Here is a 72,089-nt window from a genome sequence, read left to right on the forward strand (position 1 = left end):
AAATGTCAGATTAGATTGGTTAGCAATCGATTCCCTTCAATAGGACCTCATTTTGGAATGATCAAATTACATTAGTTTCATGTTATCCATTCTGATAACTACTAAGTGTCTCTGAGAAATACTTGGATATCTTAGTGTGTTCCACATGTACCACATGATGATTTTATATGTTTTAAATGAGTTCGAAATTATTGATTTACTAGTTTATGAACCATGGCAACATGTTATATGTTTTTCGATTACGGGTTTTACCAAAAAATATGAATTATTCCTGATTTATGACATCATGGAATCTACTGGTTTTATGAACTAGTTTACTTGAATATGTTATCGGGTTTCCTATTTTCATTGGAAAATATGATCTTGATAAATCACATACTGAATATTTTTATGAGACAATAATGATGTTCTGAATACAATTCATTTGATATCTGATTTACCACATATTTTGTTATGGTTTCTGGTTACGGTATTTTTGTACATGATTTCTAAATATGGAACATTTTCATATTTTAATGGATTAATTACCGTTACAGTTCCCCCAGGTCCCTTTGCTGTATGCAAGGGTAAGCCTTACAGTTCCTCCAAGACATTTGTTGTGTGCAAGGGTAGCCTTACAGTTCCCCCGGGTCCCTTTGTTGTGTACAAGGGTAAACCTTACAGTTTTCCCCCAGGTTCCTTGCTGTGCAAGGGTAAGCCTTACAGTTTCCCAGGTTCCTTTGTTGTGTGCAAGGGTAAGCCATACAGTTTTCCCAGGCTCTTTTACTATGTGCAAGGAAGACCTTATCGTTTTTGCATGCTCCTCTGCTTTGTGCACAGGGTAAATATGTTTTAAACTGCTACTGTTTTAAAAAATGTATCTTTTCACCGTTTTACGGGAACACAATAGATAACCTATTCTGATCTCCTGAACCTAGACATCCGAATATATTTCCATCTGAACTGAATACTAATGTTACTACTTGCGATACCAATGTACCTCAGCTCAGCCTAGAAATCTGTAGATATCTGAACCAATAAGAAAATGTATGTTTATCTATATCTGAATGTTCTTCAGCATCATTTGGTAGTTATGTGTTACTGAGCTTTCCAAAGCTCACTCTGTTACTCATCTTTTCAGGTTAAAAGAATCGTACCAGTATATCTATCGACATCAGTAAGGGGTTCTTCCGGCATTGCTTGCAGACTATGGTACATGTAATTAGGGGGCATGTAATTGTATTTTGTTTTATATACAAGTCTGAAAATCTGTTTATTTTTAAATAGTGACAAATGATTTTATGAGTTTACATGTTTAATAAAAAATTAAATTTTCCGCTATTTTACAGTGGGCGCTCCGGTGGTCCTAATGTGACACTCCAGATTGGATCGAGTTACCTGCATCGGTCTGAGGGGTTACATTTAGTGGTATCAGAGCTTTGGTTTGATTCAAAATTTTCATGATAGATCGGCTGATCGAATGTCAAAATATGTCTGATCAGTATATGCCCCTAGACTACAATCGTACCTATCTGAGCCGGAACTTCAAAGTTGAGTCCCTATTTGTAACGAGAAAACCTAGCTTTATCCGTTAAGGACTATACCTTTGCATAAGGAATATCAGTAACGTTTATTTGAATTCTGTAAAGTACCCTACGAGCCATGTAGAGTTATTAATTTGAGAAATTTGACCTGACTCCGGAAATGAAATTGGGATATGCTACTGCTTATGAGTTTATTCTCGTAACCAAGACTGAATTGATTTCACAAGGATAAAGTTTTTTTGATTATTTATTTGAAAAGAGGAAAGTTCTGATAAGAATGTATGCCTCAGCTGGTAAGGATTAGTGGAGGATACGTAATTTTATAAAAGCTACTTAAGATATGAAAAAAACTGATGGAAGTTTCATTTATGGAATTATGTGACATGAATGAATTTCGAGGACGAAATTCTTTTTAAGGATGGGAGAATTGTAATACCCCAATTTAGGGGCTAAATTTTAGAAATTATAAAGTGGTGGATTTAATTGGTATTTTGGATGAAAATTAAGGATTAATTTATAAAATCGTAAAGTTGACATACATTTTAAGAAGTGCAAGAAGTTCAGTGGCTAAAATCATAGTTTACCCATTTTTCTTTGGAATGAATTATAAAACCTTCCCGTATGTTTTCTGCGCATATTTCCTAGTTTTTCTCTTCTCCTCAACCCTCCTTTCAACTCCGATCTACTTGTCGTCCGACCTCCGATCAATGAACCAAAACCACTATCGTGTTCGTTGTCGACGAGGAACAAAACCCCTCAAACCTTTCCTCGTGAATCGTCGCAGTTCGTCGTTAAATTTAGTTGGAAGTATTGTCGTAATAACTCAATTTCAGTTGATTTTTCTTCGATTCACGACGTTCCACCATCCATTTATGACATCTCCCGCACCATCGGTTCCTTGCATCGTTCCGACTCCACCGGTGTTCTTCGTTTCTCCGTCGTCGCCGACGTGTGGAGGGGTGAGATCGTCAAAGTTTCCAACGTTTCGGAATCGAGTTTTCCGTCATTCAAAATTATGAACCAAGCTTGGTAAGTCTCTCAAAATCATTTAAAATAATTTTTAGAATTTTTTCGGGAATTTTTCGACACTGTATCATGTTCACGTGCCCCACGCGACACCTCCCATAGAGTGGGCATCGTTGGGTTAATTTTGTAATTAATTTCTGTTTGGGTGCTATTTGTGTAAAATTTGGGTGTTAGTTTCGAAATATTTACATAGGTGGCTAATTTTTAATTAATTTCTGTTAGAGTGATATTTTTGTAAAATGGTTGTCTGTTGATCGTTGACACAGTTGACCAAAAACTTTGATCTTGCACGAAAATCGAGGTAATACTTTACTACCTGTTTATACTTTATGGAATATGTTGATATTGGTAAATGCATGAATAAGATAATATTGGTCACTTTTGTGGAGTTTAATAATTTATTCACGCGATATGAATGTGGTAGAAATTATGTAACTGAATACGGATCGAATGACTAATATAAGAGATTGAGGAATTGTTAGAATTAAATTATAAGTTTGTGATTAGTGATAAAGAAATCATCCCTGGATTTGTAACTTATATTTTATATCATCAAAGGTTAAATGTTAAAGGTAATTGGATGGGAAATTATGAGAATATTTCGATTATGTAAAATTACAAAATTACCCTTATGTTGGAAAATGATAAGAATTGTCCCTGGAAGTGGGTTAGTAAATCTGAAAAGATATATTGATCTGATAAATCTATTGATGTGCATAAGAAATGTTAGTTTTACTTGGAAATTATGGATAATTGGTTTTTAACCCCAAGAGGGTTTATGCAAGATACTAGAAATCTGTTAAGGAATCATATCAAGGTCAGAGAATGTTCGAGGAAACAACTAACCATAGAATCTTTAAATTATAAGTATGCTCGTTAAGAGTTAAAACCGAAATTATCTAGTTAAGAAATTACAAAAATGCCCTTGGAAGGTAAAAATAGCCCGAGTTGACCCTTAATGAGAAAGTACTTTGAGGATTTGCACTTAACTCAATGAATTACGGATTTAATTGTTAAGATTCTGTCTTTGTACAGAAAATTTCTGATAACCTGTTGGTAACTTCTGAGAAGACAATTGACCTGAAAATCTCTGAGTTAAGAATAAATTATCGAGGGTGCTCTTTTGTTAGAATTGTTTGAAAGGTCTGGAATAAATGATAAGTTGGAATTAAATAATAGAATTGAATGAAAGGAAATGATTGAAATACACCAGATTTGTAAAATGACCAAAATACCCCTATAATGAAAATAACTCAAGAATATCACCAAGCTCAGGAATGATTAGATATCCTCGAGCTCTGAAAAGAATGGAATGAAACTGAGCACCAGAATGACCAAAATACCCTTATAACCTAAATTTAGTAAAACTGTTGGATTAATTAAGGAATCCAAATAAACATGGATGTGGTACTGCTCTTAAAAGTTATGGATCGCATATTAAGCCAAGCAATCAATGCTAGTGTTATATGTCAGTACCTGAACGGCATAGATGTTACTTGAATGCATGTTCGCCTTCTCAAGTTTGGCTCGATGATAAATTTTGGAAGTATTCAGCTCAGCTTAACTCTAGATCGCATTCAGTACTAAGAATTGGACGTTTGTTCGACAAATCAACCATGAAGACCAAATTGAATGGAACAGAAATACAACATGTATATAAAATTCAAGAACGTTTGAATTATTCAGGAAAATCCCGAAGTAACTGGAATGGACTTGAATGCTAAATAAATTAAGTAACCTTAAGGACTGAGGATTAAATAAGTAATTTGGATGACTCTGGAAATGTTAATGAGCATACATGATGTAATGTTCTTATGGATCCTGAATTACAAATGAAGCACATCAAGATTTCATGATATAGTGAAAGCGTGAACATGAAATAAAGACATTGGAAGATTTATGTAGCGATGATTCCGAAGATGATATATGGACTAGAAATTATGGTATTAAAGAGTAAACATCCTGGAAGAACAATGAATTGACCAATCGACAAGCATTAGTTCTAGGAACTATTCATTTAAGAGTTGTTCCATAATCAAATCAAATTACATATTTTATATAAAGATTCCTGAACACTTTCCTGATGCATATGAATCATAGCGGAATTCTAAAGTATCAACCTTAAATGTCAGATTAGATTGGTTAGCAATCGATTCCCTTCAATAGGACCTCATTTTTGGAATCTGATCAAATTATATTAGTTTCATGTTATCCATTCTGATAACTACTAAGTGTCTCTGAGAAATACTTGGATATCTTAGAGTGTTCCACATGTACCACATGATGATTTTATATGTTTTTAAATGAGTTCACCAAAATTATTGATTTACTGGTTTATGAACCATGGCAACATGTTATATGTTTTCTGATTACGGGTTTTACCGAAAAATATGAATTATTCCTGATTTATGACATCATGGAATCTATTGGTTTTATGAACTATGTTTACTTGAAATATGTTATCGGGTTTCCTATTTTCATTGGAAAATATGATATTGATAAATCACATACTGAATATTTTTATGAGATAATAACTGATGTTCTGAATACAGTTTATTTTGATATCTGATTTACCACATATTTTAATATGGTTTCTGGTTACGGTATTTTTGTACATGATTTCTAAATATGGAACATTTTCATATTTTAATGGATTAATTATCGTTACAGTTCCCCCAGGTCCCTTTACTGTGTGCAAGTGTAAGTCTTACAGTTCCCCCAGGTCCCTTTGTTGTGTGCAAGGGTAAGCCTTAAAGTTCCCCCAGGTCCCTTTGTTGTGTACAAGGGTAAGCCTTATAGTTTTCCCCTAGGTTCCTTTGTTGTGTTAAAGGGTAAGCCTTACAGTTTCTCAGGTTCCTTTGTTGTGTGTAAGGGTAAGCCATACAGTTTCCCCAGGCTCTTTTGCTATGTGCAAGGATAAGACCTTATCGTTTTTGCATGATCCTCTGCTTTGTGCACAGGGTAAATATGTTTTAAACTGCTACTGTTTTAAAAGATATGTATCTTTTCACTGGTTTTACGGGAACACACTAGATAACCTATTCTGATCTCCTGAACCTAGACATCCGAAATATATTTCCATCTGAACTGAATACTATCTGTTACTACCTGCGATATCAATAGACCTCAGGTCAGCCTAGAAAATTGTAGATATCTGAACCAATAAGGAAATGTATGTTTATCTATATCTACACGTTCTTCAGCATCATCTGGTAGTTCTGTATTACTGAGCTTTCCAAAGCTCACTCTATTACTCATCTTTTCAGGCTAAAAGAATCGTACCAGTATATCTATCGACATCAGTAAGGGAGTTCTTCCGGCGTTGCTTGCAGACTATGGTACATGTAATTAGGGGGCATGTAATTGTATTTTGTTTTATATACAAGTCTGAAAATCTGTTTTATTTTTAAATAGTGACAAATGATTTTATGAGTTTACATGTTTTAATAAAAGTTTTAAATTTTCCGCTATTTTTACAGTGGGTCGCTCCGGTGACCCTAATGTGACACTCAAGATCGGATCGGGTTACCCGCATCGGTCTGGGGGGTTACAATTACAATAATACGCGTATATATTTTTATTAAATCTCTATTTTTTATTGAATAAAAGTAATATTTTTATAAATATATTATTTTGGGTCAGGTAGGGTCGGATTCAACTATTATCTCAAAAAGACGAGTCAATTTCTAATCGAGTGAAAGGTTTATATTTTTCGGGTTGAGTTCGAGTCGTGTACATGGTGTATAATTTGGGTCTGGTCAAGTTGACCTGAAAACCCAACCCAACTCGACCCATGTGATCCCTAATATTATATGATACATTATTGGGAATTACGTTAACTTATTTATTTATTGTTAAGAATGTAAAATTATAGTATTTGATTATTAGAATATAAGATTATTTAAAATTTTATTAAATTGCGCCTGTAATATTTTTGATAAATTTTAAATAATTTTTAATGTTTGTGTGAGTATTCGGTTGGACGTTGGTCACTTAAACTAATTGGGTGGGATCGGCAAATGCCTTTGACCAACATTTCTTTCTGGCTGCCCCAATCAATAAATAAATAAATAAATAATAAATAACATGCTTTATTTTTTTATGCACCAAACTCGACCCATGTTGATCCCTAATATTATATGATACATTATTGGGAATATTACGTTAACTTATTTATTTATTTGTTAAGAATGTAAAATTATAGTATTTGATTATTAGAATATAAGATTATTTAAAATTTTATTAAATTGCGCCTGTAATATATTTTTGATAAATTTTAAATAATTTTTAATGTTTGTGTGAGTATTCGGTTGGACGTTGGTCACTTAAACTAATTGGGGATGGGATCGGCAAATGCCTTTGACCAACATTTCTTTCTGGCTGCCCCAATCAATAAATAAATAAATAAATAAATAAATAAAATAACATGCTTTATTTTTTTATGCACCAAACTACGATTCTAGAACTAACACCTTTTCTCCTATTTTTTTTGGGTCAACTATATAAATGGTCTCTAAAATATGACTAAATTTATTCTTTCAGCATTGAAGTTTCAAAAGTAACGAAATAATCATCAAAGATATCGTTTTATAACAAATCAATCATTCAGACATTAACAATAGTTACCCTCGTCGTCACATAAGGTTGATGCAACATATTTAGTTGACTTTCATAGAACCATTTGGTCACGTCAGACCACAGTTGATTGATTCTATGACTCATTTAAAGAAAGGCACAAACCCCTAATTTGAAAACCCTAATTAGGTAGAAAGAGAAGATATTGAGAAGAAGAAGAAGAATTGCAAAGGTGTTGAAATCGGGTAGAAATACGAGCAAATGTCTCAAGGTGAAATGCATTATTGCGTTTCTATGTCAAGTGGTCAAGCATCTCTACTGCAACAATTTTCCCCTCCGAACTATTTGGTTTTGGATGGAGGATCCTTGGAGCATGAAAATGATGGTTTTTCGATGTACATAGATCAGTATGCATGAATTTATGAGTGCATTCATGTATGTATCTATATATATATATATTTATTTATTTATGTAAATCCAAATCTCTAAGTCAAGGGGTCAAGCATATCTATTGCAACAATTGCCCTCTCCAAACTATTTGGCTTTGGATGGAGGGTCCTTAAGAGTATGAAAACTATGGTTTTTCGATATAGATAGATCAGTATGCATGCATGTATGTATAATGTATGTATATATTATGTAAATTCAAGTCCTATGTCAAGTGGCAAGCATCTCTATTGCAATAATTGTCCTCTTCGAACTATTTGGCTTTGAATGGAGGGTTCTTAAAGTATGAAAACTATGTTTTTTTATGTAGATAGATCAGTATGTATATATGTGTACATGCATGTATGAATGTATATATGTATGTATGCATGCCTGCATGCCTGCATGAATATACTCATGAAAACAATTTGTATATCTTGATGTTTAGTATAGTTTTGTTTTTTGACGTAAATGTACAATGTACTCAAAGTTGAAATTGAATAGTTCTAAAAGAACTTTTTGTTATTTCTGATCATTTTAGCATAATTGTTTCAACTTTCGTATCTTTTATCTACTAGCTTGATACCAATGCAATGCAGTAGGGTTATTAAAAAAAATTCGTAACCGTAACCAGTTTAATCGTTATATTTAACATATTAATTAATTGAACCGTTAATGCTAAATTTTTTGGTTAACCAAACCGCTAAAATGATGATCAACGGTTAATGTTACGGTTAATAGAATAAAAGTAAATTTAAGTCATATTCTTAAAATTTATATATTTTAAATAAAATTTGTACTCAAATATTTTAAAATATATACTTATTTTTTATTTATTTTTAATTTTGTATTTCTTTGAAAATACAATAACATACTTACACTAATATAATCATGTGTTTATTGTTAGATATCAAGATATTATGAGATGTATATACTTACACCGATATAAGGATGTGTTAAGTGCTATACTTTTTTATAGTATGAATTATGAAACTTTAAAACATTCATGTCGTGTTATTATTGAAAAATAATTATAATAGGTTAACTTATAACTGAACCGTTAATAATGGTTAACTATTAGCAGTTAATCATTTCTTAGCGGTTAGATTACAGTTAGAAAAATATCGTAACCGTCATAAAAAATAACTAATTGTTTATACTAAACGGTACAATTAACTGTCCATGAATAGCTCTACAATGCAACACTTATCTTGATGGATATGATACTTCGATGAGAAGGAGAATCAATATAGTTCAAATGGATGGAACTAAAAAAAATTAGTTTGTAATGTCAAATTTAGAAATTATCAAATATATTTTTGAAAAGTAGGATCAATTTCTTTTTAAAAGTGTCAAAACTTTTCTAAAATGGTGACATTTATTTTTTTATATTATACTATATATAATTTATGTAAGAAATTTTTTGAGAAAATTTTAGAGTGTCAATTGATCCTCTCATGACATACTGCTCCGTTAATACCCGTCTCCAAAAAATCTTTTCAGTGAAGACCCTAGTTTATCACAACATCGATAACTATTGCACCACTTCAAACGATTTCTTTTTTTATTTATTTTTCGTTTGATCTCTTAATCTCTCAATGAATTTTAATCTGACATAATGTAAAAATTAGTCCCTGATATTTATTAAATTGATCATTTTAATCCCTATTCTTTTATCAGAGCATTTTGACTATAAACATTTTCATTTTAAGGTAAAAATCTCTTATTGTTTGGTTGAATAATCGATTTGACCTATATTCTTTATTTCTAGAACATTTTAATCCTTAATGTATTATTTTAGAGTAAAAAAAAAACTTTTATTTTGAAGTATTAATTATTTATTAACTAACAACTTTAATTTATAGAATTTCTTTATCTCAAAATGAAATATTGAGATTAAAATACTTTAAAGAGAAAATAACTTCAGTGACCAAAAATGTCTTATAATATACGATTTTAACCAACTTTTTTTGGATTTGCCAAAATGACAAACTAAATCGCAATGCGATCGATAATTCGTAACGCGATCTCCGGTATCGTAAACCAGTTTCCAGATTCGCAACGCGATTCTGACTATCGCATTGCGATTTCCCAAATTCTCGTTGTGATTTTCCTAATTCGCAATGCGAATACGTAAATCGCAATGCGAATCTGACTATCGCAATGCGATTTACATAGCGCCATTCGTATTAACGCGTATTTTTTTTCAAATTCCAAACACGAATATGTTAATATATCGGAACACTGAACCGTCCACAATATATCCCGTAATCGCAACTCATAACCTAAAACCCTAAATCACAACTCAGCCTCATCTCCATCTCTCACTCTATAACCCCCCAGACCCGGTCTGTAAGATAGACCCAAACCTAAGCGGGTCACATATCCCATTCAGAGGTCTTTTTTATCACTTATAGAACGTTAAATATAATATAGAACATAATATTAATAATACAGATATGTCCAAAACGATAATAACATACATGTCACCAAACATAACCGAAAAACATATAGAAATATATGTTCGTACAAAATAAAGTAGTCGATTTCTCCTGATGCCAAATCTTCTTGCTTATGGTCTACTGTTATCTGAAAAGGGTAAAAAATACAGAATGAGCTAAAAAGCCCAGTGTTTCCATACAGTGTATATAAAAACATACTGATAAAAATATTCCAGTAAAGTCGGTTATGCAATCATGTCGTTAAAAAAGTATGAACACTACCCCCAGCCCATCACAACAGAATGTGTAGGTTCCCAGAACCATACACCCAGCCCACACAACAAATAAGGCCCTGAGCACAAAGCCGAGGAACCTGCGGATATACTTCCTTCAACAATACCCCCCAATGATGGAGACTTTCATGAATGTATTTGAATGAAAACAATGATTAAATCTTTAAAACATAAAAGTGTTCATGCTTAACAATAATATACAGAAATACAGAAATCAGAAGACAAGTCAGTAGTATACAGAATTCAGATATCGATATTCAATATTCAGAAAATCGGTATAAAATATTGTAACCAGAAATCATATCAGAAATATGGGCAAATCAGATGTCATATACATAATGTTCAGATGTATATTTTAAAACAGAAATAATTAACACTGTCGGGAAACACACCTGTAACAGTCTGAGAAATAATATAGGGAAGCCTATTACTGGGTCTGTCGATCACGTTCTGCTGCAGCGCTAGATCCTACGAATTGAAAAAATCCATTGGAATCCTAATAAATAATCTAAATATTATTTAAATAATATACGAAAACCTACGGGTAATTCTCGTAGTACGCGGTTCAGGCTGATCTAACGAACGGATAATACCGGACCTAATTGATCATTGCACAGGTGAAACATGAGTACCTTCATAAAATATTTTATTGAATAAATCATTGACCAAATCTCATTTAAATAATCAAAATATTAAAATATTAAGCCTTTTGGGTTTACAAGTTCGATTCAGGAATTTTGGGTCAGAATTTGGCAAAACGGATTTCGGAATCAAATTCAGGACGTCGAAAAATATAAAGAATGACCTTCCGAAATTTCGAATTCTTGGTCAAAATTAAAGTCAACGGGGTTGACTGACGATTTGGAGACTTTCGGGTTTGAATTTAGCAAAACGGTCCACAAAAACGGATTCGGGACGTCGAAAACTATCAGGATAGGTATTCTTGGTCGAAAACAAAGCTCGTTTAATAGCTGGTCAAAGCCGGTCAAAGTTCTGGTCAAATGAGGTCAACAAACTGTCAAACATTTTACACAAATAGCACTTTTTAAAATAATTACCAAAATAGCAACCTTTTCGAATTAATTCCCAAAATAGCACAATTTCGAATTAATTCCCAGAATATCACCTTTTTCAAAAAAAAATTACCAAAATAGCACCCATTTCGAATTAATTCCCAAAATAACACCGGTCAACTGTTAACGGGTCGGGTCAACGGGTCGGGTCGGGTCAACGGTCGGGTCAACGGGTAAACGGGTCGTGACCGGTCAAACCGGTTAAAACCGGTTTAAAACCGGTTTTCAGGGTTCACTCGCTTGCGGCGACGCGTGTGGCGCGTGCGACGTCCTCCGGGGCTCAAAAAATCACGGAAAAATTTCTAAAAATTATTTTGAGCGATTTCGAGATACTTACAAAGATCGGTTCAAATTTTTGAACGGCGGAGAGCTCGATTTCGACTTGGCCGAATCTTTGACTGATCCACCTCCCCACGCGCCGCCGTCAACGGAGATCGAGGATGACATCGGCGGACTCGGAACGGCACAAGGAACACGATGGTGCGGGAGGTGTCGTAAATGGAGCAACGATCGGTGATGAATTTAGGATTTTCTAAGCGATTGAGCTTAAAAAAATGTCGATGCTTTGACTTGAAATTCACGACGTTTGGCAGCGTTTCGCTTCAATTAAATTGAAGGGTTTGTTCCTCGCTCGATGATAAACACGATTGTGGTTTTAAAATGACGATCAGAATCGGACGGCGTCGGGATCGTCGTCGGAAGTTGAGGTTGGAGAGGGAATTTGGGAGGAATTGGTTTCTGATTTTCAGAAACCAATTCACTATATAACACCCATATCTAAATTTTAGGGTAAATTCAGGGTTTGTCCCTGAATTTCTTTAACTCTAAATAAGCTTCAAGTTTTAAAAACTTCCAATTTAGTCCCCAAAAATCCACCAATTTTCACAATTAAAACCTCAATTCCCAATTAAATATTATTTTAAAATTTTCGGGTTGTTACAATTCTCCCCCTCTACAAGAAATTTCGTCCTCGAAATTTACCTTATGAAAACAGATGAGGAAATTGAACCTCCATTGACTCCAATGTCTCCCAAGTAGCTTCTGAGGGCTACGATTACTCCACTGAACTTTGACCATTGGAATCGCATTCCGAAGAACTCGCTCATCCCTCTAAAAACCTGAATAGGCTCCTCCTCATATGACAAATCAGGTCTCAGCTCTACCTCATCAACCTGAATGATGTGATATGGATCTGGATGGTATCGCCTCAACATAGAAACATGAAAAACATCATGAATACGATTGAGCTGGGAAGGCAACTCAAGCTGATAAGCAATAGGTCTAACTTTCTTCATAATACGATACGGGCCAATAAATCGCGGACTCAGTTTACCTTTACGTCCAAATCTCAATACCTTTCCATGGATACCTTGAGAAAAACCTAATCTCCAACCTCAAACTCGATATCCTTACGTCGCTTATCTGCGTATGACTTCTGCCTATCAAATGTCTCTCTTAAGGAATCACGGATCAGTCTGACAGTATCTTCAGTCTCTCGAACCAAGTCTGGACCCAAAGTTTTTCTATCATGCAACTCTGTCCAACATATAGGAGTACGACATCTACGTCCATACAGAGCCTCGTACGGTGCCATGTGAATACGCCTGATAACTATTATTGTAAGCAAACTCAGCTAACGGCAAGAAATCTTCCCAACTACCACGAAAATCAATCACACAACCCCGTAACATTCCTCCAACACCTGAATCACTCGCTCAGACTGTCCATCAGTTTGAAGATGAAAAGCTGTACTGAAATTCAAACGAGTACCCAGAGCCTCGTGCAAAGCTTTCCAGAACCTGGAGGTGAATCTCGGATCTCGATCAGATATGATAGACAACGGAACACCATGAAGTCTAACGATCTCAGAAATGTACAACTTAGCCAGTTTGCCCAGAGAATAATTAACCCGAATAGGAATAAAGTGCACTGACTTGGTGAGTCGATCAACAATCACCCAGATAGAATCCTTTTTGGAATGAGTTAGAGGAAGACCAGTAACGAAGTCCATCGTAATTCGCTCCCATTTCCACTCAGGAATCTTAATTGACTGTAACAATCCAGGCGGATGCTGGTGCTCTGCCTTAACCTGCTGACAAGTCAAACACCTTGCAACAAAATCTGAAATAGTTTTCTTCATACCAGTCCAAAAGTAGCGATCTTTGAGATTATTGTACATTTTGTCCCCACCAGGATGCATAGCATAAGGACTACTATGAGCCTCCTGAAGAATAACCTGTTTCAACTCATCATCTTTAGGGACGCAGTAATGACCGTGAAAACACAAAATACCATCCTGGTCCACAGTATACTCCGAACTCGATCCTTGCTTAACTTGTTCAATAATGGGAAGCAACGAGTTATCAAGGAGTTGTTTAGCTTTAATCTCCTCGGCCAAAGTAGGTTTAACCTGTAACTCTGCTAACAAACTATTATCATCAAATAAGCTAAAGTTGGCAAATAAGGCTCTGAGATCTGATATCGCCTTGTCAAAATTTATATTCTTCTCTTAAAACTCCAACCAGCGACGCTGTCTCAAATTTATTCTTTCTGAGTAAGCAGATACTTCAGACTCTTATGATCAGTATAGATATAACACTTTTTCTCCGTAGAGGTAGTGTCTCCAGATCTTTAAAGCAAAAACCACAGCAGCTAATTCCAGATCGTGAGTAGGATAGTTACGCTCATGCGGCCTTAACTGACGTGACGCATAAGCGACAACCTTCCTATCTTGCATCAAAACACATCCTAATCCAGAATGAGAAGCATCACTGTAGACAGAAAAATCCTTCCCAGATTCAGGCTGAATCAACACTGGGGCTTGAGTTAGAACAGTCTTCAATTTCTCAAAGCTAGCTTGTTGGTCCTCAGACCAGACAAATGGAACATCTTTCCTCAATAGTTTCGTCAGAGGAGCTGCAATAAGGGAGAACCCCTCAACGAAACGACGATAGTAACCAGCTAAGCCCAAGAAACTACGGATCTAGAGACGTTTCTGGGTTGCTTCCAGTTCAGAATAGCCTCCACTTTGCTTGGATCCACTGAATGCCATCAGCAGAGACGATATGTCCAAGAAAAGTCACTTCGCTGAGCCAAAACTCACACTTGCTCAACTTAGCGTATAGCTTATTCTCCCTTAGAGTCTGAAGAACAATCCTTAAATGCTCCTCATGTTCTGCTTCACTTCTAGAATACACCAGTATATCATCAATGAATACAACTACAAACTGGTCCAATAAGGTCGAAACACCCTAGCATCAGATCCATAAAAGCAGCAGGGGCATTAGTTAACCCGAATGACATCACTAAAAACTCATAATGCCCATATCAAGTACGGAAAGCAGTCTTCGGAATATCTGAATCTTTCACTTTAAGTTGATAATAACCAGATCTTAAGTCTATATTTGAAAAGATAGAAGCCCCTCGAAATTGGTCAAATAGATCATCGATTTTGGGCAGAGGATATTTGTTTTTCACCGTGAGCTTGTTCAGTTTCCTATAATCGATACAGAGTCTCAACGTCCCATCTTTCTTCTTGACAAAGAGAACTGGGGCTCCCACGTGATACACTGGGTCGGATAAATCCCCTGTCCACAACTCCTGGAGTTGGATTTTCAGTTCTTTAAGCTCCTTTGGGGCCATACGATAAGGAGCCATTGAAACGGGGTGGAACCAGAATAGACTTCAATCACAAACTCGACTTCTCTATCTGGAGGTAATCCAGGCAACTCCTCGGGAAAAAATATCGGGAAATTCCTTGACAATTCGGATGCCTTCAATATCGGATTGCGATCTCCTAGTGTCCAAAATATAAGCAAGAAACGCCTCGGAACCCTTCCTGATCATCTTCTCCGCTACCAAAGCAGACACAACATTCGTCAGAAATCCACGTCGTTCCCCGATCATTACAATCTTTCGATTATCTGAGGTCTTCAGAACAGCTCTCTTAGTCTCAAAATCAATATTTACTCGATGTTGTCCACCATCTACGCCAAGAATCAAATCGAACTCTTCAAAGGGTAACTCCATCAGGTCAGCCAGAAAAATCTCCCCATTGATCTGTATAGGGCACTCTCTAAAAATACGATCCAACACGATGGATTGGCCTAAGGGACTTTGAACTATCACTGAACGCTCAGTATTCTCAACAGGAATATTTAGACCCACAGAAACGGAATGTGATACGTAGGAATTTGTAGAGCCACTATCAAACAATGCAAAGTATGGAACTGAATGAATAGTAACAGTACCTGCATCATATTAGCCCTCTCGATCTTGTCGAGTCTAGCAGTGTAAACCAATGCAGGTTGTCTGGCCTCAGATCTGATTGGACCCCTACTCTGAGATGCTCGGCCTCTATTAGCCGATCCATGTGCTCTCTCCTGAGTACGACCACATACAGGAGTCTGAACAGTACTCTGAGTACGAGCGGGAGTACGAGCTGGCGTCTGAACTGTAGTAACTGATAATGGACAATCCCTTATAAAATGGTCACCAGAACCACATTTTAAAACAGGTACCAAATTTTCTCCTGCATTCCCCAGGATGAGGTTTTCCACAATAATCACATGGCTGCGAACCAGAATCAACAGGTCTAGAAGACTGAACAGCTGGAGAACCGGATGCTACAGGCCTGGCACTTGCACCACCTCTCTGAAAAGATTCACCCCTGCCCCTCTTGCTAGGATGTGCAGAAGAATTAACAGAACCAGAAGGCCTCCTGAATCGGGTTTGAGCTCGATCACTATCTCTCCGGTGCTCCATACCTAGTCGCTCTATTTCCTCAGCAGTCTTGGATATCTCAACCAAAGCATCAAAATTCCTCTCTCGGTGGGTAGCGACTCGACTCCTGATTTCATACCTGAGTCCATTCTCGAACCTCAAGCATCGATCTATCTCAGTATCCACAAGTCTAGGAGCATATCGGCTCAATCGGATGAACTCCACCTCGTAATCCATAACAGACATATTACCTTGCTCCAGGTTCTGAAACTCCTGGCGTCGCTCCTGCAGATATCTCTCTCCGATGTAGCGACTCCGGAAGCGCGTCTTGAAAAGATCTCATCTCATATTAATTGGTTCCTCGGAATACTACCAGAAATGGATTGCCACCATCTGAAGCTTTCTTTCTTCAACATAGTTAGGGCCCCCTTTAACTTTTGCTCAGGTCTGAGGTCCATCTCATCCATAATCCTCTCTGTATCCTCCGGCCAATACTCAGCGCCTGTCGGAGGTCCACCAGTAATACCCTCAAATGGTACTACACCAGCAACAACCAGAGAATTTGAAATCTCCACTGCAGTCATGTTACTAGGGGCTCTAGCAGCTCTCTGAAACATGCGGAAGATAGCTCTATTAATGGCGTCTTCATTCATCTCAGTATCATCATCTTCAGTGATGGGAGGGTCTCTCATAGGAGTAAACTGATCATCATGAGAAAGAGTCGGATCTACTTGCGGAATAGGAGGATCACGTGCTGGCATCGGATCGTCTATCGTAACAGAAGGTCGAGTGACTCGCCCTCTACCACGTCCACGTCCACGTCCTGTCCTACGACCTCTAGCAACATTCATCGTTGGATCTATAAGGCTCTACAGAAGAATTTGAAACATATGTCAGATTAGCATCAGGGATCTCGAGAAAACTTTAAATCATAACATAAGGTGACATTTTTTTTTATTTCTTAAAAATTCAAAGTTTAGGACCCATATACAGTCCGAGTGTTTAAAACCTGGCTCTGATACCACCAAATGTAACCCCCCAGACCAGGTCTGCAAGATAGACCCAAACCTAAGCGGGTCACATATCCCATTCAGAGGTTTTTTTTATCACTTATAGAACGTTAAATAATATAGAACATAATATTAATAATACAGATATATCCAAACGATAATAACATACATGTCACCAAACATAACCGAAAAACATATAGAATATATGTTCGTACAAAATAAAGTAGTTGATTTCTCCTGATGCCAAATCTGCTAGCTTATGGTCTGTTGTTATCTGAAAAAGGTAAAACTACAGAATGAGCTAAAAAGCCCAGTGTTCCATACAGTGTATATAAAAACATACTGATAAAAATATTCCAGTAAAGTCGGTTTATGCAATCATGTCGTTAAAAAAATATGAACACTACCCCCAGCCCATCACAACAGAATGTATAGGTTCCCCAGAACCATACACCAAGCCCACACAACAAATAAGGCCCTGAGCACAAAGCCGAGGAACCTGCGGATATACTTCCTTCAACAATACCCCCAATGATGGAGACGTTCATGAATGTATTTGAATGAAAACAATGATTAAATCTTTAAAACATAAAAGTGTTCATGCTTAACAATAATATACAGAAATACGGAAATCAGAAGACAAGTCAGTAGTATACATAATTTCAGATATCGAATATTCAATATTCAGAAAATCGGTATAAAATACTGTAACCGGAAATCATATCAGAAATATGTGGCAAATCAGATGTCATACATAATGTTCATATGTATATTTTAAAACAGAAATAATTAACACTGTCGGGAAACACATCTGTAACAGTCTGAGAAATCAGATAGGGAAGCCTATTACTGGGTCTGTCGATCACGTTCTGCTACAGCGCTAGATCCTACGAATTGAAAAAATCCATATTGGAATCCTAATATAAATAATCTAAATATTATTTAAATAATATACGGAAACCTACGGGTAATTCTCGTAGTACGCAGTTCAGGCTGATCTAACGAACGAATAATATCGGACCTAATTGATCCTTGCTCAGGTGAAACACAAGTACCTTCATAAAATATTTTATTGAATAAATCCTTGACCAAATCTCATTTAAATAATCAAAATATTAAAATATTAAGCCTTTTTGGTTTACAAGCTCGATTCGGGAATTTCAGGTCAGAATTTGGCAAAACAGACTTCGGAATCAAATTCAAGACGTCAAAAAAATAAAGTATGACCCTCCGAAATTTCGAATTCTTGGTCAAAATTAAAGTCAACGGGGTTGACTGACGATTTGGAGACTTTCGGGTTTGAATTTAGCAAAACGGACCCCAAAAACGAATTCGGGACGTTGAAAACTATCAGGATATATATTCTTGGTCGAAAACAAAGGTCGTTTAATAGCTGGTCAAAGCCGGTCAACAAACTGTCAAACATTTTACACAAATAGAACTTTTTTTTTAAATAATTACCAAAATAGCACCCTTTTCGAATTAATTCCCAAAATAGCACCAATTTCGAATTAATTCCCAGAATATCACCTTTTTCAAAAAAAATACCAAAAAGCACCTATTTCGAATTAATTCCCCGAATAGCACTAAATCGAATTAATTCTCAAAATAACACCGGTCAACGGTCAACGGATCGGGTCAACGGGTCGGGTCGGGTCAACGGTCGGGTCAACGGGTAAACGGGTCGTGACCGGTCAAACCGTTCAAAATCGGTTTCCAGGGTTCACTCGCCTGCGGCAGCGCGTGTGGCGCGTACGACGTCCTCTGGGGCTCAAAAAACACGGAAAAATTTCTAAAAATTATTTTGAGCGATTTCGAGATACTTACAAAGATCGGTTCAAATTTTTGAACGGCGAAGAGCTCGATTTCGACTTGGCCGAATCTTTGACTGATCCACCTCCCCACGCGCCGCCGTCAATGGAGATCGAGGATGACACCGGCGGATCCGAAACGGCACAAGGAACACGATGGTGCGGGAGGTGTCGTAAACGGAGCAACGATCGGTGATGAATTTAGGATTTTCTAAGCGATTGAGCTTAAAAAAACGTCGATGCTTTGACTTTAAATTCACGACGTTTGGCAGCGTTTCGCTTCAATTAAATTGAATGGTTTGTTCCTCGCTCGATGATGAACACGATGGTGGTTTTAAAATGACGATTGGAATTCGGACGGCGTCGGGATCGTCGTCGGAAGTTGAGGTTGGGAGAGGGAATTTGGGAGGAATTGGTTTCTGATTTTCAGAAACCAATTCACGTATATAACAACCCATACCTAACATTTTAGGGTAAATTCAAGGCTTGGTCCCTGAATTTTCTTTAACTCTAAAACAAGCTTCAAGTTTTAAAAACTTCCAATTTAGTCCCCAAAAATCCACCAATTTTCACAATTAAAACCTCAATTCCCAATTAAATATTATTTTAAAATTTTCGGGTTGTTACACACTCTCTAAGGCGACATCCGTCCCCATCTCCTACGAAATCAGTCCCCACGACGATAACAGTCTCCATCTCCAGCGAAATCATTCACGGTCAGAAATGAAAAATCAACCAAATCAACCACCGAGGGTTAGTTTTTTTAATTATTTTTATTTTGAAATTTTTGCATTATTATTAGGTTTTTCAGATTGAAATTGATGATAAGTTTACTGGTGTTTTCAATAATAGATTAACCATTTCACTTAGATTGCTTATTATATTCATTCGATTGCTGCCAATACTGCTAAACTGTTTAGTCTTTAACCCTGTGAAGTTAGTATTTGTCTTTGTTTTATCTTTTGGTTGAAGTAATGCAATCCATTCAAGTTTCTTTCAATTTTAGTATTTGAAACCGAGAATGACTATCGCAACGAGTGAATCGCAACGCGAAAATGACTATCGCAATGCGAATTTGACTATCGCAACGAGAGAATCGTAATGCGATTTTCATTTCGCGTTGCGATTCTTGCGTTGCGATAGTCAAATTCGCGTTGCGATAGTCATTTTCGTGTTGCGATTTTCATTTTCGTGTTGCGATTTAAAGTTTCAGAAACTATTCTTCTTCTGCAAATTGAAACTTGAATGAATTGCATTACTTCAACCAAAAAACAAATACTAAATTCACAGTGTTGCAAATTTAAGTTTGAAGAATAAACTACTACTCTTTATTGTTCATATCTTCACAATGTAGTTTTTGGTATATCTAAATTGGTTTGTTTATTGTTTTTGCAGAACTTTTATTCGGCTCAATTGACCTTAAGAAATAAAGTAAGCCTGGCCAAAACAATTGCGTCAAAGCTTTCACCTGCACAAAGAAAAATATTTGAGGATACTTGCTTCGGGCCATGGCTGAAAGTACAACATTCGGGTGGAGATGCTATGTTGACCCATCTGTTTCTTCAAACCATGACTAGCGATCTACCAGAGACTATACAACGTCGTGATGAAGAGATATGATTTGATTTTCCACCGGCGTATACGTGTTTTGGGCGGGAGGAGTTTTGCTTAATCACCGGTCTACGCTTCGGACACGATGATGTAGATCGGTACACTAGACATATTACCCACCTATCATGGTTTTCCCGGGTTTTTCCTGAGCAGTCAACGGAGAAGTCGAATTTACACGTGGAAGACTTGACGAGATTATTGAATAAGAAAGATGGTTTTACTCAGATGGATGACGTCGATGTTGTCCGAGTATGCCTTCTAATACTTTTGCAAGCCGGCTTTTTAGGCAGAGAGGCCCGACAACCTATTCCTAATGATCTAATTAAATTGGTAGAGGACCTAAATGCATGGAACCTGTTTCCGTGGGGTTCGTATCTATGGAGAGCTACATGGAATAAGTTGTCGTCTGCCTTTAATGATCGGAAAAGTTTGCGTGGCGATGGTTCCAAATACACTTTGTCAGGCTTTATTTGGGCCTTTAAGGTAATAATTTTTATATAATGTTTCCAAAATTATAATTAATTCTTTAACAATTACTAATGTTTGTTATTATATTGTTTGTAGATTTGGATATTTGAGGCCTTTCCCGCCATGCAGACATATGCATTAAAAACTTCTAATGATATTCCTAGGGCTATTTCCTGGAAGAGGAAATAGTCCTTGCAGCAATGGGAAGATTTACTATCGTATACTAAAAAAATGTAAGTTAACACAAATACTACCATAGTTTATAAACAAGTTATTACTAGTACACGTTTAACTTTGTTGAGCTTTTATATTGTTAGGAGGCCAACACTCCATTACAGAGGCTGACACCTACGGAAGCTGAGCTTGCCACTGATTGGTGGCAAGCTAGTAAGCTTTTTTTTGATGGCACGGATGATGAGCAGCCACCACTTCAAGAGCCATCATCTCACCTAGAGCCATCACCTGATCGACCCGAATATACACCTCCACAACGAGAGTCATCACCTATTATGTCACATCATCGAGCCTCTTCTCCACCATCACCTCATGATAGGCGACCGGCAAAGATGCCACGACGTTTATCTCCCTGTTCTCCACCTCTACCTCCACGGGATGAGTTAGGGGAGTTACGTAATGAGGTCAATGCCTTGCGTGAGGAGGTCGGTACTTTACGCGATGACAATGGTGCATGGCGTGTTGATGTGTCTACTTTACGTGGTGAGGTAGCAGCTCTACGTGAGATTGTAGCATCGTTGCAGAACGAGGTTCATACTCTACGCAACGAGGTAAGTTTAAAATTTTTCATATTTAACATGATGATAAATTTACTTGTAATTTCACTTAGATTGCTTAGTAAATTCATTCGGTTGCTGCCAATAATTTTTAACTGTTTATTCATTAACCCTGTGAAGTTAGTATTTATTTTTTGGTTGTCTTTTGGTTGAAGTAATGCAATCCATTCAAGTTTCAATTTGCAGAAGAAGAATAGTTTACTATCGCAATGCGAAAATGACTATCGCAACGCGAAAATGACTATCGCAACGAGAGAATCGCAATGCGAAAATGACTATCGCAATGCGAAAATGACTATCACAATGCGAAAATGACTATCGCAATGCGAATTTGACTATCACAACGAAAGAATCGCAATGCGAAATGAAAATCGCATTGCGATTCTCTCGTTGCAATAGTCAAATTTGCATTGCGATAGTCATTTTCGCGTTGCGATTTTGTTGTTGCGATTTTCATTTCGCATTGCGATTCTCTTGTTGCGATAGTCATTTTCGCATTGCGATAGTCATTTTTGCGTTGCGATTTTAAGTTTCAGATTTTATTCTTCTTCTGCAAATTGAAACTTGAATGAATTGCATTACTTCAACCAAAAGACAAATACTAACTTCACAGTGTTGAAAATTTAAGTTTCAAGAATAAACTACTACTCTTTATGTTGTCATTGAACCTACACTAAACCTATATGTTGTCCTTTTAAATGTTTATATAAGTGCTTACTTCTGGAATGTTATCTGATGCATTTTGTGAACAATGATATAATAATGACTTGGGTGAATACCGTGCAAGTTTGAAATATATTTGTCTTTGTTCTCACTGTTTAATATCATGTCTGTTTATTTACTGATTTATGTATTAATTTATTTTTAGCAGCCCGCTAAGGTGGATGCTCTACATCGGGTTTTTCTTGCAAGACGGAGTTCACGCATCAGATGGCGTGCACGTGCCATTACGTCTCCGTTCACCCCAATAGTGCGAAGAATCCGTAAGAAAAAGCCCGACTCACCGGTCATAGTTCAAGAGGCCTCCCCTATCGTTCAAGAGGCCCCTATCATCCCTCAAGAGTCCCCTCCCACCGTTTAAGAGGCCACTGTCATCGTTGAAGAGGTCCCTCCCAACATTCTAGAGCCCGATTCACACGGCGTAATTTATCGAATTATTGAGAAGCCCCCTCACGTGCCGGACATGATGGATGATTGTTGGCTTTCGTATAAGTTACCGGCCAATACCATTCCGGCAGATGAAGTGGAGAGGAAACAACTACCGGAAACAATTCTGGATAATACCCTTTGGGCTAAGACCGCAGTTGATTTTTATCTACATGAGCGGATTCAAGGGTGTTACACTGACATATACAAACTCAACGATGATATGCATTTGTTGATTGAACGATCTTGGTGGGGTGTATTATTAGGGGTTGAAGACAACGGCTATTTCGATGGGGGGGTAAGTCTTATATTTCTTATATTTCAGTTTGATTAATTTTTTTTAAAATTTATGTAATTCACTAATATATGTCTTTTTTTGTAAAAAAAACATATTGATGCATGGGTGACACGTCTTCTAATTGTAAGGAAATTGAAGAAAAATATTAAAAAAACGTGATATACAATTATGCCGACGTCTTTTCACGTAGTTCACTTGAAGAATCAACGACATGAATCATATGTGTTGGCTAATGGACAAGCTAAACTTTATCCTGCATGGTGGGAGGTCGATAAGGTTAGTATATTTGTTTAAATATTTTAAAGGTGTTCATAAATAAGTGCGCAATTTGAATTATTACATTTTGATGCAGGTGTTTATCCCTGTTTTGGACCGTACTCATTGGCTTCTCGTCGAGCTTCAGCTCCCATCCCTAAAGACAATAGTATATGACAGCATGATAAATTACATATCATTGTCTGGTTTGAGAGATATTATTAAGGGATGGAGCTCTCATTTGGCTAAATTCTTGGATGCAATTGATTATTGGACTAAGTCTGGAAACAAGAAGCCAAAGAAGTTCAATGTTACAGTTATCAGAGACGAGACCGCGCCACAACAAACGAAGGAAGCCAGAGGGGATTGTGGTCCTCTCGTATGCATGTGCTTGGAGAGTTTGATGACAGGAAGTACACATTTTCTACCTCTCACCGATAGAGATAGAGGTGCAGTAGGCTTGTGGTTTCGACATTTTATGGCTAGAGCGATATATGCGAGACGCTGCCTACCTGCATCCGCGTTATGAAAGTGTCCATAAACAATTTGTAAGTCAAATGCAAGTGTTGTTAAACATATTTACTCTTTTTGGTTTGAAAATGTTTAGTTAAGTAGCTAGAATTCAATAATTTGTTGTTTGTAGGTTTTAGATGTGTAGAAAGTGTTGTTGATTCAATGTTTGGTCTCTGCAGGTTAATCCTGAAGTGAGCTGCGTGAAATGGATGTATGGGTGCAAAAGTTGATTTCATTATTATTTTTTGATTGTTTAATTGATTTGTAAAAGATGATTTGTAAATATTGATTTGTTTAATTGATGTGTACATAATATTTGTGCTTGTTTAATTGATTGAAATGTAATAGTTGATTTGTTGATTTCAATCTGCATTATGTTGAATGCAAAACAGACTATCGCAATGCAGAAATGACTATCGCAACGAGAGAATCGCAATGCGAAATAAAAATCGCAACGAGTGAATCGCAATGCGAAAATGAAAATCGCAACGCGAAACTAATTTCGCGTTGCGATTTTCATTTTCGCATTGCGATTCACTCGTTGCGATTTTCATTTCGTATTGCGATTTTCATTTCGCATTGCGATTCTCTCGTTGCGATAGTCATTTCCGCGTTGCGATAGTCAATTCTGCATTGCGATAGTCATTTCCGTGTTGCGATAGTCATATTCGCGTTGCGATTTCCGCGTTGCGATAGTCAAATGAATGTCTAATAAGTGATAACAATTGAACATATCATAGCAATGTTCAAACTCAAGTTATATACATGCCTAACTGAAAATGTTAAAAGTTCACACATAATATACACATAATACAACGTTTGAATTTAAAAATCACCTAAGTTAACAGTCCCAAAAGGTGAAGCCGGTTGTGATTGGGATTTTGACTAGGATCCATATTTTGGTAGAGGAAAAGATGATTGTGATGGCACTGGTGATCCACATGTCAACCTTGTATGACCACTTTCCTTGCACCGACTACATGTCGATCTCTTCTTCTCTTCACCCTTAGACGGTATGCGATCGTGACTTTTTGGTCGGCCAGGTAGCCTTCTGTCCATGGCTGGTGGCAAAACTGTTTGTAAGTCATCTGTTATGTCCCACTCAGAAGGATGTGGAATAGGGTAGACAATCTCGCCATAAGTCTGTCGATATACTTCTATAGTGTAGCAATCCATAGCGTATGAGCTTGAATCATCTTGGTTTAGATGAAGAGAAACTTTTATAACATGGCCACACGGATAACCAGATGTTTGTCATTTCATACAACTACAAGTCTTTGCATTTAGATCGACAAACCCATTTAAGTTATTATCCAGTACTTCAAACAAAGTGTTTGAACATGGTTCAACTCTCCATAATGTTGACTTCACAACACGTTTCGTTATCTTTTTTTCTGTCCATGGTGTAACACGATGTTCCAATGTTCCTGTAAATTTAAATAAATAATACTTAATAAAATATATGATAAGTTACGAATTTAAAGAAATAATACATGCATGGTTTCTTTTCTTGTAGTACCACTGTTGAATAGAGGCTCGAAAAAACTCCATTAACATAGTAATGGGTAATTTCCGGGAATGACGACTTAGAGCGTTGATTGATTCTGTACTATTAGACGTCATGAAACCATATCTTGCTCCAAGTTGATGTACTCTTGACCATCTTTCAAACCCGACATCTTCTAGTGTTTGAGCACACTGAGGCAAAACACGTCTTAAACAGTTTATATGCTTATTAAAATCCACTTCCCGATAAGCTTTTACAGCCTTCCAGTATGTCCATTTGTGATTTTTTATACCAGCAGACCTTGATTTTAGATTTCTATACAAATGAACACCAAAAAGTCCATGAAAAACATCTGGGAAACACCTTCTAATAGCGTTGTCAATTGAGTTTGCCCTATCGGATATGATTGTCAGATTGCTAATAGGACCTATGCAATCCCTAAGATGTCCCATAAACCATGTCCATGAATCAGAGGTTTCAGATTTGCCAACCCCGTAAGCTATTGGCAGTATCCCATTGTTAGCATCCATGGCTACTGCTAATAAGTTTACTCCAAGGTATCGACCTTTTAAATGTGCTCCATCAACTATAATAACTGGGCGCATGCAATTAATAAACGAACGAATCTACAAAATCATATACACAAGAAATATAATCATTTAAATGTGAAATGCATGTAACTAACAAAAATGAGTCAACAAAATTATATTGATTTACTAACCGCAGCACCAATGGCGATAAACAGCAACTCAAAGCGTCCATCTCTATCTGTTTTGATATGAGTTACCGACCCCAGATTTTTCAGCTTTAAATTGTGACAATAAGCCGGCAGTTGGGCAAACGATGCTTCTGGTGACCCCCTCAATAATTCCAAGGCATAACATTTGGCTCTCCAAGCTTGAGAATATGAGATACTAATCTTGAACCGAGCATTCATGGCAGTCATAATTTCATGTCCCCGATATACCCTACCATTCAAAAACATTAACTCAGCCAGAAAATCACCCAACACCTTTTTGTTTGCCTGTCTATGGTGAGGAAAAACTTGGGTTCTTGAACATGTATGTTTATCAATAAAAGTCCTAACTTGAAACATTTCGCAATCTTTTATCCTCTTTGCAATCATACGCCACATACAGTTTTTGTCAATCATACACCTTGTTTCAAAACGATCTTTGCTTGATTTGTTAACTTTTAATTGATAGCCATCTTCCACACATTCGTATACAAAGCTATCTTCAAGTCTTCCTTTGTATCAAAACAATCATCTTTCTTGATACGAATAATTTTTGTGTAACAATCAACTGCTATCTTTACCAACTCTTCTTCCGGTATCTGAAGTAATTCTGGCATATTTCAGTTATACTCCCGTGGCATTTTCTTCGGGGACTTTTCTTTGGGGATTTCTTCTTCTTCTTTTTCTTCTTCAGTGTTATATGAATTACAGAATGGATGTTCAACATGTTCATTTACAGTCGTAACTTCCTTCTCATTATCATCAACAACATCTTCCTTGGCAACGGCTGTTTCATCATCAAAATTTGGGTATTGACCAATATCAAAATCATTACACGCAGGGTATGTTTCTTCTTCTGAAAAATCATCAAAATCCGAGTATTGACCAAGATCAAAGTCCGGGTATTGACCAAGATAAAATTTCGAATACTGACTAGTACTCACAATTTTTCTATTGGCTATTCATCGTCTAACTGGTCAATACGAAAACCGGAATTTGGTGCTGAAAGTTGATTGGGATTTGGATTAGGGAAAGGTTGTGGGTTTTGAGATTGTGTTTGGTATTGGAAATGTGGTGAAACAATATTTGTTTGGTGATGAAATTGTGGTGGAACCATTAAATTTTGAGCACCATAAACTGGGGTTGAAAAACTTAGTTGATTACTACCCGCTACTGACCCAACTTCACTACTTCTAGGTTAAACAACATACAATGTAACATCATCACTTGAAACACTAATGTAAGCAATGAATCGTTCAACATCTTCATTGTCGATTAACAAATAAAGTTTACCATTTCTCTGATAAGATAGCCTAAGTCCACTTAGGGGCTCTAAATTCAATTTATTTGCAACACGTAACATTAGAGTTTCATAAGTTAACTTTTTTAATGACAGTTTTAGTTGAAGATTCATGGGTAAAGGCATATATTGTAAAACACCATGAACATTCTCCCATGACCCTCCAAAACACAAATCTATCCAAACATGATCAACATTAGATGATTTCATTATTGTAAAATAATTTACTAAACAAATGAGCTGCGAAACTAAAACCTGTTGCCGGATGGAGAAGGATGTCGTTGGATATAGGAACGGATATCGCCGGAGAGAGTGATAGATGGAGATGGAATGAGCTGCGATTTAGGGATTTAGGTTATGAGTTGTTGCTGCTGCGTAGTTATATACCCAAAATATTTGTGTTGCGAAATTAAAACCTGTTGCGAATTCAGAAATCGAGTTGCGAATTTGAAATTCAGTATTGCGATAGTTAGAATCTCGTTGCGATTTATAGATTCGCGTTGCGATTTACGTAATCGCGTTGCGATTTACGTATTCGCGTTGCGATTTACGTAATCGCGTTGCGATTTACGTATTCGCGTTGCGATTTACGTATTCGCGTTGCGAATTACGTAATCGCGTTGCGATTTACGTAATCGCGTTGCGATTTACGTATTCGCGTTGCGATTTACGTAATCGCGTTGCGAATTAGGAAAATCGCAACGCGAATTTGAGAAATCGCAATGCGATAGTTAGAATCGCGTTGCGAATCTGGAAACTGATTTGCGATACCGGAGATTGCGTTGCGAATTATCGATCGCATTGCGATTTAGTTGGTCATTTTGGTAAATCCAAAAAAAAGTTGGTTAAAATCGTATATTATAAGGCATTTTTGGTCACTGAGGTTATTTTCTCTACTTTGAAAATAATAAATACTAAAATAATTATTTTTATTAATATTGAGAGTTCATTTTTACATTATTCGTTTTGATTTTTATTCTTCATTGTTTGGGTTTCTGTTGAGCCCCATTCTTGTGAGTTTGTACTTGCTCTCGTTGAATTTATTTTCATGTGAATAAATGAATTTTTATTTGTTCAAAAAATTAACACACACGCACGTAAATCTCGAAAAAGAAGAAAAAGGAAAAAGCTAAGAGGAGACGGTTGTGTGTGATAAAAAACTTTTTCAAGTCATAAATGATGGTCTTAGGTCTTAGCTTGCATTTGGTCCCCACAGCTTGCAGTATGTGAACCATTGTTTTGAAACCGGATCAGATCGGTCGGTTCAACCAGTTCAATCGAGAATCGTTGTCTAGTTCGGTTCAAATTAAACCGGTTAAACCGTTATTAGTGAATCGGTCGGAACCGTTGAACCGTTCGAATCGGACCAGCTGAAAACCGGAAAAAACTGGGAAAAACCGAGAAAAACCGGAAAAAACCGCCAATTTTGTGTTTTTTAAAAAAATTAAATCAAACGACGTCGTTTGTTAAACGAGCCAAGTCGAACTCGAGTATTGCTGAGCTCGACTCAAACTTTAAAAGTAAGCTCAACTCGACTCAAACTCGCGAACTAAAAATTATCAAGTTCAACTCGAACTCGAAATATAATATTGAAACTTGAACTCAAAAAGGCTTGAACTCAAAAAAAATTAGAAACTCGATTGAAGCCTAAAATTTGAGCTTGATTGAAGTGAAAGAATAATTCACTCTATGCTCACCAAAAGACTCCATGATTTTGAATGTCAAATTACCTCTATTATTTATAGAAGTTAGTTGGGATGCTCTTCTATGTTTCTTAGCCATGTGGATTGTTTTGTTATCATATTTGTACTCTTTAGACTTTGGGGATGTTCTTCTATGTTTCTTAGCCATGTGAGATTATTTTAAAAAAAAAATTAAACCAAACAATATCATTTTGTTACGATTGTTTTAGCCCCAAATTTATTTTTTAATTATAGTTATATAATTATATTTATTATTTAATATATTTTATCTTAAATATTATGTTGTAGTTAATTTGAATCATTTTTGTTTCACTTGATTTTATAGTTTTTAACTTATATATGTTATGACTTGCTTTGAATATGACTTGTGATATACAAAATTATTTTTTATTAAATATTTTTGGTATTTTTATTTAATTTTTTAAATAATTATGACGTCGTCCGGTTCTTCCGACCGGTCGGACCAGTTCGACCGGTTGAACCAGTGAACCGATAGCATGACCGATTCGCTAACCGGTCCGGTTCTAAAAACCATGATGTGAACTATCCGCTCATCTGTCAAATAATAATAATAATAATATACCTCCATCATTTAAATAAGGGTAAAGTACACAAATAATACCTCAACTATATGTATTGTTTTATTGAGTTTCTTAATTATTAAAAGTTACAAAATGATCCCTCAATTATAAGGTGTTACTTTAAACCCTCAACTATTAAAAGTTACAAAATAGCCACCCACTTATTTATATGTTCCAAACTAGTCATTTTCATTAAATAAGTTGAGGACAGTCCATTAACCTGTTGACTGATATATGATAGTCATTCAAGATTTTGAGAACATATTTTATCATATCATAGTCAACAGATTAACATTTAGCTCAAATTGTCGTCAATTTTTTTAACAGAAAAGGACGAGTTTGAAACATATGAATAGTTGGGTGATCATTTTATAACTATTAGTAGTCGAGAGACTCAACAAAGCATTGTCCTATAGTCAATGGGCCATTTCATAATTTTTAATAGTCGATGACTCAATAAAGCATCATTTTTGTACTTTACCCTTAAATTAACTGATATATAATATTATTATAATTTAATTAAAAATTTAAACGTTAAATATCTATTAAAAATTATCATTTTCATAATCTTATCTAATTTAACAAAATTAATCACAGATTTCGTTGGTCAAATAACACAGGCGGAAAAAAAATTAGAGAAATGTAAGTGTTGGAAAATTAAGTTGAAATCTAAACTATTTACTACAGTATGTTTGAAATACGTCGTGTGAGAATGGTGAGTTCTATATACATAATTAAAATTCATCATGTAAACATAATAAGTTTCATAAAAGTTTTATCCAGTCTACATGACGAGTTATTTTTATGAAACTCAATGCGTAAACATAACGAATTCCACGTATACTATATAACAAATAGCCTAAATCTCTAAATAAATTTTCAACACTTCCATTATCAAATTATTTTTCCCACCCATAATATTTCTAAATTGTAACGATCAATCACTACTAAAATCATTAAACGAATAAACACAAAATTAATGATTTATGGAAAAGACAATAATTGTATTATCTATTACTGATTAAACCATTATCAAAGCCCATGAATGGTTGCACTAAAACTTTGAGAAAAATCTTTTATAAATTTTAGGATAAATTACACGTTCAGTATCTCAACTATTACTTTATTATATTTTAGGCACCTAACTATATACTTTTTCAAAATCATACCGAATATTATATTTTTGTTTCATTTTGGTCACGCTCAATTATAAAATAACAAAACTATTGACGTAACATTTTTATCTTTTCTAATGATGATGTGGTATTATCTTATAATGACACTCTAGCATCACCATTAATTTTTTAATGGCGAGTGAAAAGAAATGAAATCAAAACAAAACGTTAGGTATTATTTTGAAATAAAAAATAGTTGGGTGACCAAAATGGAACAAAAGTGATAGTTGGGGTACTAAACGTGTAACTTACTCTAAAGTTTATATAAAAATTAGGGTAAAGTACACAAATGTTCATCCGATTATATGATACTTCTTTGTTAAGCCCATCGACTATTAAAATTTACAAAATAGTCTCTCGACTATAAGATGTTACTTTGTTGAGTGCCCCAATTATTAAAAGTTACAAAATGATCACTCGACTATCCATATATTTCAAACTTGTCATTTTCCATTAAAAATTTGACAGCAGTCTGAGCTGGACATTAACCTGCTAACTAAGATATGATAAAATTTGATCTCATAATCTCAAACGACTATCATAACTTTTCAACATATTAATGTCAAGCTCAGAATACTGTTAACTTGTTAACGGAAAATAACGAGTTTGGAATATAATGAATAGTCGGGCGATCATTTTGTAATTTTTAATAGTCGAGGGACTCAACAAAGCAACGTCCAATAGTTGAAGGATCATTTGTGTACTTACCCTAAAAGTTATTAAAAAATAAATCTAATACTAAATTAAAAAAATATTTACACTAATTCTCTAAATTCAGTTCCGACTTCATCAATAATCTCAACTCCTCTCCTTTTGATTACATGAAGACAAGTGTACCCAATTCCATGCATTTGCATATTGCGTAATATGGTTCTGTTATAGAAGCTAACTACCACCCCTCCAACTATCTCTAATTAACCCCAACCTAACTTCCATCTACTTTCTCCTCCTCAAAATAAATACCCTTCACCCTCTTCTCCTACAGTTCCATATCATTTTCTTCATCTTCTTCGATTCTTCTTGGCTAATATTATCAGTTCTATATCATTTAAACATGGCAAGCTCGGCGAATGATCGGAACTCGAGGACCGTTTGTGTAATGGATGCCTCCGGCCACCTCGGCTCCGCCCTTGTCCACTTGCTCTTACATAGAGGATACACCGTCAATGCAGCACTTCAACCCCATGGTCATGATGGTAATTAGCTACCTTCTCCTTTATCCCCTTTGTTTATTCGATTTTGTTTATGCATTTTAACATGTTTTTTGTTGGTAATATGCAGGTGAATTCCAATCAGTTGAGCAGCTTCTCCCTTGTAATAATGAAAAATTAAGGATATTTGATGCAGACCCTTTTGATTATCATAGCATCACGAATGCATTGAAAGGATGTTGTGGCTTATTTTATTGCTTTGAGCCTCCTTCTGATCATTCTACCTATGATGTATGTTTCTTTGTGGTTTATTTCCCTATTAGATAGGTTCATCGCATGTGGCAGAAGAATCATGCATGTGGAACTTGCTTGGTGCAGGAATTCATGGCGGAAATTGAGGTGAGAGCTGCACACAATGTGTTGGAAGCATGTGCTCAAACAGATACAATGGAGAAAGTGGTGTTCACATCCTCCGTGACCGCTGTCGTATGGAACGAAGGTCGGTACACGGCGTCGTCCGACCTCGACGAAAAGAACTGGACCAACATCGATTTTTGCAAGAAGTTCAAGGTAAGCTAAATAATCTTTTATCTTCCCATTTGAAACCAGATTTAGTTTCTTGGGAAAAAATTGATCCTTGGACTCGAATTCGGAGCAGTTATGGCATGCACTATCGAAAACTCTAGCCGAGAAGTCGGCTTGGGCACTGGCGATGGACCGAGGCATAAACATGGTGACCATTAATGGAGGATTGTTGATGAATCCCGACCTAAACATCACCAACCCTTATCTAAAAGGAGCAGCTGAGATGTATGAAGATGGGGTATTCGTTACAGTGGATCTGAGGTTCATTGCCGATGCTCACATTTGCGTGTTCGAAGACATCTCGTCCTACGGCCGATATCTATGCTTCAACCATGTGATCAACTGCAGCCATGATGCTGATAAACTTGCTCAGATGCTATTACCTTCCTCTGATTCTTCACCTCCTCAAAGGTTAGCAATTACCTTCTGGTTTCATATGGATAGGTTGAATTAATGATTGTGATTGATTTATATCTACTTTGTGGCTGCAGTTGGGAGAAAACAAGAGTCTATCAACAAAGAATAAGCAATAGGAAGTTGAACAATTTGATGGAATTTGAGAATGAACAAGTTTTGAGCAATTGAGATTAGGATTGCTGTTATGTTATTATTATTATTTTTAGATGTTTTCACTGTTATGTTTTGAAGATATATGTATTGAATTCAGTATATTTTTTTTAAAAAAGAAAAGAAGTCTGTGTAAGGTAGGTTATATATTTAGCATCATGTATTCATACCCTCCCAATTATATTCTTTAAAGAAAAGGGAATGACAACGATTTTTTTAAAGAAGTTTGCTTAGTCTCAAGGCTTGTCGTTGTTTTTTTTCCTTGTAGTTTCTATGGTTTCGTCATAATTAATTTGGATCGACTCGGATCACACATCTAACTTTGAGTAAGAATTTTCTACATACACAAAGACTCGAACTCGAGATCTGTTTAAGCATATCAAGCTGCTTATCATTTGAACCAACCAATTCCCAAGTCTTTCTGGCTAATTCGAACCTACACAAGTCACACATTTGGTTTTGGTGGGTGTCTCCAGCAGAAATTTTCTACGTACACAGAAACTCGAACTCGAGACCTATTTAAACGATATCAAACTACTTACCACTTGAACCAACCAACATTGGCTGGTCTTTTAAGTCTCAGATTATATTATATATATCTCCAGCTGGGAATATCACGGCAAATTTGATTATAATATATCTTCAAAATTGATTCATTATTTTATACATTGAATCCATTGGCCTGCAAGCATATAATAAGCCTTTGCATCTGTAACCAAATTCTTTAATCAAATTGTCATTCCATTTTGGCTAGTTTGATCTTCTTCTTTTTCTGCACAATGCCAAAAACATCCCAATATTTATCAAAATAATCATTTTAGTCCCTATTCCTCTTTTTGGAACATTTTAATCTCTAACGTTTCATTTTGGAACAAAAATCTTCCTCTATAAATGAAAATTATTAGTTAAAACATGATTAACACTCCAAAATGAGAGTCATTTTTAACCTAAAATGAAACGTTGAGGGATAAAATGTTCTAGAAAAATGAATTAGGAACAAAGTAATTATTCTATCAAATGTTGGAAGTTTTTTTATCCTAAAATAAAATCTTAGGGGCTAAAATGCTCCAAAAAAATAGAATAGTGAGCAAAATAACCATTTTAGTAAACGTTGAAAGCTATTTTTGGTATTATGTTTTTTTTTTTTTTACATTTCACCTATTGACAGGAATAAATTACTGTTGCACATCATAAACAAACTATGGAATCTGCATAAGTATCTAATACTAAGCATTTTCTGGAGAAAAAAATGTAATTTTACATCGACTTTTCATGAGTTGTTCCTCTAACAGCTAGCTTATGAATTTCCAACTATGACATTAACTTAACCAAAGATTATATATGTGTGTTCTTAATTCAAAGGATACATCCTCAGGCACTTAGAGATAGAGACGTGATCGAAGAAATCTTGAATTTGTGGACTTTAGTAGAATTTTGAGGCTGGAATACGACCTCTGTACTCGATCCTACAGTTACTTCCTCCCACTCGGAAGCCGAAGCTCTTGCACTTCGATAATCTCGAGGACAGTACAAAACCTGAAGCTTTGAATGGGCTTCATGAACAAGAAAATCCGAGTATAAGATGATTGCACAAGAATATGGCAATACAGCTAACCATTAGATAATGTCTACACATCAAGTGCAATGCCTATGCCGTAATCTTTATGGTACTCCAATGTCAAGTCTTGTTGGGAAAAGGGGAAAACCAATGACAAGTATCATACAAGCACAGCAAATCATTAATGACGACCATGGAAGAAATTTTTTTTTGAATAGTCTAGGGTGATTACAAGATAGTATATGTCCAGAATCTTTCTTAACCGTTGACGACACGCACACACCCTACAGATGCAGCTGCTCGAACTTAGGACCTCTAGAGAGAACGACACTCCCTTTAACCACTAAGTCCACTTGATGGATTCGACTATGGGAGAATCTTAAAGAGCTTTTAGCCCATAAGAAACAATATATATTTTAAAAGAAGCAAACAAGACTAAAAATTGCAAGATGACAACAAAATTATTAGGATTACCTAATCCAAACATGCTAATCTTCTTTTGGATGATAAGGCGACTAACTTTTGATCTTTTGATAATTCTCAAAGGTAGGATATCCTCTTGCTTCCCTTTAAATTCCAGAAATTCTCCAAGAACATACTTGTTATCTTCAAGCTCCATCCTGCACATATCATGGGAAATCAAGTTTTCTCACGCTTAAATTGCTGATGATGAGAATATAACATTCAAAAGAATCTTAAATCCACTCATATAACAAATAATTTCATCTTCCTATATGACTGCAAAAAAAGAACTCAATTCCTACTTAATCCCTATTGCTTAATTCAAAATTTCTTGAGTTAGATATTCTTTGCATTATCATTTTATTTACTAGTGTCTGAAAGATGGAAAATCTTGTAATTAGTTCAGAGAAAACAAAGTGAAATTACATAACAGATTTTAAGTGTCATATGGAAAGGGACATAATCAAAATTATAGACCGAAAATGACATGATATGGATAATATATATTGTGTATATATATATAATCCACTATGTGAATGAAGTTATGATCAGAATTACTGGCACATTAAGTTACAAACCTGTCCCACGTCGGAGCTGTGCTGAGAATAAAGTTAAGATGTTCATGAAAAGATTCCTGCATCTCCTTCTTCCCACCACGAAAGGCACTTTTAATCCATCCAGGAAACATGCTTTTCGGTTCTGGTTTTAATTGCACCCAATGGTCATAAGTGATAACCTCGGATGGAAATTTTTTATAAAAGGTACTGCAAATGAAATCTATTTAGTACATAGTCTTATAAGGATTTTCCTATTAAAAGGAAGGGGGATAGTTATTCAGTAAATACCGGAATTTTGGATTCGGAATTACAACTTTGTACGAAAAATATCCTTCTGGTACAGTAACTCCCCTTTGTTCAATATATGATTCAAGTACTGAAGCTTGTTCTTTAGCCTTTGAAACCTGAAACAACAGATAGTTTATAATTATCTTCACTTCCCTCAAAAGTTAGAATGCTTTTCTATTGGCAAAAAATAAAAAGAGAATTTTTTTTCTCATCAGTAGCAGTAGAAAAGTTTGGCACTCGTATTAAGGCTTTGCTTGAACCTATGAGACAACAAATATACAGTCATAAATGCTAAAACCCAACTTGTAACTGAAAATTAAGTTTTGGAAAACCAGAACAGAGGTGAAAGTTGAAACTGATCAAACTTCCAATTGTGCTCCAACAGGTTGAACTGGCCGGTTCAAATATAGTTTTTTCTTTAATAGTAGTAAATATTGAATATTGTTTTTCTTTATACACTTAAGTTTACCAGGATGCCATTCGAGATCACTAGAACTAATGGTGTAGCACTACCAAAAAGACCACATAGCTGTTGGCCATATTGAATATTGTTAATTATTAACAAATATATGTAACATTGTACATAATAAAACATCAAGTAATTACTATCGCTTGATGGTGCTTGTCAATGAAAGACGTCTAATAACATGAAGAGTGAGAACTCAGAAAATAAATGCAGCTAATGCACACCATGACACTGAGAATATAACCCATCTAGAAAAGATTTTATTGGCAACAAACAGTCACACTCCTCACTATAAGTATGTGAACATGTTAGGACTGTAAATAAAAAGAACATTCGACTAATTGGAGGATATTGCATCTGGTAAAAAAAACATGAGTGAGAGAGTCAAAAACGTAGAGAGAGAAATAGTGTTAGGACATTCTTCCGTTGGGGAGAGTTGGACGATTTTCGTTGATAATCTTAGTAAGAGGGTTTCAAGAGGAAAGTTAAGGGAAATATTTCATCATTATGGTCAAGTTGTGAGGATTTTCATTCCAAAGTTTACTATGAAGCCAAAGTATACAAGTTCTACCTTCGCGTTTGTTCAGTTTGCAAGTGAGGAAGGGAGAAGGAGGGCTATACAATCTGTAGATGGAACTTGGATTGACGGGAAAAGGGTTACAGTAGGGATAGAAAAATATCGAAAAAGTCGGGATGGAGAAGATTTTGAAGGTAGGACTAAGAGGATCGGTTCAAAGGCAAAAAGGGTGGAGAAAACAAAAGGACAAAATAATGCTGGATCTTTGGGTAATTTGAGGGATAGTAGATCATACAAGGGGGTGGTGGAAACGATTAATAGAAAGGAGAGTGAAAATGTTACTGAGGGAGTTAGAGACAGAACAATGAAAGTCTGCAAATGGGTTAAGGAATGTTTGGGAGATGCATATTCCTAAGGAGGATTCGGACTGGGTTAAAAGGTCCTTTACAGGGGTAATCAAGCTTCCATTCGAGCAGGATTTTGTTCAGAAAGCTTTGGAGAATGAAGGTTTTCATGTCAAAATAGCGAGATGGGGTTATGCATGGAATGCCTGTGTCGTTACGTTTAATTCGATTGAAGAGTACTCTGGAGTATGGGCACAAAACCAGGAGGATTTGTTTTACTGGTTTGACTGGATGGCTCCATTGATGAATGATGAGGGAGTGCCATTGGCGTTCTGCCTGGTGGGATTGTCGTTATTGTGCTGGAACGGGGAGTTTCTGGAGAAACTTGTTCAGAAATGGGGGAAAGTCATTTGCATTAAAGAATCCTCAAAAAACAGGTCAGACCTATCGTTGGCGAGAGTTTTGATAAGGGTGGCGAGTCCATTTGACGTCCCGGAATCGGTCACAGTAGGGTCTTACGACAGATCATACAAAGTCAAAGTCATCTTGGGTTCAAAATCGGATTATTTCTCCGGGGAGAAGGTTGGTGAAATTTCAAAATTTGGGTACAGTGATAATGATTTTTTCGAGGAAGAGAGAAGCCGCCGACAGTCACTGGAGGAAGTTGACAATCACAAGAAATCTGAGGGCTCTAGGTAAAAGGTAGATGGGTGGCTTGATCAGGGTCAGAGTAGTTGGCTGAAAGAGGGGGACGAGGAGCAGTTTATTCCAAAAAAGTCAAATAATGATACCTGTAATTTTGGGTTGTCAGATTTTCTTAGAAAAGGAAAATATCATAAAGGGGATCACGTGGGTCTTGGGTTGAGGGAAGAATTGGGCCTTGATGTTCAAGCCCAAGAGGATGATAGTTGGAGTTCAATGTCAAATATGAAGACTTTGTGTCCTTCAGGGTCTGCGTATAATTTAAAGTGGATTGGTGATGGGTCCAAAGGAAGATTTATTCCCCATTTAAACAGGAATTTGAATAAGCCAAGGAATGAAGTGGTAGAGGATGGGGTGGACTTCGACAAGGTGGTCAAGAATGTGGAAGATACAGAGGTGGAAAAGGAAGCTATATCGGTTGAACCAGCTGGAATTCAGCCATTGGAAATTTCTAAGGGTTTGTTATCAAATGGTCTAAGGAGCTGGAGTCCTTTGGATCATTTGTCTAGAAGTTTGGCTATTAGAACCGTTCCGGTTGGAAGGTGGATTAGAGGAAATTGTAATAGAGTGTACAAAAGAACAAAAGTAAGAAAGGTTTGGTACAACCCGAGCAGAGAAGAAGGGTTGTTGCAATTAGTTGTGTTGATTGACCAAAATGGAAAAGCATCCAACAATATCGCGAACACTCATTCGTTTCCAATTTTAATGGAGGAAGGTAACATTTGTGTTGAGGAGGAAGGTGGTTCTCCTCCAAAAGAAGATGTCGATGAATTCAAGCACTTTGAGAGTGTAGAAGAGGTTCAAGCAGGTTGCTTATATGGAGCAGGGGCAGGGAAACAGAGAAGGAGAAGAAGGGAGAGAGAGGATTTTAATAAGGGAAGCATTGGATGTGGTTAGTTCTCCTACGGCCTACTCTCCTTTCTCGTTGTTTTTGGATGAGGCATTGGCTACGTGGGAAGTTTGTAGGATGCTGGGGATTCCTTCAAAGAGGGAAGAAGGCTTTTTTGGAAAAAGTAGTAAATCTTGAGGAGGGTTTGGGGGATAGTTGGAATTGTTGAAAGTAGCGGACTGGGATTTGGTGCTTCGTGGTTCAGAGGCTTTTGGGTTCTTTTTGTTTTTTTTTATGACAGTTATCAATATTATTTCATGGAACATAAGGGGGTTGGGGGAAAAGGAGAAATCCAGAGCAGTGTCCCGTTTGGTGAAAAAGAATAAGTCGTGCATCTTACTCATCCAAGAAACAAAGCTAGCTAATTGTTCTATGGCTCTTAGGGGAAGGATAGGGGGAATTTTCTTAAGGGAGGAGTTTTCTCATCAACTAATGAGACTGCAGGTGGACTGTTCGTACTGTGGAATGAGAATGAATTTGAAGTTTCCAATAGTCATATAAGTGGCAGATTTATAGCTATATTTGGGAAGTTTAAGACTATGGAAGATGAGTGTGTGATTATAAATGTATATGGTCCGTCCATTGAATCAGAAAAGGAAGAATTCTTCAGGGAGTTGGTGGAGTTTGTTTCTACTCAAACTATTTCAATTTGCATTGGGGGGGATTTCAATTTGTATCTTGATCCGGCAGAGAAGTTGGGAAGGTCTCTAAATTGACATTCTGTGGATATTCTTAGAAATTTCCTGCAGTTAACGAATTTAATTGATCTTCCTTTGGTGGGTGGAAGTTTTACTTGGTGCAACAACAGAGAAGATTCAACTTGGGTCAAACTGGATAGGTTCTTAATTTCTGGAAATTTTCTTACCAGTTTTCGGAGGGTAGTGCAAAGATTGTTACCTAGGTCTCTATCTGATCACAATCCAGTTTCATTGGAGGAATCGTCTGTAGAGTGGGGCCCTAAACCTTTCAGATTTTTTAATTATCTATTAGAGGAAGAAGGTTTTGAGGACTTAGTTAAATCTACTATGGATGGCTTGAGGGAGAGGAACAAAAGAAGTGGCATCTTTAGTATTATACAGGGAACAAAAAAATCAATTAGAATCTGGTCAAGCAGGAAATTTAATGGGATTTCTGAGTCGATTGAAGATTCCAAAAGGAAAATAAATGAGTTGGAATTTAAGGCGCAAGGTAGTAATTTCTCTACTCAGGAATGGGAACAGGTCAAGCGGCATAGATCAGATCTATGGAGGATATATAGGATTGAGGAAAGTATTTGGTTTCAAAAAGCAAGAACAAGATGGATTAAAGACGAGGACAGAAACACAAGATTTTTTCACCTTTGTGCTTTAAATAGAAGTAGAAGAAATGCCATTACTAGCTTGAAGATCAATGGAAGTGTAGTTTCAGATCCTATTTTGATTAAGACTCATATTTCTGAGTTTTTCAAGACCGAGTATAATTCCATTTTGACAATGGAAGTGGAGGATTTGCTTCTGGACTTTTCAAAACTGTCACTGGATCAGGCATCTAAGTTAGAGGAACAGTTTTTAGAACAGGAGATTTGGCAAGCAATTGCTACTTCGGACAACTCTAAATCTCCAGGACCGGATGGGTTCATAATGGGTTTTTTCAAGAAATGTTGGCCTGCATTAAAGGAGCATGTGTTGAAATTTTTTAAAGATTTCTAAATAGGAAATAAGTGGGAGCATGGGGTAAATCACGCTTTTATTACTCTAATTTCGAAGAAATTAAATCCGGAGAATATAGAAGACTTTAGACCAATAAGCCTTGTGGGCAGTTTGTACAAGATTCTATCAAGTCTTATCTAAGAAACTAAGCTGCTGTGTTGGTGATGTCATTAGTCCTTCCCAGTTCGCTTTTATACCGGGGAGACAGTTGTTGGATTGTGCCTTTATTGCTAACGAAGGGATCGATTATTGGAGAAAACAAGGACTACAAGGGGTGGTACTAAAAGTTGACTTTCGTAGAGCCTACGGTTCTGTTGAATGGACTATACTAATCAGAGCAATGAAGGAGATGGGATTTGGTATGAAATGGTGCTCATGGATCTCACAGTGTCTTTCCTCAGCCTCTATTTCGGTTCTTGTAAATGGCTCCCCCTCGGATGAGTTTTCTATGGCTAAAGGGCTTAGACAAGGATGTAGTCTCTCGCCGCTTTTATTTAATATAGTAGGGGAGTTGCTGCATTTGATGCTTTCTACAGCAGTGGATAAAGGTCTGTTCGAAGGTTTTGTTATTGGGAATTCTGAAAATTCATTTTGGTTATCACATCTTCAGTTTGCTGACGATCTCATCATTTTTTGTCAAGCTTCACTTACCCAGATTAAAAACGTAAAAAGAATTTTGAGGATGTTCAGTATAATGGCGGGATTGCATTTAAATTTAGCAAAGTGTAAACTTTTTGGGATTAATGTTGACGAGGTAATCCTATTTGATTGGGCGTTGGAAGTGGGTTGTACAGTTGATCGTTTTCCAACAGAATATCTGGGACTCCCCCTTGGTGCTAGGAATAATTCGGAAGCTTTATGGGAGCCAGTAGTTAAAAATTTAATTCTAAACTAGCTGGGTGGAAAGCTTCTTCTCTTTCTTTGGCTGGTAGGGAAGTCCTATTGAAGTCTGTGTTATCTTCCCTGCCCATTTTCTTCTTATTGTTTTTTAAGATGCCTTGCAAAGTAGGCAAGAAGTTAAATTCTCTAATGGCTAAATTTTTTATGGGGTGACAGCGAGGATAAGAGGAAGATTCACTGGGTTAATTGGAGTTCAGTTTGCAAACCTATGAGCAGTGGTGGCCTTGGTGTTCTTGATTTGAATCTTACGAATCGAGCACTATTGGCGAAATGGGTGTGGAAGTTCGCAAATGAAAAGAATTCCATATGGAAAAGAGTGTTATGTAGCAAGCACAAGATCAGTTGCAACTCTATGTCTATCAGTAAGGTTATTTCACCTACATCTTCTTGGATTTTGAGAAGTATTGGCAACAATTTTTGGAAGAATGATTCGGTGGGTATTTGTCTTAGATCATATTCGAAGCTGCAAGTTGGTAATGGAAAGTCTATTTATTTTGGATTGATCGTGGATGGAAGAGGTTCCTCTAAAAAATCTGTTTCCGAGAATTTATGCATTATCTCCTAACAAATGGGGCAAGGTTGCTGAATTTGGCAATCATGAATCAAATTGTTGGGTGTGGAATATTTGCTAGGAGGAATTTGTCTAATTGGGAATTGGATCAATGGATGGATTTGATGTTGAAATTGAAGGATATAAAAATTTCAGACTCTGTAGAGGATAGTCTCTCGTGGTCAGCTAGTGAGGATGGATTATTCTGGTCAAATCTTGCAGGGATGCGCTCGGGAAGGAAGTTGGGAATAATGATATGTGGTCAAAGGGGGTGTGGTTGGGACTGTCCCCACCAAGGGTTGAAGCTTTTCTTTGGCAGTTAGCTCATCAGAAAATGGCAGTAAAAGTGGAGTTGGTTAACAGAGGAATGTCCCTAGGTGAAGATATCATTTGCCTATTTTGTAAGAAGCATGAGGAATCAATGCAACATTTGTTTATTACGTGTAATGTAGTATGGGAATTATGGAATAAGGTAGTAAGCTTTTGGGATTTATCTGTAGTTTTACCAAAGGACCCTCCTTTACTTATCTCGTGGGGGAATTTGAGGGTGAATTCATTGATTTGGAAGTTTATCCGGGAGTTATTTTTTGGTCTATTTGGAAAGCAAGGAATGAGATTGTGTTTGAAAGATTATCTCTGATAGGCTTTCTTTGTTTTTCATTGTAAGATTTAGGTTATCCAAGTGGTTTAAAGCCAAGTATCCCAAAATTCCTATACAGGAGGATTTGCTCATTGGGGATCCTTCACTTGCAGATGGAAATTTGGTTTCTGAATCGAAGGATCGCTCTGTGCTTTGCTGGCTTCCCCACCTGTTGATTTTTGAAGATGAACGTCGATGGAGCTGTAAGGTTAAGTGACTCGGTTGGAGGTATTGGAGGTATCCTAAGGGATTGGAATAGCTGCACTCTTTTGACTTTTTCAGAGAATATCGGTCAAGTTCCCCACCAGTTGTGAGTTAAAGGCTATTAAAAGAGGCATTGAAATCTTTTTGGCATCACGATGGTTTTCTGTCACTAGGTTGATTGTTGAGAGTGATTGCAAGTCAGCAGTGGAGTGGGTTCACTTTCTGGCTTTGGCACTTGTTTTCTTATTGCCTCTAGTTAAAGAAATTCTATCACTCTTCTCTAAAAAGGTGTTGTTAATTAGGTTGATTCCAAGGGCCTGTAATGGGGAGGCAGATAGTTTAGCAAAGATGGGGATTGGTTGATTGTAATACTACAGTTGCTTGTTATTTTCCTTCTCAGTTAGTAGGTTTTTCAAGTAGGTGGAGTTTTTAAGTTTTATGTCAGGATTTCTGGTGTAATTGTTAAGTTTATGTAATTTTGGTTCAGCAATAAACCGAGGCACTCTTTTCCTCCCTACAATAGTGGATCCTTTCTGCTGGGAAAGGGCTATCTATGAGGAAGGTTTTTAATGAGGCCTTCTATTCCTATAAAAAAAAAGAACATTCGACAAACAATTTGATTTCTACTTGTTTATCAAGCTAAATAAACAAACATGATCCAGATTTTGAGACTTGTTTATTAAACAAACCAAACACAACAAGGCATGTTCAATTCATTTATGTTCATGAACAAGCTCGTTTATGCTAGTTTAAAGCTTGTTTAAGAACTCATTTAAGACTTGTATATTATTTGATTGTTATATAATCAAAGATATTATTGTTTGGTGTTTATTTTATTTATTAATGATATAATTATTAACATTTATGTTTGGATATTTTGTATCATAAATATGCATATTTATGGTTTGCTAGTTGATTATTCATGAACATAATTTTAATTGTTCACAAACATGTTATATCATATCTTCATGGGCATGTTCGTTTAATGTGCACCATGCTCATTTAATTTAAACAAACAAACACAAAAACATATAATTTGAAACAAACAAGTACTAACACAATTTTAAAATTCTTCACTGAATATGAACAAGCTTAAAATAAACAAACAAACATGAATGGAAGCACATTCGTTTAAGCTCAGTTAATTTACAAACCTAAACATGCCATATATATTGAGTTCCTGAAGAAGCAGATATGAACATGGCGACTTACAGGATCAGGATGGCACACAGCCTTGGTACTGCCACCATCACAAGTCCAGCTAAAGTCCTCATTTACAGAAACGAAGCCTGCTAGATTTTTGACAGAAATAACTGCTGCTTCTCTGCACAAATGGATTAAATTTCAAGAACTAAAATTAAAAAAAAAAAGTACCAGAAAATGAGCATCAAGGAGAACTCCAGTGATAACACAATCGTATCTTTGCAACACTAAACAAAGATGAAAATAAGTAAAAGAACTTAAATGACTATAATTCCCATTCTCAATTATATTTTGATCTTTCTATACAATAGATACTAACATTTTCTAAGAGAATGCAATGAAGCTTGAACATTTTCTAAGAAAATGCAATGAAGCTGAAAAAGCATAAACATATTACCCTTTAGTAACAAGAACAATATCTATATTCTGTAGAGAACCAGTGTCAGCATCCGGAATACGAAGCCCCGCGTACACCTTTCCACCATAAAGCTGTTCAAGTCTACAATGAAGTTGCATCAAAAGATGCAGTTAATAAAGATGTGGGAGAATTTGATTATGGCCACATGGATTTACCAAAATACTCTGTTTTAAATTTAAAATTAATGTCAATTTTGATCCCAAATAAGCTAACAAAGTAACCTAATATAATTTGTGATTGGTGCTTCTGCTACTTGATTTTTTTGCTATACCAACAATAAAAGAAAATTTTCCATGTAACAACAATAATTGTTCCCACTCCACATAACAGTAAAATCATGAACTTCATTACTCCAAAGATTTAAAATATTAATTTTAATTGTTCACATTCAAAAGAATTCTCCCGTTTCACTTCAAAACCCGAGAGAAATTTGAAAAAGACAAACAAAAAACAAGTGTAAATTCACAGTTTTTCAACCGGAAAGAAATGAATATACTGGAAAGATCTTTCTAAGAATTCAATTTTCCATGAAACCAAACAAACCATAACAGCCTAATACTTAGTCAATCAAGCTCAGCTCAGTAACAAGCTAAACTAAAATCAATAAAGTTCCACTCTTTTTATTTCAAATTAGAAAATCATGAAAATAACAAGAAAAAGAACGAAATTAGGGGGGAAATGTTGAAATTGTAAAAGTTGTACCTATTAGCGACGGAGAAAATGGCATTGAAATCAGAGGTTTCCAAGTCCAAAACGTCGTCGGAGCAGTAGAAGAAGCGGCGGAACAAGCGGTAAAAGAAATATCCGCAGATGATCTCCACCCACATGGTAAACTGCTTAAATCTAATTTTTGTCGCCGGAAAACGCAAATTAACTTGAAAATGAAGAAGAATTGGAAGTTGGAATAAAACGCCAGAGGTTTTTTCTTCTTTTGGGATTACTTTTATTTTCTTTCGGGTAAACTATATTTAGTATCTAAATTATCATTTTGATTCGTTTTATACCTAAACTTTTAATTTTTTAAAATATACCTAAAGTTTAGCTTATATTTTATTTTAGTACCCGTCGTTAAGTTTTGAAAAAAATTAAAGTTTAGGTACCAAAACACTTTAGGTATAATTATTAAAAAATTAAATTTTAGGTACTAAAATGGATCAAAACTAATAGTTAGATACTAAATGAGTAGTTTACCCTTTCTTTGCAAAATAGAAACGGGTAAAATACGCAAATGGTCTTCGATTATATGATGTTGTTTTATTGAGTCTTATGATTATTGAAAGTTATAAAGTGGTTCTCTAACTATATTGTGTTGCTTTGTTGAGTCCTTGACTAATAAAAGTTACAAAATAGTAATCCAATTATTCATATTTTTTAAACTTGTCATTTTTATTAAAAATTTTGAAGACGGTCTGAGCTCGACGTTAACATGTTGACTTAGATATGATACTCGTTTGAGATTCTAAGATCAGATTTTATCATATCTCAATCAGCAGGTTAACGTCCAACTTAGACTATCATCAATTTTTTAATGGAAAAGGATAGTTTGAAATATATGAATAGTCATATGACTATTTTATAACTTTTAATAATCAGTAGACATGATAAAGAAATGTCCTATAGTAAGGGGATGATTTTGTAACTTTAAATAATAGGGAGACTGATAAAAGTAGGGCCCTATAATAGAGGAACCATTTGTGTATTTTACCCATGAAAAAAAGATACATGATTTTAATTTGGTCTTCTGCGCGTGACGTGGGAGTAAAAGCGGATACCTCCGTGTTAGGAGACCGGATCAACTTGCTTAACGCCTTAACCACTAAGCAAGAAGAAATTAGTGTATATTACAAAAACCCATTTTTAATTAAATTTTGACTTAAATTAAAAAATGGTAATTAAATTATCGTAAATAAATTTTTACATACTAATTTTAGAAATTATACTATAAATGTTTTATAGGTATTATATTTAGTTGTGGTTGAATGAATGTTGTGACATATTAAATTAATGTAATATCTTATTTGGTCTTTTAATCGTAATTAAAATTTTATTTTAATAATTTTTAATAAAAATATAAATTATTTTGATATAAAAATTGGAATATTGAACATGTGTCTAGACTTTACGGTCGAATATCAATTGTGACATTAATCGTCGAAATGACCCTTTAAAAATAGTTTAAAGTTTAAATCAGTACAAAACATTGTTTTTGTATAACTCATTTATTTAAAATCAAAATAATAATAATATTTAAGAGTTTTATATTGGCTTAGTTTTTTTATTATTTGTAACCCTTAGACCCGACCGTTACGTTTCGACAGATCTATGTATTACATTAATGATTTCAAAATATTTTTGATAATTTAAAACCCTATTATAATCACACACTTAAATAAAATGTAATAATAAAATAAATCCAAATCGAATATTATAAGCCATAAAAGATTGAGTAAAATAAACCTCCCCTAGCTAGTATCAAAATAAACCAACTTTAGTAGCAAAAGCAATATGCATCGCAAAACATGTATTTCAAAATAATTAGGCACATGTCACCCAAAAATAAGGCAAATCAGAAGATAAAAAATTACAACAAAATGTACTATACGAATGTGTCGATCCTCCAAGTGTCAGGTCCGGGATGCATATCCAAAATATATGAAAGAGAGAATTTTAGGGGAGTGGCCTAAGGAGCTCAGTGTGTTCCAGCAGTGCAAAATAAAAACATACGTTTCCAAATCAGTTCAGTTCCAAGTTATAAAAATGTCAGTAGTGTTTTAGCTTAAAATACAGAATCGCCTCCAACCGACACCATATAGTTCTCCAGAACTGCATCCATAAGGACTTACCCTAGGCCCAAAGGGTATAGGTTCCAACCTAAGAGAACCTTGAGTTCATAAGGTCTTACCCTGGTCGAAGCGTAGGTGCCCACTTAAGGGGTATTCCTTCAGGCCCATAAAGACTTACCAATGCACATAGTAGAGGAGTAACTCTAAAGGAGTATCTTAGGGTCCATAAGGTCTTACCACTAGGCCCATTGGGCCTATGAGCCCCCAAGGGTCTCTTAGGTCCATAAGGAATTAACAGCTTGATCGGAGCTGAACCTGCAGAGATTTCATACCAGATCCCAGAATATCCCGAAGAAAATAGTTTTCAAACAGTAACTAACGGTAGCAAGGAAATCAAATTTCAAAAAATATCAATTCATAAAAACAATAACCAAATAACATGAATCAGATAAGCAGGCTTAAAACTTTAGTAAATCGAAAATCAAGCTTGAAACAAATAAATCATGCAAAATTAAATAAGATCAACTACCCATATTGTAATTTAGGTAAACTAGTCATGTGCACATGGTATTTTCAAACATGTACTTAACACACACACACACACACACCACACACATATATATATAGCACACAAGGAACACATCTTAAAAAAAGAACTAGTCTGGTAGATTTATCGAGCACCAACTTCACTACGCTCTTCGACTGTACGAGAACCTAAGTCATATCAGAACAAAATTATTATCAGAGTAGTACACTAAACTAAGTATTTAACAGAGTTACAGATACGAGTAATCACGGGATTGTGCGGACAGACAGATCTGGAGGAATCGGGTCGAGCAGACGAATGGTCAGAAGAGTCACAAGTACCTTAAATAAATGATAACATAAATCAATTATTGACCTTAAATTAAATTAAATGCACTTAATTAATTCACATGAATTACATATGCTTATTCGAGTTTAACGGGTCAATTCAGAGGCTTTCGGGTTCGAATTTGGCAATCAGATTCAGACTCATGACGTCGAAAAGATAAAATATGACTTTTCAAAAAAATTTACTTTGGTCAAAGTCAACAGTTAAACTAGTCAAAGTCAATGGGCTGGTCAACGGTCAATAGACATGTCAACGTTTAGGTCAAAGTCAACGGGTAAGACCTGTTCGGGTTGACTCAGGCTTTCGGTCTGAGTTGACTCAGACTGGTTTGAGTTGATCGAATCAGTTTTAGGAGGTTTCAATATCGGGGAGGAGCTTCATGCGTACACACGGGTGTGCGGCACATGATAGTGGCGACGGAGTTGAGGGCAGCAACCGACTACTCCTAGAGCGTCCAATCACCATTACAACCAATATTTAACCAAAAAATCAACCAAAACCATGTCAAAATAACCGCAATACAATCAAAACTTACCCAAAACCATGTTGCTCTCGATTCAAGCTAAACAGTGGTCGATTCGGGGTCAATGATGGTCGGGGACGAGTCACGGGAAGACGTCGGTTCAGCTGGAGGCGACATAACACTACAACAACGGCCGGAGCGGGATGGATCGTGGAGGGTCGATTGTTGGGATTAGGGAACATTTTGGGAATGGGTTCGAGTGTAACACCCCAACCCGTACCCGACCCGGATACGAGTCCGAAATGTCACATTGACTTTTTAAAATAATATTCTTACAAAATATCAAAACATTTGAACTTATATTAAGAAAATACAATAAATATTATTAAATTATGCTTCATTATAAAAAATTTAAGGTAAAAACGTATTTATGAACAATATTATATGACATGAATAGTATCGTGAACAGTACCATGAACAGTGAAAAATTTCGAATATAAATTTTGCATTGATGCACTGCTACAGTGCATCGATGCAATGCTACAGTACTAATACAGTAACTTTCATAAAACGTACATAAAACTCGTAAAAATTTAACCGTTCATTACTATACAATTATCATTTACATTATATGTTTAAAACATTACAAAAGTCGATCAGAGCATATATACTAAACGACTCTATTTACATGCCAACACATATATCACATAAATATACATATTGTGTAAGGTTCTTCCGATATGATCTTTGAGCAGAGATATGTTGTTACTTTGAACTTAGCTTCGATCCTCCTACTTCTCAGTACCTACGTGTAAATCACTTACACGCTAAGTCATAGACTTAGTGAGGCATAAACATAATAATAATGCATTTCTCATAAATATAAACATGCAATCTATGAATTCAAACATAGCACTTATGATAATGCAAACACTTTTAATATCTCTTTATCATATAAGTATATACTGAACATTTCTATACATAACATGGAACAAATATACCATTTCACAACTGAGCACGTAATACCATATCAATTGATTTATTTACTCTCTTTAAAGACATGTATTAGCCCATGTATACTTTTGAGAACTTAAGGTATGTGAGCACATTGAGGTTGTGCACAATTATGATGTCACCACAGCTCGTATAAATGTCTCGAAGAACCAGTTCATAGATTTCAAAGAACCTAGGTAATCAGTCCATATGTCCCGAAGAACATAGATAAACAGTCCATATGTCCCGAAGAACATAGGTAAACCCTCGACCCTTGGCATGCCAACTATACCCCTAGCTCTCATACATAACATGGGCATTATCATTTTTAATAGTTCACATTACTTATCATATATTTCTTATAAACACATATCTTTTAATTTCAGTCACGTATCACTTGTACGTGTAATCATTGATCTTATAATCACATGTTCATTCTCTTCTGTCACATACGACATGTATGTGTAAACATATATATCATATCATATCATATCATATAACACCTATCACAAGTGCATGTATTCACATAAATCATTTCTTAGGGTTTTTATCATTTCTCATTTGTTCATGTAACCTTGCATGTCATATCAAGTAACATATATCATAAGTTGCATTTTCACGTAAGCATGTAAATCATGTAACATATGATAACATACATCTATTTCTACGTACTAATGCACACATAGTAATCACATAACATTTTAGAAGTTACTTCTTAACATAGTAACTCCATCATTGGCTCATTGCAAGCCAATGTTTGATCAATCACATAAGTACAAATTAAATTGCACTCACCTTAGCCTTGCTTTGATTCGATCCTAATTCTTTGATTGTTCTGAAACTTGTTTAGGCTCAATATCTACATAAACATAATTTTTGAGACGATTATCAGAAGCCTAAACCTTATAACTTGATATGAATAACGCAGGCTAATTTAATAAACCAAATTTCAGCTTTTCCTTTAGGAGTGTACCGATGCACTATGGGTGCATCGGTACCCAAAATAACATCGAAATATCCATGCATCGATGCACCCCTTATTGCATAGATGCACCTTCAAAATTTGTCTTAGTGCATCGGTACATACTCATAGTGTATCGATGCACATGGCCAGAATAAGCTATTTCATCCGAAAATCATAACACTTCACCCGAATTTTGATGTATAAAATCCTTATTATACTACTAAATTCATCTATAACAACCTTAACCAATTTCTATCATTCCAACACTTTATAATCTTCATATTCATCAAATTCTTAAAACCAAGAATCTTACTAAATTTTTCATGTTATCCAAACTTAATTCTAACACTTCTAATTATTATTCTCATAGATGACAAGTAAAATTCATCCTCCAAATTCATTTAAACCTTTTTATTCAAAATTTCACTTAAAAATTCATTTTCTTTAATCTGCCATAACTCCTTTATCTTTTGATTTTAAGATAACTTAAGCTTTCCTTAAGCTTAGTTATCATCTAATGATCAAAACCCAACCAAGAAATCAGAAAACTCACATTTGCTTTGAGTATTTCACGTTGGAGAAGAGAAGAAGATGAAGATGGAAGAGAGAAGAGTAATCTGTAAACTTGATTTCCCAAAACATATGCTCCACATGGGTATTATAATACCCATTAATTATTATTTTATTTCCTTTGTTCAAACTCATTTGCCCTTTGACTCTTTTGATAATTACCAATAACTTCCAGGGAATATTTTCAAATAAATCATTGAACTATTCAACTATTCTACTTTAATTACCAATTCTAAAATTTTACTTGGTCACCAACCCGGTATTGAGGATGTTACATCAAGTTTCACGTGCAGGGGAAATGGTTTTTGGGTATTAAAATCGAGCTTCAAACATTATAAGATATTTTTATTATTATAATTATCAACAATAACCTAGGCTAGATAACTAAGGCATGTGTGGTTATCTCTTAGGTCACAGGTTCAAGTTTATAATCACATGTTTGCCATTTTAAAATTTTCTCTACAACCCAAAAATGGAAAAATTCAGGAATAAGTTCCTAAACTTCCCAAACATATGAGATTAACCTAGAATTTTTAAAACTGCCCATTTTGGTCCCTTAATTAAATTAAATAAATTAATATACTTTAAATTAAAATCCGGGAAGTGACATTATTAATGGTAATATTTGTTTAAAAACTCTCACTCATTTTATATTAAATGCTAATACTCTTGACATACATGATGCTCGGACCCAAAATCTCAAGGAATAATAACAATTCTTTAACCATTAAAGTTACTCATATAGTTTTAAAAATATTGTTCAAAATATGGGGATTACGAAAATGATGAAATACACCTATAATTAATGAGAAATAAAGAAAATAAACTCATGTTGCAGTCCAAAAAAAATTAAAAGCGTAATAAAAAATATTGAAAGATTGTGAAAAATAAAGACTCGAATCCTTCAAAAATCAAATTGGTCTCACCTTCTTGAGTAATTTAGAATGGAATGATAGAGAAACGAGATGAGTTAAATATTCAGTGTGGTATGGACAAATAAACATCAAATAGAAATCATAAATAAAGTATTCATAACGAGTAAATCACGAAGAATAGTAGATCATAGATAAGTATGTTCCAATTGTTGTAGCAAAATAGATATACAATATCATTATAATAAAATATTATGTTCATGCACAGATATTGATGTAGACTAGTAAATCCTTTATCTACTTATCTAATCACCATAACGTGGTGTGTTTCCCATATCACGATATCAACCTTTCATCATAAATCAAGATGTGAATTGCTAATTGATAAATGGAAGAGTCACCAGAAAATAGGATGTCACAACTCGTAAGATTAATATCTAATGCACAAATAAACTACCAGGTCTTATGGGTCTCCGAAACATCCAAAACCCAATGCAAAATGATCATGAATAACATGATAAACTAAATGCAAATCAAAATATTTGCGTAGCATGACTTCCACAACATGATACAAAATAGATTAAGCAGTTCATATTTTAGAACAAGATCAAAGTATTATTCACAGTTATATATTTCCAGACATTTCACATACACATATAAAAAGTATGTATACTAGAGATCATACTCGCAACTTAAAACACATATTACAACCAACTGACAAAGTTACATGGTAGTTCAACTACATTATCTTAGTGGGGAAGATATTATTGTTATCCCTTAAGTCTCAGGTTCGATCACCGCGTATATCAGGGTTTTGAGCATTCATTGTCAAATGATTAAGAGTCTTTGAACATATACTACTTCTATTCATCCTATATTTATCTAAAAAAAACTTTATATATATATTGGAATAGTTATAGCACCAAAAAAAGGGAGGACACATAATTATTTTGATATTCTTGAGTTTACGAATCGCAAAGCGTGGACATTCATCTAACTTTCTGGTTGAATTAAGTCCAATATAGATTGATCCTACACTTAGTTTTAAAAGGTGCAAGGCGCACCGAGACGCAAAGGGTCTTGGAGCCTAAGCACAAGGCGTAGGGTGAAGGCAAGTGCCTTTCGTAGGCGAGACGTATTTTATACTAAAAAACTTAAATCAATTATATATAAATATTAGGATTTGAACCCTTTATTTAAAATCCTGTAAATGAAGTCGATTTGGGCTACTATTTGCAAAAAAACCTGTAAATGCTAGAAGGGGCCTTTTATAAATGAACTTTAGGGTTCAAATTAATTAGATAAGTACTAAAAGGGCCTTTTTATAAATAAATAAGAACTGTAGTTGGGCTACTATTTGTAAATGTTATAAAACCTAATATTCTTCTGTTTCCCTTTGGTTTACTATTTCTCTCTAATATTCTTCTTTCCATTGTTCTTCATCTATTTCTTCCTATCTCTCTTCCCACCACCCCTCCCCCGTTAAGGCGTAAAAAGAACAGTGCCTGCGCCTGAGCCGAAAAGCTCCAAAAGCGGAAGAAGAGTACGCCAACCGTACTGCGCTGCAGCTGTACCTCCGGAGGTGATTTTTCAGGTACCACCTGCGCCCGGTGCCTTAGGCGCGCTTTTAAAAACTAAAGATCCTACATTAATCTCTTATTAAACATGTGATTTGATAGCACTTTAATACTCCTGAACTCCCAATCACAACATATAAAATTCGATAAGAAATATTGATTATCGCGTTAATCGAATTAATTAACTTAAATAGAAACATGATGAAATCTCGAATTGATTAAATATCTTCTCAAAATTTGAAACAAGTGCATTTATCAGTATCAAACGAATACAAATTAGAATCAAATGAAATAAAATGAACTCTTGTGGTCAATGGGTCAAACTCAACATGTCAATCAAGGTAAACAAGTCAAAATAAATGGTTAAAGTTAACAACCAACAGCCAACAATCAATGTTAATGGTCTATGGGTAAACATTTCAAGTGGATCAGAGTAATTAAGTCAACGTATCAAACTACAGGTCGATTTAGATTTCAGGCTAAATCAATTATGGCAGATCAAGTCAGATGTAGGATATTAGAACGAGTAAGAGTCAAATACGAGTCAAAGTGGTTCAGGTGAAAGTAGCTTGGGTTTTGGTCAAATCAAATTTTGGGTTAGACCGATTAAAATTGGTCTCATGTTAGGTCAAGTCTCGAATTATTAAGCTTTACATTAATTTAGGCCTTAGTCTAGTCTGATATGGGTTATAATATGGAAAAGAGGTATTGGACCTCAACAAGGTTTTGAGGCCTTAGGCTTTTATGGATGTGGATTGAGGCAAACGCCTTAAAGTAGGCTCGATTGTAATGGATGTAACCTGGATGATGAGCAGAGATTGAGTTGATGGGCCTCATCCTAACCCAAAGTATTGGGTAAGTCCTTGGTACTACTTGACAAACGGTGGGTAGAATCCTTGGTACTTCTTGACAAACGGTGGGTAGAAGTCTTGATATAGCTTGGTCCTTCGAACTAATAGTGGCAGATGAGAGCTCAAATAAGTATGTCAATTGAAAAAGGTAAAGGTCGAGATGCTTTCCTTTGTTCCATTACTGAATGATTTATAAACGAGGTCGGAACGGTACTTAAGCCTTAGGTCTGATTGTTTTAAAAATATAAGAGTCGTCACTAATCATTTTTAAAGTGAGTTGGACCACTAAAAATTTGAGTTATAAATATTTAATTTTACTAAAATAACGGAGTTTTGGTTTGAGAAAATAGAAAATGAGTTCGGAAGTCGATTATATATGGGGAATGGTTACCACCTCACAACACCCAAAATTAGTATCTAGTCGGTTACGCTTTGTTTTAATTTGAAATTTTTGAAGAGGTTACCAATTTATTAAAAACTAATGATAGTCTCCCTGGACGTAAGTGAAAATTATATCATCAATCCCCAATAAATAGATATTACTCAATTTTGAAATCATGATATGAATTAGAAAGGTATTAATTTTTTAAGAAATTCACAGCAGCCACCCTGGGACAAAAGCGGAAGTTATATTGTAAATCCCTAATAAACTAACATGGGCTTGTCTATTTTAAAATCAATGCAATGCAATGCAATACAATCAAACAAATAAATTATTGATCCTAGTTTAAAGAGACTAAATAAAACCTAACCTAGGATTGAGGCTCTAATATTAACCTTAATAAGTTTTATAATTTATTATTTGAATAAATAAAATAGCACCCCGAGCAAAAGCGGGGACCATTTTAAATTACTCTCCTAATTAATCTAAAGTAGGGACTAAAAAGAACTAATTCTAAAACCTAAGGCTTCGTCTAAGTCAAAAGTACATTATTTGTTAAAAGCCTAATTGTGCTAAATCTAATGTCAAGGCTCTAGTATTAATCCAGAGCACATGCGGGAACTATTCCAAGTTTTTCCCTAATTAATCTAAACGATGAACTAATTAAGTGAAAATTAAACCTAAAGGTTTAATCTAAAGTCAAGAACTTAAATCTAGGACTAAGTTAAAAGCATAAAAGTTACAAATTGAAATTAGAACAATTTTAAAAGTGGGAAGAGATTTAAAAAAAATCAAAGCTGAAGGCCACGACTCTAAATAAAAGATACGAATAGAAGCTAGGGTTAATCTGCAAAATCAAGTAAAACGTCACGAAAACCAAAATAGATAGAAATAATGCAGTCATACATAACATGATAAATTAATACATGAATTACATAAATAGGAATGTCGAAATAAATAAATATAAATACTCATTATAAATAAATAAATGAAACATAAATGTAAAAATATAATTGATTTAGAACAACAAAGGACATTAAATTAAATTTTAAATTCAAACATAAAAACAAATTAGGTAAAACATAAAGAAGAAACACGAAAAGATTAAGGAAATAAAATCTAAAAAATTGTGAAAATTGAAACAAGTTTTGTTTTTTTAGAAAAGTAAATTAGAAGATAAAGAAATAAAAATAAAAGTACAAGAATGAGAAAAATCGAATTAAATAAAAATGATGGAACTTAAATAATTTAAAAAAAATAAAAAATAGTTAAAATGAATAAAGATTGAATAAAAGAAAAAGAAAAAGAAAAATGACTAATATGGATTTTTAAAGTGTCGGAGTCCTTCTATTTTCTCACAGGAGATTTCTTCCGAAAATTTACATGAGTCTAGAGGACTCAGGTCATACTAGGGATAATTGAGTTGTAAATCCCTCTCTGAATTGTTAGGCTTCTGAAGGAATTCATGAGCCTAATCCTGAACATTCAAGCCGTCCTTTGCGGTTTTTCAACTCGAATCCTCATTTGGTTTCAAGACACCCTTTGCAGGTTTTCATCTTGAACCTTATTTTTCCTCCTCTTTTGAACACTCTTATTTTATACCTAAAGCGCCCCTTCTCGGGTTTTTGCCTTAGTATTTCCACATTTTTTCTCAAAGCGCCCTTTCGGGTTTTCACTTTGGTTCCATTTTTTAATTCTCTTTTTTCTTCAAGTGTAGTATCGTTTGACATAATTAAAATTCATAGGATTAGACAAATCATCTCCATCCATTTCAGTCAAAATAAAGGCTCATCTAGAAAATGTCTTTTCATAACGTAAGGCCTTCTCAATTTGGCATCCACTTCCCTCAAAAGTCTTTATGTGTTGAAAGAATTTTCTTTAACACCAGATCCCTCATGAAATTCTTGGGGTTTTTTTTCTTGTTATAGGCTTTCGTCATTCTTTTCTGATACATCCTACCATGACTGATAGCCTTCAATATCTTCTTATTAATCAAATTCAACTAATCAAATCTAGTATGGACCCAATCAAATTCTTTTAACTTTAGTTCCATTAATACCCTTAGAGTTGAAATATATACTTTAACTGGTAGGACCGCTTCCATTCCATAGACCAATAAGTAATGTGTTGCCCTAGTCGAGGTATGAACAGATATGATATGCAAGAAGGACGAATGATAGTTTTCGTGCCGATCTTTATAAGTGTCGATCATCTTTGCAACAATATCTTGATGTTATTATTTGCTTCTTCTACCACCCCATTCATCTTTGGGTGATACAGAGTGAAATTATGATGCTTGGTTTTAAATATCACACACAATTCTGCATTCAAATCATTGTTCAAATTCAAAGCATTATCTGAAATGATCATCTCTGGTGTTTCATATCTACAAATAATCTCTTTCTTCAAGAATCTAGAAAATACCCCTTTTATGATGCTTGCATAGGATGTTGCTTCAACCCATTTGGTGAAATAATCAATAACCACAAAGATAAAACGGTGTTGCAATAATGGGAAACTGTAGAATATCATGATACCATGGTAAGTTTGATGTTCTTATACTGTAGAATATTTTGTCATTTTATTAGTTTCAACCAGGTAAGTTTGATATTTCACATATTATAGAATATCATGATACCATGGGAAACTGTCCTCATCATCTTCTTCAATGTTGTAACAATGAGATGGGATTTCTTTATACTCTTATGGATGGGCATCATTCGAGTAGAGTCATTGACTTAAACATTGAAGCTAATGTGGCCAAAGTATTCTCCATTTGATTTTCTTTGCGTGGGAGACAAAAGAAAGTGATCTCCGCAAACTCTTTTATCAGCTCCATAACCAAGTTCTTGTACCAATCAGTTTGAAGTCTCTAGCATCTATTCTCCACGAAGCTGATAAATGACTAAAGTAGAATCCTCGAATACTTCTAAGGTTTTGATTTTGTGTTCAATTGCTACTTGAATTCCCATGATACATGCCTTATACTCAACCATGTATTGGTACATTCAAAATCCAATCAACTTGTGAGTAGTTAATGATCTCTTTCTGGTGAGACCAATATTACCCAAATTTCGTGCCTTATTGCATTTGAGGCACCATCAATGTTCATTTTCCAAACTTTATCCTTTAGAAAATCATCCTCTTCCACTGTGGATATACACATCAAATTCTCATTCAGAAATTCAAAGTTCACAAGTTCATAATCTTCCAAGGCTCTGCTTGCTAAGAAGTCTGTAATGGCACTACCTTTTACTACCTTCTAACTAACATATTATCTCAAACTCAGATAGTAACATCTTTCATCTCACCATTCTTACGATTAAACCTGTAGACTCCATCATGTACTTTAATGGATCCAACTTCGATATTAACCACATGTTATGGTATAGAAAATATTGCCTTAATCTCTTCGTGACCTATACTAAGGCACAATATAAATTTTCAATCGGGGGATACCTAACTTCACAACTACTGAACTTCCTACTAAGATAATAAGTGGTACGTTCTTTCATCCCGGTCTCATTGTGTTGTGCTAATATAAACTCCATCGAATTTTCGAATACCATTAAGTACAAAAGCAACAATTTATCTAGAGTTGGTGGTACTAAAACTAGAACATTTGACATGTAATGTTTTACTTGTTCAAGGGCTTCTTGGAACCTATTATCCCATATTCCAGGATTTTGTTTCCTTAATAAATGGAAGATTGAATCACATTTCTGTTAATTGAGAAATAAACCTGGCAATATAATTTAATCTCCTCAAAAATCCCCACACCTCTTTCTGTTTCTTTGGGGGCGGTAGTTCCTGAATGGATTTGATTTTGTTAGGATCTATTGCAATTCCTTTCTATTGACTATGAACCCAATCAGTTTCACTGAGGTGGAACCAAAAGTACATTTGTTCGGATTGAGCATCAATTGAAACTTTCTTAATCTCAAGAACAAATTTCTCAAGGCTTCCACATGTTCTTCTTGGGTTTGGGACATGGAAATCATATCATCCACATATAATTCAATTTCTTTATGCATCATATCATGGAACAAAGTAACCATGATTCTTTGATACATTGCCCTTACATTATTTAATCAGAAAGGTAACACATTGTAGTAAAAAATGCCTCACTTTGTTACGAATGTTGTATTTTCTATGCCTTAGGGATTCATCTTTATCTGGTTATACCCAAAAAACCATCCATGAATGAAAACAAGGCATGTCTAGATGTGTATCGACCAAAGTGTCGATATGTGGAAGCGGGAAATTATCTTTGAGATTAACCGATTAAGATCCCGATAGTCAACACACATTCAAACTTTTCCATCTTTATTTGGAACTTACAATATTGGCTATCCACTCCAGATACTTAGATACTTGTAAGAACCTAGCTTCAAATTGTTTCTTGACCTATTCCTTGATCTTTAATAACATATCAGGTCATTCTTTGAAGGTTTTGCTGCAATAACTTGCATTTTAGCTTTGTCGGTAGCATGTGTACAACAATATCCGTATTTAACCCTGACATGTCTTGATAAAACCAAACAAACACATATTGAATTTATGCAACAAGTCTATAAGTTTTTTTCTTATCTGAATAAAGTGAAGTTTCAATCTTGACCTCCTTTTGTCTTTGTCTATTCCCAAATTCATGGTCTCAGTCACCTTGTAATGGGGTAGAATCTGCTTATTTTCCTATTTAACTATTCTAACAAGTTCAGGGTTTAATTCACATTCATCATTATCCCTATAACCCTCTGATTCTTTACTACATCAAAACTAGTTTTTAGTAGTGTTTTTTTCCATCATACAATGACATTTTTATGCGTCGTTAAAATCCCTTGTGGTGAAACAAAAAAACGCTGCCAAAAGCGCCTCTAAAACTAACGCCGCAAAAGGTAGCAGCGTTTATCGTCCACAAATGCCACTAAAGGTTATGATTTTTAGCGGTATTTTTCAATAAACTTCGCTAAAGGTTATGATATTTAGCAGCGTTGTTGAAAATATCTTTATAAATATTTTCTTTTGTGGTGTTTGTAAATAAACGCCGGTAAATGTTCTAACATATAGTGTCGTTTGTTCCCAAAAACTCCAGTAAAGGTCATGACATATAGTGACGTTTGTGAATGTAAAACGCTGCTATTGACTATGACTATAGTGACATTTTCTGTATAAACGCCGTAAAAGATCTAGAACTTTAGTGGTGTTTTTTCTCTAAAATACTGGTATTGAGTATGTATGTAGTGGTGTTTGTATAACAAATGCCGCTAATTAACAAAAATTTTGCAGATGCTGTTTTATGCTCTTTTGTTACCCAAACTTAAATTTTTAACCTGTAGCATTATCCAATAAACTTGACATCCATAACAACAAACTTGAAATCCATAACAACCAACTTGAACTCCATAATAATAAATCAAAGTTTGTTATATCGTAAAATATAATGTAGTTCAACATTGTTAACTAGAACAAACAAAACATATATATAAAATTACACCTAAGATGGTGGAATATGGGGTTGATTTTTTCGTATCATCTACATCTAAATTTTTTACAGATTCTTCAAAAGTAATCGAGACTTTCGAAGAGCCAACACCAGTTGATTCCTCATTATTTGTTTCTTCCTCCTCTTGGGAAGCTCGAACAATCCGCAAACCACTTAATTTTCTCCTGGGCATGATATCTGTAATAAATAAACAACAAATTTAGTGAAAATATTTCTATTAATGAATATATTGAAGGACAACATGTTATAACTCATAATATTATAAATTACTAAATTAAGATATAAAATCTTAATACATTGTTATGTCATATCAATTCTCATAAATATCTTCATCCACGTCTTCCCGAACCCATTGACATTGTGTGGTATTAGTGATAGTAACATCTAAGTTTTGTGCTATAAAAGGTAAAGCTTCTGATCTTGTTTCAATGTCATCTCTACTTCCATCCCTGATGTCTATCAAGTCTCAGGGATATTACGGAGCACAACATACCAACCCTCATCCATTGGATCATGACAGTAAAAAACCTGTTTAATTTGAGAAAAAAATACATATGGCTCATCCATCAATTGTTGACCAGTGTGAATTAATCGAGAGAAATTCACCATTGTAAAACCAAATTTATATCTTTTTATGCCTCGAGTAGTGTTTACATCAACCCAGTCACACCGAAACAAAACAACATTTCATTTTCCATAATAATCCAACTCAATAATGTCTGTAAGAATTCTATAATATTCTGCATCTCCCTCCACAGGATGATTGTCCCTGGCACTAGCATAACTTGTAGTTGAAGAAGTAACAAGTACTTCATAATTTTGTGTCCCCCTTAATCTTTCACGAGATTAAGTGTGGAACCTGAACCCATTAATGAGGAAGTCATTATATCTTTTAACAATTCTATTCACACCTTAAGAAAGATATTTAACATCTTCAACAACTTCTCTGCCACTCCAAACCTATTACACGTGAAAGGTGAATTAATTGGCATTTATGTCGATATAGTTGCTTACCGTTTACCCTAACCATTTATGAAAAGTTTATTTGAATAACTTATGTATCTCTCACTAATATAATCTTCGGGAGCGTACACGAGATCTCAAGACTTCTTTAAACTCACTATAAAGTATATTATATCGTTAAAGAATGAGAAAAATAAAAGATTAAGTAAATACATTAGGATTTAGTCCATAAAAATTACGTGTGAAAGGGATATATTGAATCATGATGGAAAAGAACATATTAGCGTGCTTGTACCCAAGACTTATCATCTAAGTGTGCAATTTCAACTTTGCCGAGTGGTTCACCATAACTTTCAAACAAATAAGTCTAAGCTAAGTCATTAGTACTGAACACATCATTTCTATTTGGTCTATTCAATCTTGTTTTAACATCTTCCAAATAACTAGAGCAAAAAGTCATACATTCCTCTGCCAAATACCCTTCAGCAATTGATCCTTCTGGATAACGTTTATTATGACAGTAAGACTTCAACTTTCATAAGAACCCAGATACAAAACAAAATAGTATGTAAATAGTTGTGATGAAAAGTTATAATCCTTAGTCACTTAATACATATAAGTTGATTAACACCTCTCTATAGGATATCCATCGATGGAAAACTGGTCCACCAACTTTTGCTTCGTGAGGAAGATGAATTAGCAGGTGCACCATAATTGTGAAGAATAAAGGTGGGAATATCTTCTCCTAGTTGCATAAAGCCAAGGTGGCTCGATTTGTAGTTTCTCAAGTTCTTCAACCATTAGAACTTTCCACAGATAGCTTTCATTATATTATAAAGTTCAATGATAGAAGAAGCACCTTACTCGACATACTGCGTAAAGCTACTGGTAGTAATCTTGCATCAATAGTGATAATCATGTGACTTTAAAGAATAAAGTCTTTGATCTTTAATACTGACACATAGAGATATATTGGATGCATACCCATATGGGACTTTATATCCTTCAACACCGTGCAAAACACTTCTTTTTCTTTCTTCGACATCGCAAAAATAAAAGGCGACAAGAAATATTTCCATTAGGATGTAAATACGGATAAAGATCTGACGAATTTTGATGTCGACTAAGTCAAGTTAACTCTTTAGATTATCTTTAGATTTTCTATCGACATTGAGAATGATCCCTATAGTATATTCAAAAAATATCTTCTCAATGTGCATGACATCAAGATTATGTCTCAAAATTTGATCCTTCCAATAAGACAACTTGAAGAAAATACTCATCTTTTCCATAAATCTACCTCATTTGGATCATCCCCTTCATCAGACTCATCATCACTATGTTGGTCAACATCACAATCATACACATGCTTTGCCTTTTTCCTTGATCATGTATTAGGTGGTTGATTTATTTTTCCATTAGTAAACTTGATATGTTTCAACATGGAGAAGATATCAGACTCGATTGTTTGTCAAGAGCTTTTCAGAACTCTTTAGTACTATAAAAAAATATTCTTTTGAATTCTAAATCTATGATTTTTAGCTAACCATCGACGATGTCCCATATAAGGGAACTTTTTCCATTATAAAACCACTTCGAACATGTTTGTGTAGCACAACAAGGACAAGCGTAACGACATTTGGTACTCCAACCAGATAAATTTGCATAAGTAGGGAAATCATTAATTGTCCATAATAAAATTGTGCGTAAATTAAAGTTCTCATTCTTAAACGCATCATATGTTTCAACCCTTACCAATAACTGTTTTAACTTTTCAATAAGAGGTTGCATATAAATATCAATCATTTTTAGGGCTTTCTCACCAGAGATTATCATGGATAAGATAAAAGATGATTGTTTCATGCAAATCCATGGAAGCAAATTGTATGGAGCAAGTATAACAGCCAAGTACTATACAGAGTACTCATTATTTTGAAAGAATTAAACCATCAGATGCAAGACCGAGCCTGACATTTCGAGGATTTCTTGCAAAACTTGGAAACTTGTTGTCAAATGACTTCCAAGTTAAACAATTTGCAGGATGCAATAATAATCCGTCATCGGTTCTTCCATCATGATGCAACCTCATAGACTCAGCAGTATTTGAGGACATAAAAAGTCTTTGAAGCTAGGTATTAGAGGAAAATATCGCAGAATCTTTACCAGTTTCTTTCTTGATCGTGTTTCAACTTCATCCTCACTCACATTTTCTACGTCCCTAGTCATCCATTGAGATTTTCCGTATACATGACAAGACTCCTAATTTTTTCGATCACCCAGTACAACATACAATCATTCGGACAACTATGAATTTTCTCATAACCAGACCCAAATCTTTTATCATTTTCTTCATATCTTTGCATGATTGAGGGATTTTGTAAAAGAAAACATTTCTCCTAGAAACTTTAATAACTGCGTAAAAGAGTTATAAGTCCACCCTCCCAAGCATTTTAAGTGAAAAAGACAAATGCAAAAAGAGAGCTTTGAATATTTTGATCCCTCATAAAGTTGTTCATTCATTTCATTAAGCAATTGTAAACTTTGTCACTTTTCCATTTGGCTCTTCAGCACATCCACTTCTTCCCATCTTAGTGAAATCATTGACATCATTGTCACAATCATTTTCTCTAACAGATTGATGATGATTGTGCATATTAAATGTATTTCACAACATACCTTCCACTTCCATGTCATCTTCTAATAGATCGATGGTGAGAATTAGAAGGATAAGTCGAATAATTTGTGGAATAAGATCTATGAGATATAAACTCTCCATGAAATATCCATTTTCTATAGCCTCGAACAAAGCCAAAAAACAATTATTTGCTCGTAGACAACTTCATGAATGTGCCAATTAATGTTAGTACACTTCTTACAAGGGTCAAGAATCATATTCTCTTTACTTGCATTTAGAAAAGCTAAATTTAGAAAAGTTTTGACTCCATTTCGATATCTGTAGCTTACCCTTGACAAATCCATTCAGCTCTTATCCATTTCGTATTTCTGCAATATCATTTCAATGTTATTTTACCTATATACATAAGGGAATAAAAAGTTATTTTACCTATTTGTTATAGCTTCAGAATACTACAAGACAAATTTCTATTACATTTTTCAATATTGTAAAGAGTTAGAAGTCATGATTAAGAAATGTAAAACTAATTTTTTTTGTAAATAAAGTTTTACTTTTTATTGCATGTCGGCCTCACCTGTAAGGGTTATTTTTCTGATCTTTAATTATTTACACAGTTTTGGTCGATTGTTTTTTTAATAAATATAAGAGCGCATACTTTTGAACTAGTCTAATTGTCATAGTCAACTATGAGAAAATATTAGCAGTTTTGCCTTTGATAGGGATTTATTCAATAAAAGAAAAAAAACAAGATTAAACACTTGAGGTTCTGGCACTCATGTCTAGTTTTGACTATATATACCTAGAAAATAAAATGTCAACATTAAACTCATCTGGTATTTTATATTACAAAACATAGCATCATGAGACTACCATACATGTAAAGAAAACTGCACTGTGTGTTTATGATTACTGTACACACATGCCGTACACGTATGAGAGACAAAAACCTCTTTTACTCTCAGCAAGCTTCTGTCTGTTTTTTTGGTTGTTTTTCTGATTTTCTGCTATTATCATTCCTTGTTCATCAACCAAACTTTTCTCCTTTTCCAAATCAATTTACGAAAGAGATAAAAACAGAAATGAAATTGATACACATCCCAACAATAATTAGTTTCCTGCCTTCATTATACTTGGACATTTGAGGAGAATCTAAACAAAGACTGTTTAAGGTACAAAGAAAGAGGAGAACGAGAAGAACAAGGAATATGTATTTGTAAATTAAAGATACTGGTAAATAATTTGCAAAGGCTTTCTGGAAAAATCATTTAGCTTTCTTGCCATATATATCATGTATAGCCAACCTCTTTCAAAGCAGTAGCATACATGATTAACAACGACATATCATATATCTATATATATGACCCAAACATCAGATTTTCGACTCAAACAAAAAACAGTAGCACACATGATTAACAACGACATATCATATATCTATATATATGATGATGATGAAATATTAAACCCAAACATAAGATTTTTGACCCTCCAAAATATATATTATTCTGTTTTATGTGGATCCTAAATTAAATATTTGTTTAGATGTAAATTAAGTAGGATGAAGATGATAAAATAGCGAAAGGCATACTCTTCAAATTCTACGGGCTTAAAATGCAAATTTATGTTTATATACATATTATTTATGTTTATAATTCGTATATATTTTTATAGTATATAAAATCAAAATGAGAATTGAAATGGAAAACCTGCAAATGAAATGAACTGGCGTAATCAAAACTTTTAACCACGAAGAAAAGCACAACAATTTTGAACATATTTAGTATTTTTGCCTTTGTCTTTAATTCAAAACTAAATAACGATAAGAATTAACTATATAGTATATATATATAATTTCAAAAATAAGAGTTGTACCATACAAAGGCAATTCAGAATTTGGAACACTATCTGCATTTTCAATTATTGAAAATCCTATAAAGAATACAAATATTCTACAATTTAGAGAGATCAACCGACAAGATTTTTTTGATTACTTCATTTCATGTATAAAAAAATTATATAATCTTTTTTGCTTATTCATCAAGAAAATGAATAATAATACTAACCTTGCTATATGAAAAATATTTGTAAAAGTTTGACCATTTACATGTCGGATACATGCCCATATCCGAACACTCACCCAAGTCCGAGTAACATAGATTTTGATAAGATTCTTTCAACCTGGCATCGGTTGTTCTCCAAGAAAGATCGGAAAAGAATAAAAGCTTGACGGGGACGGTGGAGCGGAACCTCATGACCGGCACCTGTGACTGTTACCAGTGTTAACCCTTTGTATGCTTGGCTCCACCCACCAACCTGGATCAACGAATAAAACACTCTCTCAACAATTCAATTCGTGTTGTGCTTTGTGTGTTTGTTTTCATATGTGTAAGTTGTAATTGTATTGTGTTTGAAATTGCTGGACGAAACCAGATTTCCTTTACCATGATCTTGGTTGTTTCTCAACCTTATTTTCCTACTTAACAGGATGAATATGAAATGATTGCAGCTAATAGGTATCCGAAAACCCAGAAATCAAAATTTTCCAACACAGATAATTGAATGAAAATTTTAAGTGATGTATGGAGTTTATAGGTACACTCGCCTTTCTATTATCATACCAAGGGTACCAATTAGTAACAGTAGGTAGCTTCAGAGCATCGATGGAGCATCGAGTCGCAGTTACCGAAACCACTGCATCTGTCTCCACTGCACAGAACTTAAATCAGATTCATTTTGCCAAAGAAATTAAAAAGAAAAAATCCTGAGTTTTGCTTAGTTGGTTCATGCAATTATCTTTAACGAATATCCAGTACATTCGAAATATCCGACCTTGACACTTTGCAGAGACAAGGAAAAAAGAAAGAAACTTACCTGTATACCCAAATACTAAGACCAGCAATTAAAGACAACTGAATCTCCAAATATGGTGACAGCTGAAATTGTTAGATTCAATGGTAGATTTGGGCTTCAGTGGGGAACGACTGCAATAGAGAAACAATCGAAAGGCAAATCAACAATGGCATTTTACAGGAAAAGAGTGAAGATAGGGAAAAAGAGATTCAAAAGAATTAAGGATTGGACGGGAGAAAGAGGGAGATATATTTATCCTTTCAGGGTGTTTACAGGAAAAAACGCCGAGAAAAACATGAAGATGCAAACCGATATTGATTCCAAAATAACTTAGTTCACAAAAATTCTCAACAACACAATGCCTAAACACTTAGGCAAGGAGAATGCATCAACAGGGAACTAAATATAGAATCTAGCCTTGTCCCCTAATCTATCGAGCGTTATTATCAACTCTAAGATGTGCCACTCTTCCTTTGGTTCTGGGATCACAAAAACTCTTAGGTCTGCTGCTTCTTCAGACAATTCGTAGATTGTATTCTGCATTGCTTCATGCTGCCACTGAATGGTGGCCCTGGCTTGCCGCAGCGCCACCCTCAGTTCTGGACTAGTCAGTGGTCGACTTTCCTCTAGCTTTTGGATTTGCTTACGAAATTTCTGTGTCGTGACTTCTAACTCAGCAATCTTAGCTTTCAATGCCTCATTTTACTGCATGGACATATCTCATGCGGACGAGTAGATCAATTCTTGTTTTGGATAGAGTATGCTCGTAAATCAAGCTCTTCAGTGAGCCCAAGAGATCCCCTCATCTTGAATGTACTTTTCGACCCATTCTCTGGTCTTTCCTATCAACGTGATCATTATGAACCCCTTAGGTTGGATCACCTTGGTGTAAATGGAATGCCTTCTGACATTTGGAATGTTTAGTAGAGTCGTATATTCTTCCAAGGTAGGGGTCATGTCCACTTTACCGAAAGTGAAGCATCGGTAAGCCGGATTCCAACACTGGACCAAGGCTTGAACCACCACTGAATCTAGTGGTACCCTCAGTAACTCTACGATGTCACCGTATACCTCTCTAAACAGTGTCTTTTCATTATCATCCCAGCTGGCCCAAATTCTTGATAACTCAGACCAATGCGCCTGCCTGACTCTGACAATCACTTTCTTTGGAAAAACTAACTTTTCGGTAGTAACAATGCTGTCCCTGAACCGTGTCTGCCCTTACTCAGACCAGGTCTGAACATTTATTGCATTCTCAGTCTGATCTGAAGACATTGCTACCTTAAGCTCTTTTTATAGTAACTAGGTAATATGGGAATCAATACCGTTTATGAAATGATATGAGAATGATCTATGCAATCAGGAAACAAAGCGACAAGTTAGTGATATTAAAAAAATCAAGAAATAATTAGCGGAAATTTAAAGTATCGAATGCAAAACAATCAAAGAGAATTAAAAATCCTAATCATCATGCGATCTAGTTCTTCTAAGTTATCCACATGGCTTTAACGGGCTGGTCTACTAAATTCTCTAGATGTTGCAGGGTTCTAGCAAAGGTTCCCAAGCAATTTTCACAACCTTCTAAGGTTGCCCCTGATTCTGGCCCATTACAGACTTGCAAACCGGGTTTAGCTTAGGGGATCACACCACTAAAAGCATACCTCGGAGCTGATATCCGGATAGGCAACTTAGGATGTTTTCCAGAGATACTTTATCAGGCCCACACAAGGAAGCCCAATGCTCCTCGTGAGGTGTGACGTTTCTTCATACTTAGGTAAATCGGTTTTGAGCTCGGGTTTAGAGCTATGATATGCAACAGTCCTAAATAATTTCACGGAAGTGTAAGTATTAACTAGAGAGAAAATCTATTTTTCCTTTTGAAAGAGCATAATGAACTGTAAATTAAACAAGATCAAACTCGTAATTTCCAAAATAATAAATATAGGGTAACCAACTCGTGGCTTGACTCTCAATTTGTTTAAAAAAAAACGATCCCCAACAGAGTTGCCAAGGTGTCGTAGGCAGTTTTTCGCCCAGGCGGGGAAAGACTTGTACCGACTAGAGGGTTTTCTCTTTGAAATTTTTTCAAAATGTGAGAGTTGCCACCAATCATTTAAGGTGTGATTGGAACACTGTAAAAACCAGGTGATTTTAATAAAATACCGAGTTTTAGGTCTGCGAAAAATCCAGAAATCAGGTTCGAAAGTCGGTTATGCGTGGAGAATGATTAACACCCTCACAAGTGCCCAAAAATTGGTACCTACTTGACTACCCATATTTAAAATTAGAAATTTTGAGTTCGATCTTTATTTAATTTAAAAATCATTAAGGATGCAAAGTTGAAAAGGGTATTCGTTTATCGAGATCGATAGCATTCGCCCCAAGCATAAATGCGGGAGATCATCTATTGTGTCTGATAACCGAATATTGCCTCGTTTTTAGAAAACATGATACGGTTTTTGAAAAAGGATGTTGACTTATTTCGGGAATCACCAGTAGTCACTCCCTAAGCATACTTACGAGAGATATACTATTAATTCCCTAAATAAGTGAACAGTGCCTTAGAGTTAAAAATAAAATGCAATCAAACAAAATTTTATGCAATCTTAATTAAGCTAAGGTAAATTAAGATTTTTTCTAACTTAAGGTCTCAAATTATGAAAATTAAGGAACCTAGGGACTCAAATCTAAAATTGTAAGCTCTAATATTAATCCTATTAGATTATGTAAATGCTAAAGTTCTATTATGAATCTAAACTTAAGGATCCAAATCTATAAATCTTAAAGTTTAAAGGATTAGCCTATAAATTTAAGTCCTAATAATTATTAAAAACAAGTTACTAAATTAAAATTATTCGAAGATTAATAAATTAAGAAATCAAATAATCAACTCGAGTAATCGGGTATTTTTAGTGCGAAAATTCGAATTGAAATGTTCCCTAATTAAATTAAAGTGTTTACACAATTTCTAACCTGATTCAAATATTATTCTAATTTAAAAAAACTAAATCTAGAAAAATTGAAATTATGAAACAAAATTAAATAATAATAAACTTAAATAAAATAATTAAAATAACAAGTAAAAAATATACAAGGACCTAATTATAATAAAATCTAACTATATGGATTAGAATGCAAGAAATCAGAAGATAATAACTTAAATAAAAATAAAAAGGGATCAAAATGTAAGAAATTAATATTCAATAGCTAAATCAAGAACTAATAGGGACTATATTGAAATAAAATAATTGTCATACCCTAAATTAGGGGCTAAAAATTAAGAAATTATAAAATATTGGATTTAATTGGTATTTTGGAATAAATTGAGGATTAAATTGAAAATTTTCAAAGTTGACACCGTTTTATAAGGTGCAGGAAATTCAGTGACTAAACTCATGATTTAACCATTTTTCTTTAAGAGATAATTATAAACCTCTCCCCCGTATGTTCAGCAAATTGTTTTCCATTTTTTTCTTCCTATCAACCCTTCTTTAATCTCCGATCTACTCACCGTGCGACCACCGTTTGATGAATCGAAACACCATCGTGTTCATTGTCGACCGATGAACAAAACCCTCAAACCTTTCATCGTGAATCGTCGTTGTTCATCGTTAATTTCACTCGGAAGTATCGTCGGTTTTAACTCAATTTTCGTTGGTTTTCCATCGATTCACGTCGATCCGACCACCCGTAGTCGACCCCTCCCACACCATCTTGTTCCTTGCATCGTTTCGAGTCCACCAGTGTCCTCCGTGTCTCTATCATCACCGGCGCGTGGAGGGGTGAGGAAGTCAAAGTTTTCGATGTTCCAAAATCAAGCTCTCCGCCGTTCAAAATTTTGAACCAAGCTTGGTAAGTGTCTCAAAATACCTTAAAATAATTTTTAGAAAATTTTTGGGAATTTTTCGGACACCGTAACACTGTTCACACGCCCCACGCGCCACCTCCTGAGAGTGAACTTCGTCTGGCAGCAGAAAAAAAGAGAAAGAAAATCGGTTTGATCAGTCCAACACGACTCGACCCGGTCTGACCCGACCCGACCATTAACCCGTTGATCAGCGTTGACCATTGACTGATGTTGACCACCGTTGACCAGAACTTTGACCGACGTTGAACGACCATTGAGTTTTTCTGGGTATACCTATTATGACATTTGTCGACGTCCTGAGTCCGTTTTTTTGGGTATATTTTGTCAAATTCAAACCCGATAAGCTGTTTTTCACTGATTTATCACCCGATTCAATCCGTTTTTCAGAATTAAGTCCCGTTTTTTATGAAATTTATATTGTTATGTATTTGAGGAATTATTGGAAGTTGAATTAAAGATCGAGGGCATTCGAATGGAATTTACATGGTCGATCAGTATGATACGAAAATTAAGGTAATACTTTACTACCTATTTCCATGCTTTATGGAACATGTTGATAACAGGTAAATGCATGGATGTATATAGTTGGTCTATTATGCCTGTTTGATTACGGATGGACTCGATCTGAATACGGTTTAAGTGATAAATTGGTTTAGACTCTATTGAAGTATATAAAGTAAATGGAAGAGTGGTAAGAAATGATGTTTAGTATAGTGAATAATATGAAGAGAAAATGTTTTTAGACTTATATAATTCTCATTAATTTCGTTAAAAGGATTAATACCAAAATCACTTGATTAAGGAATTACGAAAATACCCTTATGATGAAAAATAGTCTGAGTTGACTCCAAATAAGGAAATACTCTTAGAATTCATACCTAACCCGATAAATTATTGATTTATTTGTTAAGATCCTACGTTGGTACAGAAAATTCCTGATAAACCCTTCGAAACATTTGAGAAGGCAAATGATCCGAAAATTTCCGAGTTATGAGTAATTACCTGAAGAATAAATTATAGAGGGTGCTCTTTTGTCAGAAATATTCGAAATGATTGAAATAGATGATAAGTTTGAATTAAGTGATAAGATCAGACAGAAACAAAAGATTGAAATATTCTGGATCAGTAAAATGACCAAAATACCTTGGAATGCAAATGACCCAGGAATATTACTAAGCTCAGGAATGATTGAATACCCTGCGTAATGAATTGATCAGTCGGCAAGTATCAGTTCTAGAAGTAGTTCAGCTCGAGTTGTTCGATAATCCGAT

At 35.0% G+C, this 72,089-nt stretch overlaps 2 protein-coding genes across 4 annotated transcripts; one reads left to right on the top strand and one right to left on the bottom strand.

The window, feature by feature from the left end:
* Positions 1–31,972: 31,972 nt before the first annotated feature.
* Positions 31,973–33,349, top strand: LOC120213564 (cinnamoyl-CoA reductase-like SNL6). Of its 2 annotated transcripts, none has more exons than XM_039211668.1 (5): positions 31,973–32,180; positions 32,266–32,426; positions 32,514–32,705; positions 32,794–33,131; positions 33,212–33,349. In XM_039211668.1, exons 1-5 carry the CDS (start codon positions 32,039–32,041, stop codon positions 33,303–33,305), a joined length of 927 nt encoding a protein of 308 aa, XP_039067599.1. In that variant the 5' UTR covers positions 31,973–32,038; the 3' UTR covers positions 33,306–33,349. The 2 variants fall into 2 exon arrangements, with proteins under 2 accessions (XP_039067599.1, XP_039067600.1); XM_039211669.1 differs by having other exon boundaries at positions 31,973–32,177.
* Positions 33,350–34,641: 1,292 nt separating this feature from the next.
* On the bottom strand, positions 34,642–45,572 carry LOC120213563. Of its 2 annotated transcripts, XM_039211667.1 has the most exons (8): positions 45,549–45,570; positions 45,376–45,516; positions 44,653–44,754; positions 44,265–44,376; positions 36,153–36,268; positions 35,886–36,071; positions 35,320–35,465; positions 34,642–34,840 (listed from the first exon to the last, which is right to left on the bottom strand). In XM_039211667.1, the coding sequence occupies exons 2-8, from the start codon at positions 45,498–45,500 to the stop codon at positions 34,659–34,661; spliced, it is 969 nt and encodes a 322-aa protein (XP_039067598.1). In that variant the 5' UTR covers positions 45,501–45,516; positions 45,549–45,570; the 3' UTR covers positions 34,642–34,658. The 2 variants fall into 2 exon arrangements, with proteins under 2 accessions (XP_039067598.1, XP_039067597.1); XM_039211666.1 differs by having other exon boundaries at positions 45,376–45,572.
* Positions 45,573–72,089: the final 26,517 nt, after the last annotated feature.

Source organism: Hibiscus syriacus, unplaced genomic scaffold (genome assembly GCF_006381635.1).
Source record: "Hibiscus syriacus cultivar Baekdansim isolate YM2019G1 unplaced genomic scaffold, ASM638163v2 tig00110032_pilon, whole genome shotgun sequence".
In the NCBI taxonomy this organism is placed as follows: Eukaryota; Viridiplantae; Streptophyta; class Magnoliopsida; order Malvales; family Malvaceae; genus Hibiscus; species Hibiscus syriacus.

Excerpts from the sequence above, each read along its gene's own strand:
- LOC120213564 (XM_039211668.1), top strand. The coding sequence starts at position 32,039 with ATGGCAAGCTCGGCGAATGATCGGAACTCGAGGACCGTTTGTGTAATG. Across the intron at positions 32,427-32,513 it reads CTGATCATTCTACCTATGAT|GAATTCATGGCGGAAATTGA; the intron begins GTATGTTTCTTT and ends TGCTTGGTGCAG. Across the intron at positions 32,706-32,793 it reads ATTTTTGCAAGAAGTTCAAG|TTATGGCATGCACTATCGAA; the intron begins GTAAGCTAAATA and ends AATTCGGAGCAG.
- LOC120213563 (XM_039211666.1), bottom strand. The coding sequence starts at position 45,500 with ATGTGGGTGGAGATCATCTGCGGATATTTCTTTTACCGCTTGTTCCGC. Across the intron at positions 44,377-44,652 it reads ATTGTTCTTGTTACTAAAGG|AGAAGCAGCAGTTATTTCTG; the intron begins GTAATATGTTTA and ends CCATTTGTGCAG. Across the intron at positions 36,269-44,264 it reads CTGTGTGCCATCCTGATCCT|GTTTCAAAGGCTAAAGAACA; the intron begins GTAAGTCGCCAT and ends CTGTTGTTTCAG.